We start from the raw sequence: 71,423 nt of genomic DNA, 5'->3' as shown, positions 1-71,423 counted from the left end.
TGCAATGCACTTGTTATTCAGTGGGATATGCCTCCAAAACAGAGGGTGTATAGGGCTCTATGGGTTTTTAAATGGCTGTGACTGATGGGCAAATTATTTGTAAGAGAATGAGTCCCCCATCATTGAGGTATGCAAGGTGATTGGGGTGACTACCTTTCAGGGATGCTGAACAAGGGGTTCTTGACCACCAGGTGGCCACTGAATGTTGCTTCTACCCAGAGCACTCCCATTTTCTTATTTTGGGAGCTCATGATTCCATCCTTCCCACCCCCTCTACACATACACACATACATAAAGTTGCTGGAAGAAACCTTTGAGATATTCTAAGCCCATGTCCTCGCCTTCTGCTGAGGAAAACTAGGATGTAGAACTTGGAGGTAACATGGCAAGTCGGAGTCATACCAGGGACTCAAACTCAGGGTTCAAATTCCCAACCCCATGCCTTCTCCACCCCACCCCTGCCCCCTGTGCAGTCTGCCACTGGTTGGCAGAGGTTTGGGCCCCCTTACAAACACTGGCAATCCAGGGTCTCACCTCCCTCAGAAGAACCGTGGCAGAGTTTTCATTTGGCCCAGTCCATCCCCTGCCCTGAAAAGTCCTCCCCCAGACCTTGCCCACACTTGCCAAGCCCCTGCTGGCTGTGGACCTTGGCCAAATCACAAAACACCATAACTCTCAATTTCCTTATCTAGAAAACGGAAATGAATAATGGAATCCACATAATAGGGTTGTTGCAGAGATTAAATGGGATAAAGTGATATAAAGTACTTAGAACATTGGTTGGCACTTTCAAAGGACCCAATAAATGGGATGTGACATTGTTAGGATTGTTGTTTTCAACATGCATTTTTAGTCAATCCAATAAGTATTAATTGAGCCGTCATTAAGTGCCTGCCAGGGAACAAGGCAGAGTGGATCCTGGCCCTCAGGGCTCCCGTGTTCCAGTGGGGAGAGGAAAATAGTGAACAAGTAGGGAAGCAAGAAAAATGCCAGAAAAAACAGATGTGCTCTGTGGAAAGCCAAATGGAGGGGTGTGACAGAGGTGAAGAGCATTGCTTCTGAGGGCCAAGGAGGGCCCCTGTGCAGAACTGATGATTGTGCCCGCATTGGGCAGCCAGGTCGGTAGCATATCACATCACAGGCAGAGCCCCAAGGAGGAATGAGCGGCATGTCCAAGGCACTGGAACAAGGTCAGGGTGCCACGTGTCCACTGAGGCCTGGGCCATAGTGTAGGAGACCAGAGAGGTAGGGTGCAGATCCCATGGGACCTTATGAGCCAAGGTGAGGGTGTCACAGTATAGCATTGGCAAGAGAGAAGAGAGCCAGCTGAGAGCTCTCATGAAAGTCCAGGCAAGAGGGGTGACTGCGTGGCTCAGTTAAGCATCCGACTCTTGATTTCGGCTTGGATCATGATCTCAAGGTTTGTGAGATCGAGCCCCTCGTTGGGTTTTGCACCAACAGCTCAGAGCCTCCTTGGGATTCTCTCTCTCTCTTCTCTCTCTCTCTGCCCCTCCCCTATGTGCACACACACACAGTCTCTCAAAATAAATAAATAAACTTAATAAAAGAAAGTCCAGGCAAGAGATGATGTCGGCTTGGACTGGCAGCAGGGGCGGAAGAAGGTAGCCACATCCTAGATACACATATTTCAGAGGGAGATTCCCCAGGCTTGCTGTAGGCTGGAGGTCAAGGATGATGCCTAAGTATTTAGCTGAGCACCTAGGCGGGTGAAAGGGAAGCAGAAGGTGGAAAGGAGAATTGGGGATCTCCCCCAGCCCCACATTTCCCAATTTTACACACACTTTGTGCCCACAGTATCCAGAATAGGTGAATCCAAAGAGCCAGAAGGGAGCCTGGGAGCTGGGAAGGACCAGGACAAGGGCGGATGGGGAGCTGAATAGGTGTAGACTTTCTCTGGGGGGGAAGGGGAGGTGATGAACGTGTTCTGTAGCCGCAGCATTGTCAGTGTGGCGAATGCCACTGGACTGTACACTTTGAAATGGTTAATTTTATGAGATGTGACCTTCACGTTGATTGAAACAAAAAGGGAAGGAGAAATAAAGGCTCTCTCAGGCAAACAAACATAGCTAAGGGAATCTGTCATCACCAGATGTGGCTCGGGTTCCCACGTCAACCCCTGCAAGAGGTCAGGCAAGTGGTACAGGGTCTGGCACTGAGAAGAAAACACCCACGCAAGGACTGGTCACGCACACAGTCAGGGAATGAGCTGGACCAGACGCCTATCTTGGGCTAGTGTGGAACCTGTGGACCCTCAGAGACCGTAGAAGCAGGGCTGGTTCAAAGCCCTGCCTGCCTCTTTACCAGCTGTGTGTACTTGACAGGTGACTTCCTCACTCTGAACCATTTGTCAAACCAGAATGATAATCACTGTGGCCTCACAGAGATAGGAAGTTATCTGTAGGAGCTCAGCGCATAGAAGTGATGCCGGTCCAGGTGGCCTTCTCCCTAGGTGTGATGCCAGAGTGATAACATTCATCTTAATGTCCACTTTGGCCCTGCCATCCCACTGTGGACTAAGGAATGGGTGGGCCTCTTCCCAACCTGTGTCAGGCTGCCCCAGATCCCACACAGTGTTCGGGTCTGTTCACCTCTCAGCCTAGGCAGAGGGGCCCCACCGGGGGTGTGGGGCATTCTTGGAACACGACACTTTTGAGGACAGAAGCAAGCACAATGCTGTCTTTGAGCCCCTGGAGGAAATGAAATTTGGGGCCAACACTCAGATGACTGGGAGTCCAGGACCTTTCTCTCTAAGAAGAGTCTCAACCAGAAGTCTTTTCCTGCCTACAGGGCTTTTACCAAACATCCAGCCCACCGCCGTGAAGGAGTTAGGAATCTCAACCACAAAAACAAAAGACCAAGGAGAATGTTATTGCGAAGAAGGAAGTGTGTTGTGCTGCAAACACCCAATCACACCATCTCTTTGAAAAGCCCAAAGGGTCATTTCTTTCTCCACAGGAAAAACTAAATAGAGAGTGGCCCAGAGTCCCTACTCTGGAGTCCGACAGACCTGGATTCAAATCCACTTAATGGCATTGAGACTTGGGGCAAGTTCCTGAACTTTTCTGAGCCCTCGTTCCTGCATTTGTAAGATGCAGAAAAGATCTCTTGCTTCAAGATGTAGTGAAGAGTAAATGCGACGGTGTATTTACAGAGAGAGCCCTAAGCATTCTATATGCACCGACAAGTAAGACGTGTGACCCCTGTCCTCATTGATTGTTGGCTAACTGGGATCAGGAGACCTGTGTTCCCACATCGGCTACCATTTTCCTGGACTATCCTGGGCCTATTGATTGAAGCTTTAGTGGCTTCCTTTTGCCTTAAGAACCAAGTTCAAACTCTTTAGTTCTCCAGCCCCAGCTCCACCTCCCCACCACGAGAATCAGCCAGAAGAGGTTGGCAGAGGCCAGATCACACAGGGTATGGCAGGCACAGTTATCTTCACAGTAACCACAGGGGAAGCCATGGAAGGGCATGGCATGACCAGTCTGACTCCAGACCTGTGCAATGATTTTTGGGGGGCGGGGAGGCTGGTCCCTGGGGGCCAGGAGCTTGGAGTGGAGGATTTCTTACAAAGGGGCTCATGGGGTGAGCGGACCAAGTGCCAGCCCTGGCCTGGAGCGCTGACCAACCACGTGGTTGAGCCTGGCCCTCAGCACGATCTGGTCACCCAGTGACACACTTCCCCGTGCCTCTGTGTGCTACTCCCTCCACCCAGCATACTCTGCCCCTTCACCCCTCCACCTGTCAGAGCATGTGGCTGCTAGGTGTTGAAAAGGTATACATACCCAAGGTAAAAAGATTCAAAAGGTCACAAAGGGTGCCTGGCGAAAGAAGTCTCCCTCCCACACAGCTCAGCCCCAGGTCCCCGCAGGAAGCCACCCACCTTACCCTTTTGGCAGGTGGCCCTCCTGAGCCGGACACATGTGGATGCACAGGTACACGCACACATTCCCCCACTCGGCTCATGTTTGGAGAGCATCCCCGAGGGAGCCAGACAACCTACTCAGTCTTTCAGACAGTGTCATTGCTTTGTGTCCTGTGCACTTTTACACCATTTCCAGCTTTCACTAACACAGTCAGCACTGTGGAGAGTCACAGGACAAATTCCTAGAAACCCAACTGCTGGGTCAGGAGTCTGAGTGTTCTTAACACTAATGGGGTTTTCCAGGCTTAGTAAAATGTCGCCTTCTGTATGCGAGCGTGCGTGCACACAGCTGTCACCTGCCACCAGCCAGAGTCAGACATCACTGTTCTGAATTCCTACGGCTCCTCGTCACCCCTGCCGTGGCCCCTGTTTCCCCATTGCTTGGCTGTGTCTGAACTGCAGGGCCGGGACCCGCCGTGTCCACTTTGTTTGCGTCCCCTGCCCACAGCTTGCCCCAGGCTCCGGAGTGATGGTAAGAAGGAGCCCCCAGGCTCCTAGCGTGTCAGCATTTCTTAAGTGGAGCTGTGCATTGGCTGGCACCTGGAAGTGGGAGGAAAGGACCCTGGGAAGACCAAGGTAGTTTCCATTCCCACCGTCTGAGCCTTAGTCACGTTTGCTCAGCACCCCGTGTGGATATGGCCACTCCAGAGCTTGCAAAGGCTTGTCTTCCCTCCCTAAAGACTGAAAAGTTGCCCCACTGACATAACTCCCATTTCTCGGGCCCCTTTGAGACTCTGACAGGGACAGAGCTCTTGAGGGCCTGTTGCTGAGGCCACTTTCTGATGCACTCAGCCTCAGGTACCTAGGACATTTGAAATGGCCAATTATAGGAGGAAAGTTCTAAGAAATTATGGCTCAGAAAGACAAAGAGTGGCCTTTCCAGGACCCAGTGACTTCTATGTCTCTTAACCTACGGTGGTTACTGGAGGTGGTCAGCAGGGCCCAGCTCGGGCCCACCCCCACTGCCACACTCCAACTCCTGATATAGACAGCAGGACAGTGAGCCCCTTCCTGCCTCTGGTCACATCACTAGGCTCACACCCCACCTTGATCCCCAGACGCCTTGATGGCTCTGGGGTTAAAATCCACCATCTCCCTCCTGGAACTTTTGTGGGAGCTGTTCCCTCTGTCCAGAACCTGTGTGACCCCCGTTTTCATAGCGTTAGCATCTAATGTCTCAACTCAACTATCTTCTCCAGCCTTCAGTAACTAACACCTGGACCCGGTCGGGTCCCCCATTATATAATCTCCTTGGTTCCTTCTACTTCCCCTTTCTATATATAACCCTTAACAGAACCGCAATTAAATGCGCAATTCTATCGTGAGTTACTTACAAATTTCTCTCCCCCACTGCAGTAGAAGTTTCTAGATGTGTCTGTCATGCTCACTGCTGTATTTCAAGAACCCAGGACAGTGTCTGCCCCTGGAAGGCACTCAGAAAATATATCAAGTGCTCGTGAATGCTATGTCCTGGCTATGCAGCCTTAGACAATAACACAGATAACATTTGGTGAGAACCTACCATATGCCAGGCAGTAAGTGTTGAATAGACCCTGCATTTTCACATCCACCATGTGAAGGAGGGCATATTATTTTACAAATGTTACGAATGAGAAAACTAAGGCTCAGAGAGGTTGCAGTGAAGCGCCCATGATCACAAAGGTTTTATATGACAGCACTGGAATTAGAACCTGGATCTGTCCAAAGTCCTTGCTCTCAGCCCTGGGGCTCCCCTTCATTTCTCTGCATGTCAGTTTTTGCAGAATAAGAATAATCCTACTTCACAGGATTGCCTGCCGGTTCGCCCAGGAGGTACCTAGCATACAGGCGTTGTCTGAGTACCGTTGTCTTTTCCTAGTGTAAAATAATGGCCTAGAAAATCAGATTCATCTGTCAGGCCGAGGGAGAAACCCAATCAGACAGGCCTTGACTGATCCCCCACCCCCACCCCAAATTGCTGGCTGCTTGCACAATGCCAGCTCCCAGGTGGCTGTGCCTGGAACGTAGGTACATAAACCTTGAAAGAGGAATTTCATTTCACTTCCCGGTGAAAAGAGAAAGTGCTGGACTCAGTTTGATAACATTTGAAAGGGAGGAGACCTGAGCCGCCAGGCTAGTGGCTTTTCTAGATGGTCTCAGCCCCTCTAGTCTGCAAACAGAATCTACCATACCTTCTGTGAGGAACATCTCTTCTGTGAGGAACAGTGAGAGGGAAGTTGAGGCACGAGGTAGACTTGGGTTTGCCTCTGGGATACCTCTGTGCTGGTGGGGTGACCTTCGACCGTATTCTTTGTGCTATGTGGGAGGAATGCAGACGGAAAGGATATTCTTTTTCCCACCCACCACAACTCGGTTCCTGAGGAGACATATTCTGATGCTGAATCACCAAGGACCCCCTAGAAGGAGAGTTTTCCGGGGACACTGAAAACTCAGCATCCTACCCGGTGCACCCCAGAAAGCACAAGCCTGTACTAGAGGTGGGTGTAAGTAGGAGGTTGAAGTGAGGGGGCAGAACAAATACCTCTGGACTTCCTGGACGAGATAGTGGAGGAGGCCAGGTCTTGAAGGAAGAATGAGGGCTCACCAGGCAATAGAAGAGAGGAGGGGCATTCCAGCCAATGGGAACAGCAGATGCAAAGGCACTGAGTCAGAATGGGCCTGGGACTTTCAAACCCAGGAGGAATTCAACGTCACCTGCACTGTATTTCTCAAAGTGTTGTCCTGGACAGGAAAGTGCATATGGCAGACAGAAGCTGAGACTGAGAAGAAGAGAGAAGACAGAACCAGGTCATGAAGAACCTTGAATGTCACATCAAGGATCTAAACTTAGAGACCAACCGGGGCTCGTAATGGAGAGCAATCAGCCCTCCTCCCGCACAGAGCCCAGTACAGTGGGTTTGAAAGACATCAGAGAGTACGGTGAGTGCATTTATCATGCTGGGCCAGGGCTGCTCTGGAGGGCTAATTGACCAGCACGGCCCTGCAGAGCCTCACTCTTTATTATGAATCCCTCTGCTAGGTGATCGCTGCAGGTAAATGTCAGAAGCCTCCCCGGGGACAGCACAGGGTACTGCCACCCTGAGCAGGTTCTCCCAAAGGTGCCTTTTCAAAGGCTATTAAGACAAAGTTCAGGAGAGGAAGCCGTGGGACTTGCAGCTGTTAACATCCGTGGTCAGCCTGCACGATGAGTAGAGGAAGTGGCTGAAGCCTTTTTTAATGACTTTGATCTAATTTTCACACACACACACACACACACACACACACACACAGAACGAGAGGTAGAACAGATGATTACCTGATCTTCACAGACAGTTGGATAAGATCTAATGTACATTGGGTTGTTTTTTCAACTTTGTGTGTGTGAAAATTTTCGCCATAAAATACTGGGAAAAATGGGCCCATTTTCACATATCCATCAGATGCTAACCAGACCCATTGAAATCCAAGGTGAGTGCATGTAGATTTCCAAGGCAGAGAAACCACACATACGTGCGCGCGCACATGCACTCACACATGTACACACTCACATACTCCATATACCCTGTACCTCTCCTGTTATACAGACAATAGAAAATGTTGGATGGATAGATAGGTTGATAGGTGGATAGGTGGATTGATGGATGGATGGATGGATGGGTGAATGGTTGGATGGGTGAATGGGTGAATGGGGTGGAGAAAGGTGGGCAAGATCCAGGCCCTGTGGGGAGGGCCCACACAAAGCCATATTAACACTATAAGGCAGCGGGTGCCAACGGTATAGCTCGGTACAAAGTACAGGCATTCAGGAAAGCTCCAGGGTATTTGAGCGGTGCCTTGAAAGGAGAGTAGTTAAAGTGAATACAGGAGCGAGCAGGGCTCCAGGTGAGGGAGACAGCAAAGGCAGGTGTGAGAAGGGGTAATCCATTCGGAGAGATGCAGGCTGGGCTGCCTGAATGGCCAAGTCAGAGGACAAGTGTGAGGGTGTTTGGTGAGACCCAGCTGGAAGGATGGGTCGAAGCCTGAGCAAAGTACAGGCATGAAGGCAGGCTAGAGGGGTGTGAGTTGAGTTTGAATCCAGGCTCTCTGCTTACTTGCTAGGTCCATGACATCACTTGGCCTCTCTGAGCCTCACTCTCTCAGACTTTAAATGGAGCAGTGATTTCCCTCATTCTTGGGTTATTGTGAGGATGAAATGATATTTAATATGTGATCTCACCATGCCCAGGGCTATCCTACAGGAAGGAGGTGCTGTGATTCCTCGAGCTGTCCCCTTTTGCTGGACACTCTGATTGTTTCCTGCTTTTTGCTGCTTGCAAACCCACTAGCACAGATGATAGAGGCTGTATTGTCACAGCATAGGTTCTCAAAAGAATGCATTAGGTCTGTGACCTAAAGGGGTATCCTTATACAATGAAGAAATTAGGGAAAGAAAGTTGCTCAGTCATGTGTGATATGTGTGCCTGAGTACACGTAGAAGCACAGAGGAAGAACGGAAGGCCCCCATCAGGTCAAACAGTCAGCAACAAGCACCTTCTGTGCGTGAGAGTCTGGGTGTGATAGCTCAAACAGTTGGCCCTTCCTGTATATGTCAGCATACTTGGTTTACTACAATAAGTATGTCATTACTTCGGAAGTTTGAAAGGAAAGTTCAAGCAAGTGTTTTTTATGTTAGCTGTGATGATGAAAATAAAGACAACGATCTTGTGACGCCGTGGTTCTCGAGGGCAGTCACTCTACCCAGAAGGCATGGGTTGGATTAAGCTCCGTGCAAAAGCTCCTGCCTTCGTGAAAAGCCGCCAGAAACTTCTGGGACCTGGGCTGCAAAATAGAAATGCATCAGAGTGGTTCTTCTTTGAAACATCATGAAAAAGGCAACTGCCGCTGCTCTGTTCATCATTGTGCCCCCAGCACCCACAGCATTTGCCAATGTTGTTGAGTTCTCAAAGAAATATTTGCTAGAAAGAAGAGACAGGAGGAAGAGAAGGAAAGGAGAAGGGAGGGAAGATGAATTTTGAATGATATGAGAGGCTGCTGCAGTTCAGATTTGAAAACCCCAAACATGAACGGAAACGTTGGTCCAAGGGCACCGATACCTATACCTGTTAAGAAACTCAGAAAGAAAATAGCTTTCGGAACTAGGGATCCTCAAAAAGATAGCTCTGTGGCGGTCCCCCCCCCACACAGTTAATTAAATGTACCAGTGAGAGCCATGCTGCTTATGTTATTTATGTAATGAAAAGATCTTCTAAAAATAATACCCAGAGGCCCAGCTCGCAAGGCCTGGTGGTTGAACCAGCTGGAGTGGCAGAAGGTGGCCAGGAGCCGTGATCTCTGCACCAACACGGTGGTTACGATTAAATGATGCTTCTCATATTCAGGTTGCAAAACCGCTCCAGGCCAGAGCCTAAGAGAGGCTTAATTTCTGTCACATGGCGATTAGCTTGCTTCTGAGAGGGGGTGTACTGTCAGCTTGATTTCTGCACACCCCAGGTCGCAGTAGATTGCCTGCTAGCTGCTGTCTGGAAAAGCAGGATCAGCTTCTGTGAAAGGGAATCAGCAGGGCCTTAGCTGTGTTTCCTCAGTTGAAATCCTAGGATACCACCAGGAGGAGGGGATCTCTGGGATTTAACTAGGAAGTATTGTGTGTGCAGCCATTCTGCTGAAGTGCTGTTTGCATTGGTATAGGTGGAAGGATGGGAGGGAGAGAGGAAGGAACTGGAAACTACCAAAATACTCGTGATAAGGGCATAATAGAATAAACCCTGGCCAGCCACCCCATGAGCTGCTGTGTAGCCATTGGAGAGACTGAGTGAGCTCTGTGCTGGCTGACCGACCGCATGTGCTGCCCAATAAGAAAAGTTAAGATTTAGACTGATGTTCAGAGCGAGTGTGGACAGAGGGTGCCTCTGGCAAACTATGACAGCAGGCTAATTCTTGCCCTGTGCCCAGTTTTGTGCAACCTGTGAGCTAAGGATGGCTTTTACACTTTTAAATAGTTTGGGAATTGTTTTTAAAAAGAGTTAGAAGGGGCGCCTGGGTGGCTCAGCTGGTTAAGCGTCCGACTTTGGCTCAGGTCATGATCTCACAGTTCGTGGGTTCGAGCGCCGCATCGGGCTCTGTGCTGACAGCTCAGAGCCTGAAGCCTGCTTCAGATTCTGTGTCTCCCTCTCTCTCTGACCCTCCCCTGCTCATGTGCTCATTCTCTCTCTCTCTCTCTCTCTCTCTCAAAAATAAATATTAAAAAACTTTCTTTAAAGAGTTAGAAAAAATGAAAAGAGGAACAATATTTTGTGATACGTGAAAATTATGTGAAATTCTAATATCAGCATCCATAGCAAAGCCTCATGGGAGCACAGCCACACTCATTCATTTGCACGTTGTCTGTGTAGGTGCCCTCGTGCCACAGTGACAGAGCTGAGGAATTGCAGCAGAGACCTTGGGGGCTGCAGAGCAGAAATACTTACTACCTGGCCTTCTCCTGAGAACCTCTGTCAGCTCCTGGTTTACTGTATGGTGACATTTTGTAAAACCAACAGCGTCAAGTTCTCAGTGCTTTATGAGGAAATTCATTACATTTGCTTATTTATTCATTCAGTTTATCATTTATCCATCAGATGCTTAATGCCTCCCCGTGGGGACAGGCACTGGGAACCAGCAGTGAACAGCAGATGCAGTCCCTGTTGGGGTGGGGGTGGGGTGTCTAGAGTCTGTGTCTCATTCTTTCTTTCTCCAATAAATAGCCCCACCACTCCAACCGTATCTCAGGAGGACACAGTGGTCCAGTCCCTCGCACCCTGCCTCCCTTCCTCCTCCTGCTGTGTATCCTGATTGCCTCGGTCCTTCCTAAGGAAAGGTGTCCACATTAGCCCTGTGCCTCCTGGAGTCTCACAGGGAGATCTAGAAGGATTCATCTTGGGTCAGTCATGCTCTTAGTCTGATTTCAAGTGTTCAACACCTGACCCTTGCGTTTTCAGCTCCTGTTCTCCAGTGCTCCTAAGAGGCAGACGCAGCAGTCCTTGACCTCCCTCACATGGTTGGGAGCACCCATCAGCTATGGAGAAGGATGTGGCCACATCTCCACATGATCTCTCCTGCATAAAACCAAAGCCACCTCCAGACACGTGCTCCAGTGCCTCAGTCTCTATGCACACCTGGAGAGTGGAGACCTGCTTCAGTCCTTGGAGGAAGCTGGCTCTGCAGGGGGTAATTTGAGGACTGGAATTTGAACCAAGAACCTTCTCTCTCCTTTTGCTCTTCTTCATTCATATTCATGCCCAATACCTCCTAGGAGACTGCTTTATTTATTTCTAGAAAAACAGCTCTGCAGCAGTCATTGTAGCCTCCCCATGTTTGAACATTTTCTTTTGACTCTACCGGAAGCCTAGAGCCCAGTGATTGACAGAATTGGCACACTGGGGAGCTGGACGGGAAGTGGCCAGGAGCTGTGGGCAGAGGAAGGAGCCGTAAGGTTCCAGGATGGTACCTAACGGCACAGCCTCTTCCTTTTGTCTGGACTCTCCCCCTTGTAGGATCACTGTCAGCGTGGTCCTCACTGTCCTCATCCTCATCACCATCGCCGGCAACGTGGTGGTCTGCCTGGCTGTGGGCCTAAACCGCCGGCTCCGCAGTCTGACCAACTGCTACATCGTGTCTTTGGCCATCACTGACCTGCTCCTTGGCCTCCTGGTGCTGCCCTTCTCAGCCTTCTACCAGCTCTCCTGCAAGTGGAGCTTCGGCAAGGTCTTCTGCAATATCTATACCAGCCTGGATGTGATGCTCTGCACGGCCTCCATCCTCAACCTCTTCATGATCAGCCTCGACCGGTACTGCGCTGTCACAGACCCCCTGCGCTACCCTGTGCTGGTCACCCCAGTCCGGGTCGCCGTCTCTCTTGTCTTAATTTGGGTCATTTCCATCACCCTGTCCTTTCTGTCTATCCATCTGGGGTGGAACAGCAGGAATGAGACCAGTGGTTTCAATCACACCATCCCCAAGTGCAAAGTCCAGGTCAACTTGGTGTATGGCTTGGTGGATGGGCTGGTCACCTTCTACTTGCCTCTCTTGGTCATGTGCATCACCTACTACCGCATTTTCAAGATTGCCCGGGATCAGGCCAAGAGGATCCATCATATCGGCTCCTGGAAGGCAGCTACCATTGGGGAGCACAAAGCCACAGTGACACTGGCCGCCGTGATGGGAGCCTTCATTGTCTGCTGGTTCCCTTATTTTACTGTGTTTGTTTACCGTGGGCTGAGAGGGGATGATGCCATCAATGAGGCCTTTGAAGCTGTTGTTTTGTGGCTGGGCTATGCCAACTCGGCCCTAAACCCTATCCTGTACGCCACACTGAACAGAGACTTCCGCATGGCATACCAACAGCTCTTCCGCTGCAGACCTGCCAGCCACAATGCCCATGAAACAACTCTGAGGTCCAGCAGCTCTCAGCTGGCCAGGAATCAAAGCCGAGAACCCATACGGAAGGAGGAGAAGCCCCTGAAGCTCCAGGTGTGGAGTGGGACAGAGGTCACAGCCCCTCAAGGAGCCACAGACAGGTAACTACCCAGCCAATTTGTATGCAGGACAAGTGCATGGGGAGGGGGCCCCACTAATGGTAACTGTTAAGGTGGTGGCTGTTCACCAGGTGCTGGTTGAACATTCTGTGCTGGGAACTCTTCGCGAGCACTTTGCAAACTTTGTGTTGTTCCATCCTCCCAAATCCCCCTGAGGTAGAATCTCGTACTTGGACAGAGGTCCTCTGACTCTAGAACTTGCGGGCCCTTTTTTCTGGCTACATTGTCCTTATAGTCAGGAGTCCTAAGTTTGAAGTCCATCTCTACCAGTTGGTTAGTCATTTGAAGTATTCACCCAAGCTCTCCAGGACAACCTTCAAATGGCCATGCACTGATGCTGTCGCCTGGGGAGTAACCACAAACCCAGCTCAATCCACATTCATTGAGCATCTGTTATGCACTAGCTCTTATGCTAGGGACACTCAGGTCAGAGGAGAAAGAGGACTGGCCAAGTTGGGAAGACAGAGCCTTGAAGGTCAGGTTAGGAGCTTGGGCCTTGTACCATAGGTCTAGGGGGAAGATGGAGGATTAGAAGCAAGGGCTGGGGGTAACCCAGGCAGTTCTGTGCTTTGGATAGAGAGCTCTGGTTCCCTGTAAAATGTGGACCAGAAAGATGAGAAGGGGCCATCAGTGAAGAGGGATGTGGCACTGGCCCATGAAGAGAGGAGAAGGGAATAGAGCAAAATCTAGGAGGCTATTAAAAAATAGGCTCTGAGAGCATAGGATGTTTGAAGTACAGAAGAGGCAAGAGAGAGGACACCCCAGAATTCTACCTCCAAGAGGTATCCAGGCCAAAAAGATAAACAGGATCAGAATGAGATGCAGATAAATGCACTGGTGGCAAAGCCAATGCAGGGTATTAAGGGAAACCCCCACCAAACACGTGAGTGGCACTGAGGAAGCTCACCCACTGCATGGAGACGGTGTTTACAGGTCTGGGTAGGTCTAGCTGGTGAGAGGGGTGAATGAATGGGCACTGGTAGAACACCTGGCACATAGCAGTGCTCAATAGATGTTGCTTTCCTTACTCTTCCAACAGACCATGCCAGAATGCTGGTCTATGTGACTGACCCATCCATCCATCCATCCATCCATCCATCCATCCATCTATCCATTTATCTGCAAACATTTATCAATTTCCCCTCACATGCCTGGAGCTGTGCTGAGCACCAGAGATGCAGAAGTGACATTTTGGGCATTTATTGAGATGAACAGGCATGGAAAGTCAATTGCATAGCCCCAGTCTCACCTTTGTCCTCATTGACTCTGTAGTTTGAGCAAGTCCCTGTCCCTCTTGGGCTTCAGTCTCCTCATCGCATAGAGTGTGGAGTGTGTCCTCATGCAGCCTGCCTTACTCACCTCCCAGGGTTGCCTGATGCATATGTGAGCCAGGAGATGTGAACAGCCTCTATGACCCCAATGGGACACTTGTCTCCTTTCAATAATTGAGCCTCAGACTTGAGAAAAGCTTGGATAGGTGCCGCAGACCCACATTCTCTGGGCTCTGATCCCTGTGGAATGTTGTGGGAGCAAAACTGCCCAACACCTCTGGGCCTCATATTCCCTCAGGTCCTGGCAGCAGCCAGGTGTGGAGGGTCCTCCGTAGACTTGGGTCCTGGGCCCTCCACCCCCCCACTGCTAGTCTGCTGGAACAAGCCTTACTGCTCCTGCTCCAGCCTCCTAACCTTGAGACTCTCCGTCTCAAATCCATCCGCCAAACCACCCAGCAATGTCTCTCCAAAATGTAGATCTGAAGACTTCCACATCTGGCCCTGATGGGTAAGGCTCCCTCTGACCTCATTCAGGAAGCACCCCCGAGCACAAAGCTAATTTAGCTCACGAAACAAAGAACAAAGCACAGAGCATAGACGCTGTAGAAGGACACAGACCCTGTAGAAGCCCATTGAACGATTCAGTGTAGTCGTGCATGCCACTAGCCACTGCTCTTATCTGTGTGACCCCCTGGTTAATAGGCTGCCTTCACCCCTAGTTCTTAAGGAACAGTATTCAGTAAATACTCAGCAACAGCAGCTGACACTCACTGGGCACCCAGTGGGTGCCAGTTTTACATGTTTGTCAGTTTCTATGTGTAGTCGTCCTGTGGGCATCCTGTCCCCACCCTTGCGCTGCACTGGTGCTAAGGGTGCAATGGGACATAAAGCAAGCTCGCCTTCCCCCACCCCAAGCATCACTCTCACCACCTGTAATTGCTCATGGTCTAGTTGAAGAATAGACGGGCAGTGGTTCAGACCAGCACATGCCAAGAATTGCAACTCAGTGTGCTGGGTGCCTAGATGAGGCGGTGCATGGAGCCCGTCCCAGGGAGTGGACCTCTGAGCTGAGCCTTAAATGCGGACGAGAAAGACCGTATTCATCCAGGGTGGTACTTCTGGACTTGTGACCTCATTTCACGTTTCCCACAACCTTATGAAGTAGGTGCTTGTCTAATCTCCACTTTACAGATGGGAAAACTGAGGCTCGAGAAAGTTAAGTAAATTGCCCAAGTGACACAAGCCAGTGTGTCAGCCAAAGCCACATTCTGAGTGGCAGTAGAGATAGCAGCCCCATTATTGGCTGTCCTTGGGGTGCTGGGCACCCCGTGGAGTATGAATGCCCACCTTCTCTTCTGATCTTCACAGCCACCCTGCGGGAGGGACTGTGAAGCTGAAGCCAGCTGAGAGGCTGTGACTGCCTGGGTCACACACAACGGCCACAGAACCAGGGCCTTCAGAGCACATATTCTGTGTGGCTGTGGCCACACTCTATTCTCCAGGCCTTGGAAACGGTGCGCAGAGGGGTTTGGCAGAGGAGGATAGCGAACTGCCGGGAGGGCTTCACACCTCGGTGGGGACCTGGGGGTGTAGGAGGCCAAGAGCAGCCAGAGGTTGAATTTCACACCGAGATTGCCAGGGTATCAGGGCCTCAGGTGGCCCTCCATAAGGTTGGCTCCCAGCTTCCCTGATGACCGATAGCATGTCCTTCCTGCTCTCTGTCTGGGGACAGCACTGACCTGACCAAAGGCCCTTATCAGTACTGAGGTGGGTGGAGGTGTTGCTCTGAGCTGAGAACTCTGAAGGGACTACCTGGGCCTGCCCTTGGGGAAGGGAGGGACACAGTCGGCCAGGGTGCCAGCCAGGGGAGGACTCTAGGAAGGAGTGGCCCAGCTGGCCGGTCCTTCCGTCTGTGTGCCCTTTCCTGCCCCTGATTGGTTGCCTTCACCCCACCCATCGCCTCTCCCCCTGTGCTGCCCCACCCCGCTCAGTGGCCTCCACTGTTCTTCCTGGATAGAGGGGTCTGCGGCCGTTTCCTAGGGCTTCTGTAGCAGAGGACCTCAAACGTGGTGGCTGAACACAACACAGAGTGATTCTCTTACAGTTTGGGAGGTCTGGGATCAAGGTGTTGATGGGGCTGGTTGCTCCTGGAGACTTCGGAGGAGAATCCACTTCCAGCTACTCTCCTTGGCTCACGACCCCTCTCTGCCATCACTTGCCCCACTTGCCTCCTTCTCCCATCTGTAGCCAGATCTCCTGCCTCTCTCTTATAAGGGCTCTTGTGACTATATTTAGGGTCCATCAGGATAATCTCCCCATCCCAGATTCCTTGACTTAATCACATCTGCGAAGTTCTTTTTTGCCACGTAAGGAAACGTGCCCAGGCTCCAGCGATGAGGGTGTGGACGTCTCTGGGGACCACGTTCAGCTACCATGAGGCCCAGCTCCTCACCTGGCATTAGAAGCCCTACCCTCCTCCTGATCTGTTTGTTGCCAACATCTCGCCGCCCACACCCACCCTCAACCCACTTCTGCCATCGCCAAAACAAACCACTCGAGCCCAGTCTCCCCAGACACCCAGCAAGGAACTGCTGTGTGCCAGCCCTGCTTGGGCTACGGCAATGAGCGAATCAGAGGTCTTCCTCCCCCGGGGGTGCTTTTCTAGGGCACTGGTTCTCAAAGTGTGGGCCTCTAGCCAGCCGCGGGCTTCCAGAAGCAAAGTAGCCAGCGTCAGGCCACATAGCCTCAAACACAGGATCCAGGATTCTAGCCCAAGCTTGTCTGACCCCAAAGCTGGGGTCTTTCCACAGTAAAATGCTACCTGGACTTAAATCCAGCCCGGATTCAGTGCTAGTCCCATGGATACCAGATGAGGGGAGGAGGACACCGGGAAGCCAGTGACCTATGTGAAGGAGTACTGGAGGAGCTAGGAGTAGACAGAGTACTTTGGGCCCCTGCCCAGGGCTCTTGGGTCCTTTTTCTACACACTCACTTGCTCTGAGCAATCTCCGAGGGCAGGGAGATAATACTCATGGGCACCTGGATACCACCAGTCTCTCTTGGGCGTGGCACTTCCTCATTCCTACAGAGCACCTGCAGGCTGGAGTCAGAGCCCAAGAAAGACCCCGGGAGAGGAGATGCAAAGGGAGGCAAAGGCAAGGTGCCCCCTCGCCTCCAGCCGGCTTTCCTCTCCGAGGCCCCTGGTCAGCGGTCCACCCAGCCACCCCCTCCCCCATCTGCTCTCCTTCCCTCCGCAGCCAGAGAGCGGATTTCCCAACAGAAATGGGATTATGTGTCCCCACCTCCTGATGCTCTTAGAATAAAATGCAAAGCTCTCATCCTCACCTCCCAGGCCCTGGTACGCCACGCACTTTTGCCTCAGTCCAGACTGTTCTCTTCCTCTTGATGCATTCTGTGTGTTTAATGTCTGCAGCCCCGGCCAGCATCTCCCCAAGGGCAGGGCTGTGTCTGTGTCATTCACTGCCTATCCCTGAGAGGACAGGCACAGTTATACTTGTTGAATGAATGGATGCATGAATGAATGAGTGCGTGCATATCTAGTTCTAGCTTCCCAAGAACTCTAAGAAGTGAATAATGCTACCCTCACTTCGGAGATCAGGAAACCAACACTCAAAGAGGGAAGTTCCAGGAACTAGTGGGAGTCAGAAGTTCCTGGTTCCCTTTTCCAACTTGGATGTCACAATGGGCCTCCCTCCAAATAGTGGTGTCAGGGGCGGGCCTCACAGCAGAATTCAACCACAGGCTCTGAATCAGTGTTGGAGAGGGAAGACGCCCCTGACAGTAACCCAGCCCCTCCCCCTGGCTGTGTTCCAGATGAGCCCCGAGAGAGGTGACTTAAACCAAGGACACAGAAAGGGAGCTTCCAAGAGAGGGGGGGAGTTCACAGCTCCTGATGCCTGACACTGTCTGGCTATCTGTGATGTCTCCTCGGTGGCATGTCAAGGTTTGGCCGGAGGTTGGCAGCACAAGAGAGTGGGGGGCCCACTTCAGCTGCTGCTCTAAGCCCCAGCCTCTGCAGATGCAGCTGTAATGCCCAGAGGAGTGAATGAGCTCTAGGAGCTATGAGCACATTCTTCCTAAGAAGCGGAAAGGAAGTTTCCCATAGCTTACCCCGCCAAGAGCCTCACTTTGTTTACTTCTATCATTTGGGTTCTAAAGCAGTCTAACTTTTTGGCACACTGATTCCAGCATTTCTTAACAGCCTTCGTGGTGCTTTTTACAGAGGGGCCCAGAGCAGCTGTTCCCTAACGAAGGGGCCTAGGCGCCCCTCTGCACACCGGAATCCCACTGGCTGCCTGGTCACCTTGGCCTCTGCCTGGCCGTTCCACCACAAGGCTGCTGGGGTATTCTCCTGCTTCTGGTGTGAAACTAGGGAGCCCCAGTAGGAGTCCTACCCCGCCACCGCTTAGAGGTTGGTGTGGGTTTATTTCTGGGCTCTCTATTCTGGTCCATTGATCTGTATTTTTATGCCAATGCCATATGGTTTTGATTACTATAGCTTAGTGGTATAGTTTGAAATCAGAGAATGTGATACCTCCAGCTTTGTTTTTCTTTCTCAAGATTGCTTTGGCTGGAGAAAGCCTTTCATGGTTCCGTACAAATTTTAGACTTATTTGTTCTAGTTCTGTGAAAAAAAGCCATCAGAATTCTGATGCAGATTGCATCAAATCTTGCTTTGGACGGTATGGGCATTTTAATGATATTAATTCTCCCAGTGTATGAGCATGGAATGTCTTTCCATTTATTTGTGTCTTCTTCAATTCTTCTGTCAGTGTTTTATAGTTTTCAGTGTACAGGTCTTTCACTACCTTGGTTAAATTTATTCCTAGGAATTTTATTCTTTTTGATGCAGTTGTTGAAGACATTGTTTTCTTAATTTCCCTTTCTGATAGTTCATTATTACTGTAGAGAAATGCAGCCAGTTTCTGTAGACTGCTTTTGTATCCTGCAACTTTGCTGAATTCATTTATAACAGTTTTTTTGGGCACTCGTTAGGGTTTTCTGTGTATCGTATCATGTCATCAGCAAGTAGCAACAGTTTTACTTCTTTCTTTCCAGTTTGGGTGCCTTTAATTTCTTTTTCTTGTCTAACTGCTGTGGCCAGGACTTCCAACAAGATGTTGAGTAAAAATGGCAAGAGTGGGCCTCCTTTTCTTGTTCTTGATATTAGAAGAAAATCTTTCAGCTTTTCACTGTTGAGTATGATATAAGCTGTGGGTTTATCACATGTGGGCTTTAACATATTGAGGTATGTTCCTTGTATACCCACTTTGTTGAGAGTTTTCTTTTATCATAAATGGAAACTGAATTTTGTCAAATGCTTTTTCTGCATCTGTTGAGATGATCATGAATTAAAACAAAATTTAATGTTTATTTCTGAGAGAGAGAGACAGAGAGAGAGTGTTTGAGCTGAGATGGGAAAGGGGCAGAGAGAGAGAGAGAGACATGGAATCCAAAACAGGCTCCAGGCTCCACGCTGTCAGCACAGAGACTGACACAGGGCTCAAACTCACAAACCATGAGATCGTGAACTGAGCTGAAGTCAAAGGTTTAACTAACTGAGCCACTCAGGAGCCTGGATCATGACTTTTTTTTAATGTTTATTTAATTATTTTGAGAGAGAAAGAGTGCACATGCATGCACGCATGAGCAAGGGAGGAGCAGAGAGAGAGGGAGAGAGAAAATCCCAAGTAGGCTCCGTGTTGTCAGTACAGAGCCCAATGCAGGCCTTCAACCCACAAACGCTGAGATCATGACCTGAGCCAAAATTAAGAGTCAGACGCTTAACCAACTCAGCCACCCAGGCACCCCAGGGATGACCATATGATTTTTATACACTTTTTGTGAAAGTAATGTATCACATTGATTAATTTGCAGATGACCATGTTTGCATGGTTGCATCCCTGGAATAAATCCTACTTGATCATGGTATATGTCCTTTTAAGGTATTGTTGAGTTTGATATGCTAATATTTTGTTGAGGATTTTTGCATCAATGTTTATCAGGGATGTTGGCCTGTAATTTTCTTTTTCTCTATGGTGTCCGTGTCTGATTTTGGATCAGGGTAATGCTGGCCCTAACATGAGTTTGGAAGTATTCCTGCCTCTTCAATTTTTTGGAAGAGTTTGAGAGGGGTAAGTATTAAATCTTTAAATGTTTAGTAGAATTCACCAGTGAAGCTGTGTGGTTTTGGACTTTGTTAGGAGTTTTGGGGTGGTTTTTTTTGGTGGGGGAGAGTAGATTCTTGATTACTGACTGAATCTCTTTAACAATTGGTAAAGTAATTGGTCTATTCCAGTTTTCCATTTTTTCACGATTCAGTTTTAGAATATTGTATGTTTCTAGGAATGTATCCATTTCTTCCAATTTGTCCAGTTGGTTAATGTATAATTGTTCTTGGCAGCCTGTTATAATCCTTTGTACTTCTATGCTATCAGTTGAAACTTCTTTCATTTTTTATTTCACTTATTTGAGACTTCTCCCTTTATCTCTGGATTAGCCTGGCTAAAGGTTTGTCAATTTTGTTTCTTTTTCAAAGAACCAGATCTTAGTTTCATTGATCTTTTCTTTGTTCTTTTCTTTTCTTTTCTTTTCTTTTCTTTTCTTTTCTTTTCTTTTCTTTTCTTTTCTTTTCTTTCCTTTCCTTTTCTTTTCTCTTTTCTTTTCTTTTCCTTTCCTTTTCTTTTCTTTTGTGTGTGTCTATTTCATTTATTTCTGCTCTGATCTTTATTATTTCCTTCCTTCTACTAACTTAGGGATTCATTGTTCTTCTTTTTCTAGTATAGAACTTGCCTCTTAGAACTGCTTTGGCTGCATCCCGTCGATTTTGGATTGTTATGATTCCATTTTCATTTGTCCCAAGGTATTTTTTGTATTTTTCCTTTGATTTCTTCCTTGGCCCATTGGTTGTTCAGTAGCTTGTTTTTTAATCTCCATGTATTTGTGATTTTTCCAGTTTTCTTTTTGTAATTAATTTTGAGTTTCATACCGTTGTGGTCCGAAAAGACACTTGATGTGATTTCAGTCTTCTTAAATTTATTGAGACTTGTTTTGTGGCCTAACATGTAATCTGTACTGGAGAATGTTCCATATGCGTTTGAAGAGGATGTGTTTGGGGATAGAATATTCCATATTTTTAAGTCCATCTGGTCTAACGTGTCATTTAAGGCCAATGTTTCATTACTGGTATTTTTGTCTGGACCATCTGTCTGTCCATTGATGAAAGTGGAGTTTTAAAGTCCCCTACTATTACTGTATTGCTGTCAATTCCTGTGTTAGTATTTGCTTTATATATTTAGGCGTTCCTGTGCTGGCACATACACATTTATAAGTGTTATCATCTTGTTGCATTGACCCCTTTATCATTACGTAGTGCCTTCTTTTGTCTTTGATCACAGTCTTTGCCTTAAAGTCTATTTTGTCTGATGTAAGTATAGCTAAACCAGCTTTCCTTTCATTTCCATTTCCATGGAATATCTTTTTTCACCCCTTCACTTTCAGTCTGCGTGTGTCCTTAGATCTGAAGCAAGTCTCTTGAAGGAAGCATAGAGTTGTCTTATTTTTATCCTTTCAGACACTCTGTGGTTTTTTAGTGGCACATTTTTAGTCCATTTACACTGATTGGTAAGTACGTCCTTACTGCCATTTTTGTCAGTTGTTTCCTGGATGTTTTATAGCTCCTCACTGTTTTTGTTCTTCTTCTCCTGCTCTCTTTGTGGTTTGATGCCTTTCTTTAGTGTTATGTTTGGATTCCTTCTCATTATGTTTTGTGTGTCTACTATAGGTTTTTGCTCATGGTTACCATGAGGTTCACATAGAACAGTGTATATAGATGTCTCATTTAAGTTGATAGCAACTTAAATTTGAATGGATTCTGAAAACTCTGTACCCCCCTCCATGTTTTATGATTTTCATGTCATATTTACATTCATTTATTTTGTATATCACTTAACTAATTATTATAGTTTTCGTTAATTTCACTACTTTTATCTTTTAACCTGTGTACTAGCTTTATACATGGTTAATCCACTACCTTTACTGGTCAGATTTTTACTTTCAGATATTTTCTTGTTATTAGTGAGTGCCTTTGCTTTGCAGCTTAAAGAAATCCCTTTAATATTTCATGTAAGGCAAGTGGTGACGAACCCTTTTAGCTTCTGCCTCTCTGGAAGACTTTTATCTCCTTCAATTCTGAATGATAACCTTGATGAGTAGAGTATTCTTGGTTGGAAGTTTTTTCCTTTCAGCAATTTGAATATATCATGCCACTCCCCTCTGGCCTGCAACGTTTCTGCCAAGAAATGAGCTTCTGGTCTTATGGGAATTCCCTTGTATGCAATAAGTTGTTTTTTTCTCTTGCTGTTTTTAAGATTCTCTTTATATCTTTAAGTTTTGACATTTCAATTATAATGTGTCTTGGTACGAATCTCTTTAGTTTTATCTATCAAGAACTCTCTGGGCTTCCTTGATTGGATGCTTGTTTCTGTTCCCAGGTTAGAGAAGTTTTCAGCCATTATTTCTTCAAATAAATTTTCTGCCCCTTTCTCTCTTTTCCCTCTGGGAACCCTATAAAGCAAGTGTTACTCTGCTTCATATTCTCCTATAAGTCCCTGAAGCTATCTTCACTTTTTAAAATTCTTTTTCTCTCTTGGTGAGTTCTACTGCCCTGTCTTTCAAGTCACTGATCTGTTCATCTGCTTCATCTGGTCTGCTGTTGAACCCCTCTAGTGTATTTTTCAGTTCCATTATTGTATTCTTCAGCTCTGTCACTTCTGTCTGGTACTTTCTTAGATTTTCTGTCTCTTCATTGAAGTTCTCACTGTGTTCATCCATCCTTCTTCTAAGAATCTTCATGACCCTTACTTTGCATTCTTTAATAGGTAGACAGTTATCTCTGTTTCATTAAGATCTTTTTCTGATATTTGTGTCTTGTACTTTGGTTTGGAACATACCCTGTTTCCTCATTTTGCTTGCCTCTCTGTGTTTGTTTCTATGTATTAGTCAAAATAACTACCTCTCCCAGTCTTGAAAGAGTGGCCTTATATAGGAGATGAACCTTACCATTCAACCTTGCCCTAGCTCTTAGTTGTCCCTTAAACCTTTGCGACTGTCTGACTGGTCTGATTTATTTTTTAAAAAGTTTTTTATGTTTATTTTATTTTTGAAATAAAGAGAGAGCAAGAGTGTGAATGGGGTTGGAGGAGAGAGAGACACACACACAGAATCTGAAGCAGGCTCTAGGCTTAGCTGTCAGCACAGACCCTGATGCGGGGTTTGAACCCACAAACTGTGAGTTCATGACTGAGCCAAAGTCGGACACTTACCCGACTGAGACACCCAGGCGTCCTGTCCTGACATATTCTTGATAGGCCTCTGTTGTTGAAGGTGTGCCAAGATCTGCCAGTGTTCCAAAGGGAATAATCACAGGCAGCACCTAATTGCAGGCTGATTGGAAGCCAGATTCTTAGGCAGCAGCTTTTTAAGTATGCACATATATATAGTCCTATAGGACTGTAATTGTAAACCTTGCTGACCTCCAGACCAGGAAATCTGATGGTGTCCTGTGGGCAACTGTTGCAAAAACCAGGGCTCCGGGCAAGTGTATAAGCTCTTTTCTAAGAGATGCCAGTGAGCTGTGTAGAGGCTGTGGGAAGGCTTTCTCCTTGCCTACATTCCCTGAGAGTGCCTTGATAGCGTCTAGATGCCTGGCAGACCTGAAGCCTGTCCCTCAGGTTGAAACTCCAGGACAAGTAGATGGGCTTTTTTCAGAGATAGACTGGACTTATGTTTCAGTCTGCTGTCTGTGCAGCACCCTGGGTATAGTAGCCTTCCCAGAACTATCTGGGGCCCATGGGGCCTAGAAACACAAGCACCTCTGGCCACAAGGGCCAGGTGATCAAGGGTGTCCTCTGTGTGGATTGGACTTGCCCAGCAGCTTTAGTGCGGTTGTCAGAGAGTGTTGAGGCTGGGGCATGCCTATGGGTTTAAGGAGGCAGAGGAAGAGTGCTGCGAACAGGGCACATCCAAGACTTTAGCAGGGCTATGTCTGTACATACCTACCTGGGCTAGCAGGGCAGGGGAAAATGCAAAAAGGGTGCTCACCAGCACCTCCATCCCCAAAGAAAGTCCTAACTGACTTCCACCCCGTCTGGCAAATACTTTAAGATTAGCAAATACAGGATGCTTGGGTGGATTAAGCGTCCAACTCTTGATTTCAGCTCAGGTCATGATCTTACAGTTCCTGAGATCGAGCACTGTGTCAAGCTCTGCACTGACAGCATGGAGTCTGCTTAGAATTCTTTCTCCTTTTCTCTCTGCCCCTCCATGTCTCTCTCTCAAAAAAAAAAAAAATCTAGATTTAGCAAATGCATCTCCTGCACATATAATCCAGTCACCTTTCAAACTGCTGCCTTTCTTCTGGTCCCAGGATGAGCAAGTCAGTGCATGAGCCAAAAGCCCCTCAAAGGAATATCTCATCTCCACAGACCCCAAATTTCCTGGACATAAGCCCCATTGGTTTCCAAAGCCAGATACTTTGGGGCCTTATCTCTTCAGTGTAAGTGCAACAGGTTGAGGTGCCCAATGTGGGGCACAAACCCCTCTCTCCTCAGAGACAGATTCCAGACCCATGATATCTTCCAGTATTGTGAATTATCCCACCGGGGTTGAGGTTTTGGGTGAGACTGCATCTCTGCTTCTCCTACGTGTCTTGATGTGGCCCTTTTATCCCTTGTAGAGAAAAATATTCCACTACTGTTCCATCCTTTTTCCTCAGGAATTGTTCCATGTGTAGCTATAGACTTGCTATGTCCATGGGAGAAGGTGATTTCAGGGTCTTCCTATGGCGCCATCTTGGACTACCATCGTCAATATTTCTTCCTTTCATATAACAGTTTTATTGAAATATACTTCACATACTGTGCAATTCAACCATTTCAGTGTACAATTCACTGGGGTTTTTTTTGTTTTTTTTTTTTAATAGTTTATTGTCAAATTAGTTTCCACATAACACTCAGTGCTCATCCCCACAAGTGTCCTCCTCCATGCCCATCCCCCCCTCCCCCCCACATCCATCAGTCCTCAGTTTTTGTCAGCATTCAAGAGTCTTTCATGGTTTGCTTCTCTCCCTTTCCCCCACCATTTCCGCCCTTCTTCTCCCCCTTGTTCCTGGTTTTTAATATATTCACAGAGCTGTGTCACCATCACCACAACCAATCTTAGAACATTTTCATCACCCCCAAAAGAAACCCAGTAGCCTTTTGCAATCACTTCCCAAGCCCTGATTCCTACCTGCCCCCTCCCCCCTCCAAGCAATCACTAATCTATTTTCTATCTCTACAGATGTGCCTATTCTGGACATTTCATACAATATGTGGTCTTTCATGCCCTGCTTTTTCATTTAGCATAATGTTTTCCAGGTTCTTTCTGCCTTTTCTTCCTTCCTTTCTGTTTTGTGTTTTCTTTTCGTCCCTCTGTTTCTTCCTTCCACCCTTCCTTCATCCATGGTCCCATTTCTCCTTCACTAAAGCACTTAGGCTTTATGGAAGGTTTGGACCATTTATAGGCCCTGCTTGGGGAGCTGCAGGCATGAGGCTACGTCATGGACCCCTAGGCTCCCCCTGTCCCTGTCTCCTGCCCAGAACACCCATTCCTGGGCCGACAGTGCTCGAGCTTCTGCACGGCTGCCAGAGAGCACAGACAGGCTACAGCAAGGAATTCATCCTTTTCATCTTCTGTCTCTTCTGAGCATTTGGAGAATGAGATTCCTTCCTACCCCGGGAGAGGAAGTTAGGGAAAAGAGAGCAGGGAGAGAGAGAGAGAGAGAGAGAGAGAGAGAGGAGGTGGGAAGCCTTTTACAGCCTTAAAAGTCAAGGAGAATAAATAGTGGCCTCCCAGGAGTCACTTGAAAGGTGGAGAACTCCTCATTTCACTCCCTGGGGATTGTGCCTTTGAAGCCAGCTAGAAGCTCCAGCTTGTGCCCAGGCCATCCCCCCCCACCCCTGGCGTCATGCAGACCCCTGCCCCTGCTCATTCCTCACCTGCACTGTCTACTCCTTCTGTGGCAGCTCTGATGGGACATGCTTTGGGGCTGCCTTCCCGGGGCTGTGATGGGGAGGGAAGGGGAGCTGTGCATTTGGGGCCACTGCCAGGAGCTTTCTACCCATAAAAGGAGGGTGAACACTCCTGGTGAACAAATTAGTGAAGGTCCTTTCTTCCAGGGGATCCAGCCCCAGGGCATACAGCTTGGTGAACCCAAGGAGGCCTGGGTTTCAGCCCTGGTGGCCGAGTGCAGGGACAAGGGAGGCTCTGCAGACTTTCCAAACCTCCCGGGAAACTGCATGGTCTCAGGCAGGAGTCAGCAAATTTTATCTGCGAAGAGCCAGATAAATAGTAGATAGCTGGGGCTTTGCCACCCATAGTTCTTTGTCGCAGCCACTCAACCCTTCCCTTACAATGTGAATGCAGCCACTGACGATACATAAATGAACGGGGATGGCTGTGTTCCAATAAAACTGTGTTATGGACGCTGAAATTTGAATGCCATATCATTTTCATCAGTCATGAAATGTTATCCTTCTATTTATTCCCCCATCACCACCATTTCAAAACAAATAGGGGATGGGCTGGATTTGGCCTGCAGGTTATACTTTGCTAGCCCTTGGTGTAGGGGGAAGAAATAGTGTCAGTTTCAGCCCCAGCACTTGCTGGCTCTGTGGCTTTGGGCAGGTGGCTTGCCTTCTCTGGGCTTCAGCTTGCCTGTGTGCAAAATGAGGATGAAAATGTCTCCCCGTGAGGATAGCAGTAGGCTTAGCATCAATTTATGCAAAGCATCTACCATAGAGTAGATGCTTAGTAAGTGGTAGCCTGTCTTCCTTCCTTCCTTCCTTCCTTCCTTCCTTCCTTCCTTTCTTCTTTCTTTCCTTCCTCCTTCCTTCCTCCTTCCCTCCATCTCTCCCTTCCTTCCTCCCCTCCTTTCTTCCTTCCTTCCCTCCTTCCTTCCTCCTCTCCTTCCTTTCTTTGTTCCTTCCTTCCTTCCTTCCTTCCTTCCTTCCTTCCTCGCTTTCACCCCTCTGCAAAGGAGCAGCTGGAAAGTTCAAGGCAGACTTTGTGGACTCATCGCAGCTGTGCCACTGAATTGTTCAAATCAGGCCCTGACCCCTGAGCGTCATATCTCTCCTCTGAAAATGGGGGGCTTGGATCAGTCTCAAGGGATGATTTTAACCCTAATTATATATAAATGCTTAACCAGGGAGAGATTCTATGCCAAACCTCCAATGTGTTTGTGTCAAGAATCTTCTGGCAAGGGCAGCAAAGAACATGTTTTTCATACTAATGAATCGTTCTGAGTATGGAGGCGAATCCAGGAAAATGTGTCCTTGTCACGACCGGAGCTATGAGTGCAGGTAGGGGTGCAAACCAGGTGCATGACGGGGCTGCCGAGAGAACCCCGGCCTGGCAGATGGGGGATCTGGATTTCCCATCGCCTCTGCCACTCACTGGCTATGTGGCCGTGAGAAGATCACATCCCTCTCTGAGCCCCAGTTTCCGCATCTGTCAAAGAGAGCTAAGATTTCTGGCAGCTGCCACTTCTGGGTCACAGGGTTCTCTGCTGTTGGGTGTTCATGAAGCCTGCAGGGGCTGCTTGTGGCAGTGTTGGGGGGCAGGAATAGGGCACGCCTGAGGCCCAGTGTGCACTGCAGGGTGTCCATAGTCCCTGAATCTCTCCTGGAGTTTGTGGACGCTTACTCTCTGCCCAGAGCTAGAAAGGAGGGCGCAGGGGAGTTTGTCCCAGCTGGCAAAATGTAGCAAAAAGTGACTCTACAAAGCCTCTGCTTCTCTGTACAGATTGTGCAGAAGGTTGCAGCATGGAGGGATGGAGGGAGGGCCACAGGCTTTGGGCATCACAGGCCCGTGGATGAGACTCCGACCTCCCTCATTCCAGGACTAAGCACGTGCCAGTGTGGCCCAGGGATGGACATTTGGGATGAGCAGCAAGGCAGTCCCGATGCACACAGAGGATTTAGGGAACCTCCACACTGCTTTTGGAAACACTGTATCCATAAATATCTTTAAGTATCTATAAACGGTTAATCAGTGTTGAAGGACATTCAAATTGAAAGTCAAAGAGAAACCCCATTTCTGTTGCCATCTTGTGCAATCCCAGAAATCATGGCTCTCTCTTCCCTTCATGTTTTTCATGAGCCGATGTGGCCCTCATATCATGGCAACAAGAGGTGACGCACTTTGAGTTCCTTGGCAGGCCACACGTCTCCTGTTTTAGGGGCTGCTAAGTCTTACTGATTCATTCACCCGCTCATCCTTTACCAAGAGGGGCCCCCCGCCCCCTGCTCTTCCCTGCAGGATGCCAGGAGCGCTAATGGGGCACGGGAAGAGCAGGGAGGGCTACACACACACGCGATGAGTGTTCAGACCCTGCTGCTGTGGGGACCCAGCTGGGAGTCAGGACAAAGCCTCTTGGAAGGGGTAAGGTCTCTGCTGACTCCTGAAGGACAACAGGGATTTTCTAAGCTGAGGAGCAGAGGCGCCCTTCTGGACAAAGGAGCAGCACGTGGAGAGGGGTGTGCTCACGGCCGATGAGATGCCATTTAGTGTCCTGGCCTGCCGAGAGAGCTCTGAGGGCTGACCTCCCCGTTTTGCTGGCTAGTTGATCCTAAGCAAGCCCTCCCCTCTCTAGAATTCAGTCCCCGTCTGAAAAGTGAGGCTGGTCCTTACAGCACCCCCATCCCAGGCTGCAGAAAGGAGCGGGGCGCTTAATGTGTGTGCCTGGGGCAGCAGCCCACAGCACAGCCCCGCGCCTGCCTGGGTGTAAGATTATTTGTTGCGTTCCACTCAGGGCACCCATGGACCACCGTTTCATGGAAGCTGGAGAAACGTATGCTTTCCAGGTCTGAGAGCTCAGGCACTTCCAGCTGTAAACATGGGGACTTTGGAATTTGAACCAACTCACTACAAGATTGCCTCCACTCCTCCCCCCACCTGCCATCTCCTTCCCTCCAGGGTAAGCAAAGTTCCGGGGGCCATCTGACCCCCACAGCCTCCTCTGGACCACAACAGACCTGTTCTGCCGGGTTCCCCATCCGTGGGGACACCGCTGACCTACTCCTGGGCTCTACCTGGCACTGCTGGGGGCCAGCCACACTCTCTCAGGGGCTTTGGCCACTGCTGCAGGTCCCCCAGCCCCCCAAACTCTCCCAGCAGGTGGGCCTCAAAGCCCAGCCACGTGCTCAGGCTCCCTGTAGATCCAGGAGATTTGGGGGACTTCCTGCCTCTGGGGGCTGGGCCAGGAGGCCTAGAGCTAGGTGGGAGAGTGGGCCTGGGCCCTGTCCCTGCCACCCTCCCTTGGGATCACTGGGGTGACTAGAGGTGAGGTGGGGGTCACGGAAAAATGAGGGTCGGGGTCTGAAAGCACAAGGGCTTGTGGCCTATTCCCCACTGGTTTCTCCTCTCTGGGTGGTGGGGGACTGTTCTCATGGACTCTTGAACACCAAACACCCTCGGGCTCTCTCACTACCATTTCAGTTTGGGGCCTAAGAAATCATCTGTGCCCTCACCTGCAGCTGCTGCCTTAATGGGGACAGGGCAGCCAGGGCAGTGGACACGAGCAAGAGAGAGAAGCCATGGCAACCCCTTGACATCCCACGCCCCACCTGAGACACACCACACGCCCGGCCCGGCACGTTGGCCTGCGCTCAACAGCGAACTACCTGGTGACGGTAATTAGTCACCAACACTGCTCTGGGAGTGGTTGAGTCTGGTGGAGTCAGACTGCCTGGAAGCTTCTGACCTTGGGCAATTTACTTAGCCTCTCCTTGCCTCAGTTTTTTTTTTTTTTTTGTCTGTAAAATGGGGGGGTTCCCAGTACCCACTTAAAACGTTTGTCAGGATTAAGGGAGAGAACAAATATAAAGGCCTAAGAATTGTGCCTGGCATGTGGGGGGTCCCTCAGTGGACACCAGCCCATGGCAGTTTGTCCACATTTTTTTTTTTTTTTTGCTATTATAAGCAACGCTGTGATGAACATCTCCATGCAGAGAAGATTTTGTTTCTTTCAGATTATTTCCTTAGAAACTGAATTTCTGGGAAGAGCATTACCGCTGGAAGGGGAGGGATATTTTCAGCCTTTTGTTACACTTTGCATAATTGTTTTTGGACAGGCTGTTGGCCTCCGCACTGTCAGCCACATCTTAAGGTATCACTTCCTCAAAGCCGCGTAGGGGAAGCGTCCTGGAAGGGCTGTAAGGGGGGTGGGCCAGGGCAGGACACAGACTCAAGGAGGAGGGACCACAGGCATTTTCGGATGGGCACAGGGGACGGGGAAGAGGCGAGAAGCCTCTTTGAAAGGGCTGAGAAGGAGCCACCAGACAGAGGAGACCCTGTCGCACATCCAGGTCCTGAGCCGCTTGGAGCAAACCAGTCTCGAACTGAAGACACCAGCATGGTGATGCACGGGGCTCAATCCACGACCTGAGCACACCTGACCTTGGGCACATGCCAGGCCTCTCTGAGCCTCAGTTCCCCCATCTGCAAAGTGGGCATGACACTTCGCCTGCCTCACAGGCGAACTAGGATGGAACGAGTGATAGGAAATGACTTTGGTAATTGACTCCGGTGCCCTGGGTTCTTCTCAGACAAGCACCCACTCGTGTATAGTGGGCAGGGGCTTTGGAGTTTTCTTCTGTTTTACAAAACATTCCATGGTTTCAAGGAGAGGCTTGGGCAAGCCAGCCGGTTTCGTGGGGATCACTGGAGGGTTTGAGCAGCAGGACAGGGGAAGCACAAAGCTGGGACTAGGGGGGACTGAGTGTCACCCAGATAGCATGGATGCTGCCCGGCCTCCCTGAGAGCCACCTTGTGTATTGGAAGGAGGCAAGAGTGGGCGGGGCATCCCCAGCTTACACCTGGGCCACACCAGCCTTGCTCAAGTCTACCACTTAGTTACTGGGAATCACTGGGCAAGTGACTAAAGTTCCCTGGGCCCAGACTTCCTGTCTGTCAGAGATAAGACGTTAACAACTATAGCATATGTGTCATGTAGGCACTGGAGAGTTCAAGGTTAAGTGCCCGGCCCATGAGCGCTTCATTATTCAGCAGTCCTAGTGCAGCCGCAGGACGTGGATGATGCAGAGGCACAAGAAGGGGCGAGTGGAATGAGGGTTCCCATGCCTTCAGTTCTCCAAGCAACAAGCCCAGCATGCTGGAACATACTCAGCTCCACTTACTGGCTGTGTGTCACCTCAGGCAGGTTTTCTAACCTCTCTGTGCCTTAGTTTTCTCCTCCATCGACGGGGAGAGTAATAGCACTTACCCCGTGGGGTCGGTGTGTGGATTAAATGAGCTCATACTTATCAGTGCTTAGAGCCAGAGTGCAGGAGTTGCTTCGGGGATGGTGGCTATCATTTGCTTGCTCTCAGGGCTCAGAGCACAGGCTTTGGACCAAGCAGACATGGCAAGAACCCCATTCCTCCATCCACAGGAGGTGTGACCTTGGTCGGGTCACTTAATTCCATGAAGGGCTGCTCCCCTCATCTGTAAAGATGTGAATGGTGCCCACCTGGCCGGCCAAGCGCACAGTAAATGCTCAACAGGACTGGCGACCAAGAGTCTTAAAGAGAGCACCCCCTGGGGCACCTGGGTGGCTCAGTTGGTTAGGTGTCTGACTTCAGCTCAGGTCATGATCTAGCGGTTCGTAGGTTTGAGCCCTGCATTGGGCTCTGTGCTGACAGCTAGCTCAGAGCCTGGAGTCTGCTTCCGATTCTGTGTCTCCCTCTCTCTCTGTCCCTCTCACACTCTCACTCTGTCTCTCTCTCAAAAATAAATAAACATTAAAAGAGAGAGAGAGAGAGAAAACACCCCTGAACACTGCCCAGCCACCCTCCCGGTGGTGGGCACATGTGATAAAGGGTCATGGTCCTTCCCCACCATCCCCTCTGTGCCTGGCACTCACTCAGATGCCATCTCACTGACCCATGTAGTTGTCAGATCATGAGGAGGGGCCAGTCCAGGCCATGAGCTGAGACTGTTCCTTGGTGGGTTCCTGACACGCCCCCGTTCTGCCTCCTCCAGCATTGCCCCAGCGCCTGCCAGGTCACATGCAGACTCACCACACCCATCATGTTCTGGCTATAGGACCCCTGTCTGTCTCCTCCGGCTGCAACCCCGGGCTCCTTCTCCTCCAGACGAACTAGACATCCCTGCTCTCAGAGCACCACCCACAGCTCAGGCCCCGTCTGCCTGAAGAGACGCGCCCCCTCCCGACATCCCCATTCAATTTCTACTCATTGCCCCAGGCCCAGCTCAAATGCCACCTCCTCCATGTAGCTTCCCCTGATGCCCAGAGCCAGAAATGGTTCTGTGCCGCATAGTCTTGCCCATGCACACCCGGACACACTCAGGCCCTGGCACACACTCACAGACCCACGCATCTGTGTGTGTTCACATTCACAGCAACTCTTACCCGTGAGTCACCTGAGACCCACGACCCTGCCCTTACCATCCCCACATCTCTCATCCCAGCTCAGTCCTGTTCTGTCAAGTTCACTTAGTCTGATCCACTCAGAAGGAGCATGCTACAGCGGGAAGGGTGTGCAGGTGGGAGACACCAGCTGCTGTTTCATATTTGAGTGCTGCTATGGAGTGACTGAGGGAGATGGCTGAGATGCCCAGAGCCTCAGTTTCCTAGTCTGTGAAATGGGACACCGGTTCCTGCCTCATAGTGCCATTGGTTAACTAGAAAAAGGATGCAAAACTGCCCAGTCAGGGCCTCATACGTGAGACTGAGTAAATGCTAGTTCTTGTCAATCACTTATTCATTTTCCAGTACAATTCACGATGCTTGCTCTGTGTCAGGCCCCTCGGGGACTGCTAGACACACAGCCAACCTCCGTCATTGAGCTCCCAGGGCATTCCCAGGCTGTGACCCACCAGCACTCAGGGAATGCATGTCCTGTGACGTCTGTACTCAAGATCCCTTTTAGGAGCCTAAAGCTTTTGGACCCTCACCATCTATTCCTCTCGTCATGGGGAGAAAATTAAAAGGACTCAACAGTTTATGACTGTTACCTCTTTATTATCAGCTAAGTCCCAGGGAGTTCTAGGGTGCTTCTCACTGTGTCTGGCATGAGGATGAACACGGTGTGTGAGCAAAACTCCTGCAGGAAGCCTCTGTCCAGTTTGCTGTTCTCTACCATCCCTTCAAAGCACATGCTGGTGTAGGCAAACCCTCCATGTCCGCTTTCAGAAAATTATGAGAAGGGCATGAAAACATAATTGCTTTCATGAACAGAGGCCTGAAGTTTGGTCATTTCAGCCTATCAGGCGATATCAGTTTGTGGCAGGAAACAAAAGTATATGAAGATAATGCTCTGATTGGTGCCTGGTCCCAAGATTTCCACCTCGTAGCTTATTTCAGAGCAACCCGAAATCAGGTCTGGCTTGGAGAGGAGGATCACCTCTTAATATGACAGAAGCTTAAGGCAGAGGAGAGGCCCCCGGTGGGTTGTGGCTGGCTCTGAGGATGTGAGAGAGCCTCTTCCCCTTTCTGATCTTCTCCACTTGCATATTTCCTCATAAAAGAGAAAGGACTTTGGGTGACCCAGTTCCCAGGATGTAGGTGAAACTGACACTAGCAGTGGTTGGCTCTGCCGTGTTGTTGGACAGAAGAGGAAGGACCTGGGTTCAGAGATCAGCCCAGATCCTCAACACACAGGCCCTCAACCTCCGGTTCTCGGTGACCCTAAGGTACCAAGCAGCCAATGGCTGTGCCCATTGCAGGAAACAAGGGAGGAGGAAGGAGAGCCTTCCTCTCCCAGCCCTTTCACTGGGATGGTCCGCATCTTACAGATGAAGAGAAGGACTTGAGAAAGAGATGGAATTGACTGAGACCCAAAAGCAGGAGCATGAGGAAGCCTCAGAGCACACTTAGGGCTCCTCATCCCAAATCTCACGCTTTCTCTGGCACCTGGCTTGTCTCAGAGGTGCTGGCTGACATGGTCAGTGGCCCTCACTGCCCCTCTCGAGTTCCTGCCCGTGAGGTTCTTCCAGGCTAGCAGCAGGGAGGTAGAAATAAATAAATAAAGCCTGCATGGCCCACCACACACAGTGGAGGAGCTGTCAGAGTGGCAGGGGAAGTGCTTCATTTCTGCCAATCTGTGAATTGGGGAAGTCAGGACATGGGAGAATCACACTGAAACTGAGATTTATTGGGTTTTTCATTTTCACACATATGATCGAAGGCCTACTAGAAATTGGACCGTGGGATGAAGATGAAAGTTCCGGCGCCTAGCTTTAATCTGGGAAATAGACAAGGAAACTGATAGTTAACCCAAGGAGGTCAGCGCCTCAGCAGAGGGGCTCCAAGAGCTGGGACAGAGTCAGCAATCCTGGGAATCCTCAGAGACAGCTTCCCACAGGAGGTGATGCCTGAACAGAACCTTGAAACAGAAGTAGAAGTTGAATAGCAAAGAAGAAAAGAAAGGCATTTCAAGCAATGGGACACGTGCAAAGACACAGATGAGTGATAGCAGAGTGATGTGTGCATGCGGTGGTTTGTGTGATCATTTGTACTATACCCAGTAGAAGGTAATGGCAGAAGGCACTGACATTCATTAACTGTAGGTCTCACAAGAGTCCTGTGAGTTTGCTCTTATAAACTCATTTCACAGATGAGAAAACCCAGGTTCAGGGGGGACCTGAGCAAAGCTTCCTCTACAGAGAGTAGCACTGAAATTGGATCCAGATAGTGAGTGGCTGAATATATCATTATGCCTTCAGTATGAAAAGATGGGATTCAGATTCACATTCAAATCCAGATTCTAGGAAGAGTATTAGGACACTGCTGACCACCGGTAGCAGAATCCCAGGTAAAAGAGGCTGGAATTGGTGGAGGTGGGGAACTGCCTCATAAAACTGAAGAAGACAAGAGTAGCTTTGAGGATGGCTGGATCCAAAGATACAGATATCATCAGAAATTTGTCCTTCTCTACCTTTCAGCTCAGTTCCACTCTGTGTTAACTTCATTCTCAGCCAGAGTCTCCCTGTGGTGCCACCGGCAACTCCAAGCTCACATCTTACCGTCTTAGCGAGTCCAGTGGGAAATGTGTCCCTTCCCACTGTTCCAACTTTTCCAACCCCAAAGTTACAGGCTTGAGTTTCATTGGCTGGGTGGGTCACTATGTCTACCTCTGTACCCAGACCCGGAGCCAGGGTGAAGAGTAAGAGGTCAACCCCACCTCATTCACTTGGGCAAAGAGTGAGGCAGGCTGGATCCCAAAGAGAAGGGGAATAGATGATGGGAAGGTGAAAATGACAGCTGCTTGCCATAGGCACTTACTGTGTGGCAGACACAGTTTTATGTGCTCTCAAGAACCTCATTTATACCCTAGCTTCAAGGGTAAGAGCTCAGGGCAGGATGGGCCACAGGGCTATGAAGGGGGTCAAGAAATACTAAACCTACTAGTATCTCTACACGCTGTAATGTAGGAGGGTCTACACAGTATAGAAATTTAGCTTAATGTCTCATCCCAACTTACAGCTGGCATGGATGGCAAACTGAGGAAAGGAGGAGGGCTCCACGCCACTAGACTTTATTAAGTTAAATATGCGTGTTAAAATTACTTTATAAGAGGCTAGAGATACCTCCAGATAAGAACAAAAGAGAATGAGAAAAAAAAAAGCAATTTAAAGCAAAGCAAGAAAACACAGGAAAATCTAGAAAAGGTGGGGGCAAATATAAAACACAAAATCACGCTGAAGAAATTAGTCAAAGTATATCAGTAATTACAATACATGTAGATGGAATAAACTGTCCACTTAAAAGTTGTCAGATTTGATTTTTTTAAATCTAAACAAATGTTTTTACAAGAAATAGACTTAAGGGGGCACCTGGGTGGCTCAGTCGGTTAAGTGTCTGACTTCGGCTTAGGTCATGATCTCACAGTTTGTGAGTTCAAGCCCCGCGTCAGGCTCTGTAGCTGACAGCTCAGAGCCTGGAGCCTACTTCAGATTGTGTCTCCCTCTCTCTCTGACCCTCCCCTGCTCATGCTTCCCCCACCCAGAAATAAATAAAACATTAAAAAAAAAAAATAGACTTAAGGAAGCAAAAATGTTGAAAGTATAAGGAAAGAAAAATACAATATGCTAGGCGAATACTAACCAAAAGAAATCTGTGTAGCTATATTAATATCAGACAAAGTGAATTTTAAGCAACGTATTTTACTAAAGATAAAGATGGTCAACATATTTTCAAAAAGATTCTATTTATTGGAATGATAGTAATTCTCAACTTGTATATACCCAATAAACTCACTTCAAAAATATGTAAAGTAAAATTTACAGAACTACAAAGAGAAATTAATCACAAACATCATGAATAAGCAATATTAAGAATATAGGGAGGATATTATTTTAGATGTTACAGAGATTAGGAAAGATAATAAGAATGCTATAATCAATTCTATGCCCTAAACAACAGAAAACTCAGATATAGGGAAATTTTTCTAGCAAAACAGAACTTGCTCAAACTGACTTGGAATGAAAGAGAAAACATTAAAAATAAATACAATGAATGAAACATCAGTAGTACTTGGTTTTGCAAAGGAGTTCTGCCAAATGGTCCAGGAATAAATCATTCCAGTTCTGCACAAACTCTCTCAGAGGAGAGAAAAAGAGAAACTCCTATTCATTTGATGAGGCCATTATAGTATAAATTCAAAAACAAGTGTGAGAAAGATATGATTTAAAAAAGAAAAGAACAGAAACAACTCAGGTATCCATCAACAGATGAATGGACAAATAAATTGGACTATAACCTGATGGGTACTTTGTAACAATGACAATGAACTACAGGTGCCTGCATCAACACAGTTTAACTGAAAAAATATCATGTTAAACAGTAACAACAACAAAAGATATCTACAAAAAAAATCATAAAACGCGATTTCCTTTATATAAAAGGGAAATACTAAATTTTAAATACTTTCAACTCGTAGTTTTAATCTTTGGATTTTTCTGTTTTTTGTTTTTTTTTTAACAAGTGGTGACATGTTTTTAATCCAGAGTAAATTATAGTTACTACAGAAGTTTATGCTTATTACCCAAGTGATAATGATTGAGATGTATGCTAGGAGATTACGTATGCCCCAAACCACGACATGCATTAAGTAACCAAATTTTAGTATCTGAAACTATGTATTAACTGATAAATAAGCCAGAATTTCTCAAGCCTTTATAGGCACTCAAAATGCCAAACAGGTGACACATCTTTCCAGTCATGTTAAACTTACGTTTGCAGTTATAAAAGATTGTTAACAGTTGGTCTGTGTACAGCCATAAAGTGTTGGAGAGTGTTACTATGATCATAAAGTCCAGAAGGCTGGTAACATTTACAGTTATGAAATGTTGTAGAAGATTGTTTTGCTGACCATATTAGTACTGGAAATACTCTACCTCAACTAATGCCATGTGTTGTTGCATTAGACAAAAGTGTTTTCCTTGCAAGTGATAGTGATTCAGTTGGCTAGCCCTTGACTTACCTTAGTTTCACATACTCCCGGCCTCTCTGCCTTCTAAGAAAGACGCAGGAGTCATGGAAAGGACTCTTTCTCCCAGTTTGAGTTATGGACACACCTCTCAAGCAGTCACGGCTGCCCCATGTGGATAGCTTAATCCAAAAGTATCCCCTAGGGGATGGGGCCCAGTGATGGCACTCCCACCCGGACCACGTGCTGTGGGGAGTGGATGGTTCCCAAAGGAAGGCATGTGGGGCACATAAATCACATTTGTCCGCTCAAGTTTTATTTCAAGATGATTATCATCTGTGAATAGCCTTGCGGGAGCTAGCTAGATCTGGATTGTCCCCATTTGGAAAATGACAATACTGCTGAATTAATTATTATTTCATGAAAAGAATAAAGCTGTAATTTACAGCCCCCTCAAAGTAAATGCAGGCAGAACACCACAGTATGTTATTTAGGGATACGTAAATATTTGCTGAAACAAGTCAGGTCCTGGTAAATTCTGTTTCTTAACCTAAGAAGTGGTTATACTGGTATCCATTTTAGTATTCTTTAATATTCTTTAAACTATGCATATTTGTTTTTTATGTAGTCTCTTTGGGTATATAATGTATTTCATTTAAAAATATTTAATGACAGAATGGACATGTAACAAAAAGATATGGCTGAGTAGAGGAATTATTTGAAATGTTTATTTTCTTTGTTTTGTTAATCTCTACGGCCTGAATTTTTTTTACCAGGATCATGTGCTATTTCCATAATAATATTATTTTAAGTGATTTGTAAGCTCGTTAGAAGGGAGATAGTCCTCTCCTAGCCAAAGCTAGCTTTTCTTTGATAATTTCAGTGAAAGTCACTTTATCAGAGCTGCGTCTGGAATGTTAATCCAAGGGTAGATACCTGCCTGTTTGGTCAAATATGTACACTGGCTGGCATGGAGGACTGGAGCCTCTGAAGTGCCAGGCGTATGACCTTGAGGTCCAGGTGAGGGCGGGTGTTCTGGGGAGAGAAGGGTTGGCTAGAGAGAGAACTGGTCTACAGAGAGACCTTGGGCCACTCGGGGACTTCAGCAGTGGCTAAGCTGGAGAGTACCTGCACACTGAGGGAAGCTAGGATGTCGGTGTCCCCTGTCATCTGTGCCTTACGAAGTCAGGCGTCCAAACCTACAACCCCCATCTAACAGATTCCAAAGGGAAGCTCAGTGCTCTCTGCGCTCTCTATGTGGAAGAGAGGAGGGGCAGGGAGTTTGATTCCTCTGGCAGCCAGATTACCTTAACAGATGATGGCAGGAGCTGAGGCCAGGCGTGAGCTTCACAGAACATCCCAAGGAACTGCACTGGGTCTCACCCAAGCAATGGGTGGCTCCCAGCTTGAAACTGACAAGGAAAGTTACCACTTCAGCCTAGGCAGGGAAGCCAGAAGTGGGAGGCACTGGTGGCTTTAGACAGAGCTGAAGCCATATTTTGTCCTGTCCTGGAGCTACAGAGACCCCAGACGGAGTCTCTAGGGACACCGTGCAATACTCCGCTTCTCCCGTGTTTGCACGGGTGGGTGAGCTGAGATGTGCTGCCAATGAGGAACTGCACTCCCCAAACCGCGGCTGCTTGCACATTTGCTTCCCCATCCAGCCCAGCCCACATGCGTGATCCGCACTTAAATCTTTACACCAATTGGTTGTTTGCACTGAAATACATGAGGAAACTTGATATTGTCACCATAAACGGCAATGTAGTATCACTTGTGGAAATCACGTGAACATAGATACAATCACACAAAATCAAGCCAGATTGCCTGATGAAAGCTCTGATCCTGCCTCCTGCTCTCTGTCATCAAGGGAGACCTACGGGCATTGGGCGCTGGAGCCAGGAGCGCCACACTGAGCCTTTCCCTCTGACTTCATGAAGCTTGAAATAAAAGTGATAAAGGAATTCTTTACTCACTGAAAGTAGCTAAAGAGAAAAGCAGGTCTGCCTTCCACACGTTAGCAGGCAACAGGGCCAAGAAAGGTGTATGCCCAGAAGTGAGGGAAATCCTCTTCTTCCTAAAAATGTATGCCAAATACTTTGTTAAAACTTTCCTACCAAGCTTTTGGCTCAGTCAGTCTTCAGTGATCTATTCTTTGATCAGATCGACTCAACAGAGATTAACAGAGGAACTACTCTATGCCAGCCATAATTGTCGGGGCAAGTGCCTTGCCTTTAGGGAGCACATATTCTAATGGAGACAGATATGTGCGCAACTGATTTTTATGCAAGGCTGAATAAATCTGTGTGTCTTCTTCTCCCAGCCTTCCCCAGACTCCTGCAAGGCATGCCGTAGACTGTTCAGAAATCATTTCATCTAGGGTCAGAAACAGCAAACATTACCTGCACTCCTACTGTGAGCCAGGCAATGTGTGGGACCCCTTTGTACATATTTTATTAATACTCATTCCTCCCCAGGAATTGGAAAGGTGGTTATTTTTTCCTCCATTTGGGGTTCAGAGGAGTTCAGGGACACACAGCATGTTAGAAGCAGACTTGAGATCTGAAAGCCCATCCCCTGGAAGCTCTGCTTTGTGGGTTGAGGGAAGACATCCCTGCTGCGCACAGGCAGCTCTGGTGGCAAAGCTAGGGCTCCCACCCCATCCCACCCCCACCCTTCCCAAGGCCGGCTTCGAGGAAGCAAAGGCCAGAGGCTAGGTCCTGGGCCCACTGGCCTTGCTCCGTGGTCACCGCAGCCCTGACCTGTGCTTCTGTCTCCTCAGGAAGCCAGCGCTATCCTGCACTGTGTGCTCCAGCAACCTTCTAAGCTGCTGCAAGAGTCTGTGGAGGCTTAGGGCCCTCCAGAGACACGTGAGAGGCCCCTCAGAGGAGCAGCCAGGCGAGCCACTGTCCGAGGAGCCACTGAGGACACCACCCCAGAAAGCGGTGAGGACTCTGCCCTCCGAGGCTGTCTAGACCCAGCCCAGGACACAGAAGATACTGCTTCTGGTCACCAAGATTTGACTCCTGGAGCCATTACGGACCCAGAAGCCCCCCGAGCCACGAAGATGCACCCTAGCCCGAGTCTAGGGAGTCCCAGAGCACACAGCAGGGTGCCGGGGTCCTTGGGTCTAGCGTGGAGCAGCCTGTCCTGTGCCCAGCATTCCCAGCAGATGCGCAGAAGTCTCCTGGGTCTGGGTCCACTGAATCCCATGGGTTCAGAGCTCACGTTGGTGCTGGCCCTGAGCCATGAGCAGAGATGGCTGAACATTGGAGGAGTGTGCGCAGGTGTGTGTGGATTTGTACCTGCGGGAATGCTCAGGCCCTCTGAGCACAGCAGAAGGCGTTGCCAAGAAGAGTTAGTCTCTCACTCCCTCATGGGTTCTGTAGGATAAAGGAAAGGAATGGAGAGGGAAGGGGAGAGAAAGGAAAGGAAGGAAATTAGCCTTTAATGAGCACCTTCTGTGTGCCCATTACTTTATCCACATGAGTTCACATAATCCTTATAACATGTGGTAAGAATCGCCAACCTACTTTACAGAGGTAGAAACTGAGGCTCAAAGAAGACCGGGGCCTGCCTCAGGGTACTCAGCTAATATGGGTGCCTGGCTCATAAGAGGCACTCGAAAAATAGTTGTGCAGTGAATGAACGAGTAGGAGCATGGGTAAAAAGCCCGGCTTCAAGCCCATGCTCTTGACATGACCTTGCACTGCTTCTCAGGAGAGAGATCAAGGTATTTCCTTGACTCAGCCTACCCTCCTCTTAGCGAGGCTCGGACCCGGAGCCTAGGAGATCCCTTCATGCTGCAGTACTAACCCTCTCTGGTGCTTTTCATCAACAAGAAGGGGTGTGGAGTGGAGCGAACATTCGAACATTCGGAGCAGGTCCGGGGTGGGCGGTGGTGGTAGTGCACCAGGGTCCTGGAGGGAGAGATGGCCTTGGGGGTGGGGGAGTCGACCCCACAGCATCCTCTGCTGGGTGTGTGACCTTGGGTCCATCCGTAGCCATCTTTCTCAGCATCTCTTGACTCCTGTATCCAAGAGGGTAAGATCCCCTATTCGCAGGGTTGTTGATGAGACCCAAGGAGGTGGGGGTGATTACAGCCTGGAGAAACCCTCACTGCTGACCACAGCCCCTCCCTGAGCCCACTCTTTCCTTGGTTCCCGGACCTCCTCGTGGTGCCCCCCTTCTTGCACACCTATACCTTCTCAGCCCTCTTTCGACTCGCTGACCTCTCCCTGGCTGTCCGGTGTGCCTGTCCCCAGGGCCTCCTCTTCTCACTGCGATTTCTCTCCCTCTGTGGCCTCATCTGCACCCTCTTAACCGAAGTTATCAGAAAACTTCCCTGTGAGGAAATTATTCACAGATTTATCCCTGGAGCCCAGGCTTCTTCTGGGAGCTTTCCAGCCACGACTGTGCCCCCAACACCTCCACCTGGGTGTTTCAAAGTCACCTCACATTTTGCAGTCCACAGCCCCACTCTTGACCTTTTCCCTGCACCATCTCTTCTGCCAGGTTGCATGTCTCAGACAGAAGTCGGCCGCTGGCTTTAGAGCCTGAGCCGTTGGCCAAGGGGGTCAGCCTTTGGCACCTCCCTTTCTAGCTCCTCATGCTCAGTTTTCTTGAGCCCTAGCTCGATGTGTGCCCACCTTCTGCTTGATTCTCTGCACCTGCCCTGCCCCCACTCGGTCCCACTGCCATCCCTTGGTCAGGACAATCGAGACAGCTACCTGACAGCTCTCCACATTCCCCACTGGCCTCCCCACCCAACAGCCACAGCAGGCCGTGCAAAACGCTAATATGGTCACGTCGCGCACGCCAGACACCATCTCTCTCATGGCCCCCCAGCCCTGCGTGGTCAGCCCGGACATGTCCCTCCAGCCATCTCCTGCCACGGTGTCCTCGGTCGCTTCACCCAGCCCTGCTGGCTTCTCCCTTCTGTTTGTTTGTTTTATTGCTCTTTGCAGCTACTAGGCTGTGCACAAAGCTGTTTCCATGACGTGGAATGCTCTTCCCACCCTTTTGACCATGAGATCTCAGCTGAAATATCACTTCTTGAGGAAGTCTTCCTTGCCCCCGGACCCTATTAGGTCAAGCCTCCCCCACACACCCCAAAATTATTGTTTGTAATTTACAGTCATCTGTGTGGTTCTCTGTCCATCTCCCCCACTCAGGAGGTCATGCGCCCTGCCTATTTCTTTTGTCCTTTGTGTGTCTAGCCCCTGGAAGTGTTTGGCACATAACAGGGGCTTTAAGCAGTTTATCTGCCAGTATACTTGAAGGCATGATTTGCCCCAATGGCCCTGTGAGATGCTCAATTTCTTGGCTGGATTCCTCCTGGAAGCCCCAGAATCTCCTCCTCAGGTTTTCATGGGAATCTGAGGCAGGTGAGTCTCTAAGTCACAGTCAAGTAGTTGCAGGCGTAAGGCTGGTCTGGCTGATCACAGCTGCTCAGGGCTCCAACCCATCGTGCCCACACACCACCTGCCACAGTCGGGGGGTCTGTCTCTGAGCTGCCCCCACCCTTCTGGAGGCTTCCTCGAGCCTCTGCTGGCTGCAGAAGTGGGGCACATGCTGTCTAGAGGATGAGCGTCTGCGGTGGGTCCCCAAATCCATGTTCTGTGGTACCACCGTGTTCCAATAAAGCTATTGAAACAGATGCTGCCTTGTGGTTTTATTTTTTCACTTCCTGGTGAGGAATATTCCCCAAACTTCATCACACAGTATGTCTTCATTTAGAAAAAGAGTTATGATAAAATACTGTGGTAAAGGCCAACTTGGAAGCTACCTTCAAGAGTAAAGGAGTTCTCAGGGAATGAGATTTCATCGTAAAACGCCACATTGGCAATGAAGGGTAGGCTGGTCAGAAGGACCAGGCCTTTGTCCTGTTCGCCTGGTGAGCCAGGCACGTGGTAGGCACTCGATAAGGGTTTGTAGAAGGGAATGTTCCCGAAATTGTCAGCTTCAGAGACGCCTTTGTGAAGTAGTAGAAAAAGAGATCTTTAAAATGGAAAATGTGTCAGATGAGGAAGTCTGCAAAAGAGTAGATGGTTGAGGAGCAAGTGGGAGACTGCCAGGTCAAGAAGTTCATGGGGTTTGTGCCAGGAGTGAATCCCAAAGGCACTGATGAGAGGGTTTGGAGAATGAGAAGGGGAACTGACCACAGTCGAAGTCACCGTTTGAGGACAGTAGTAAGCAGTGTCCCCTGGGAGGGAGGGGAGGAGACTGTGGAATCCTGAACGTGGAGAATTGCAGCGAAGGCCCTTGATGAATGTCCACGAGAAGCAGAGAAGGGATTACAAGTCAGCTAGGCTAAAGCTTCCGGGAACCGATTGGCTCAAAATGGGTTGTAATGTGGCTTTTTTCAGGGGAGAAAAGACCCAGCTGTGCTAAGGGAGACTTGGGAAAGATGAGAGTAGCAGATTGAGCCAATAGATGGTGTTAAGCAGTTCTGTGTAGATGGAAGGAAATGACAGGGAAATGTCCCCCGAGCTACAATAGTGGGTGTGATGAATAGTGGGGCACTGTACAGGCAGCCAGCCAGGGCTGAAAGCCTGGGAATCACAATTTCCAGAATCCTATTCCAACCAATAGGGAGCTGGAGAGAAGCAAAACCATTATTGCCAAGGAGGCAAAGGGGTGGGGGAGGGGGCGGAAGGGAATGGAGACCAGGAAATCTGGAAGGGCTGACTGTGGGGAGTGAGTGCAGGGCCCCGAGGCAGCTGCACTGGGAACAGGAGTAATGGCATAGCTTGGAAGGGTCTTCATCAAAAGGGGCTAAAATGATGACGTCTGTGTTAAGGAAAGATCATTCAGACTCGAGGTGAGGGAGCAGCCCTGTCAATGGGAGTGGCCTGTAGCGTTTTATAAGCATCTACCACAGGCTCTACTGCAGACCATGGACTCCATTCTGGGAACCCAAAGGAACAGACCTTCCCCCTCCAGAGAGACTGGCTTAACCCTGAAATTACCAGGGAATCATGGAAAGAATGGGACATGGGGGCCAGTGCTGGGATGGCCAAGACCTGGTGTAAGGTGCAGAGAGCAGAGCATGGGACGGGGGACGTGGCCGTGGCAGCCATGACCTTCTTTTTTTTTTTTTTTAATGTTTCTTATTTATTTCTAGGAGAGAGAGAGAGACAGTGTGAGCAGGGGAGGGTCAGAGAGAGAGGGAGTCACAGACTGAAACAGGCTCCAGGCTCTGAGCTGGCAGTCAGCACAGAGCCCGACGCGGGGCTCGAACCCACTAACTGCGAGATCATGACCTAAGCGAAAGTCGGATGCCCAACCGACCAAGCCACCCAGGCGCCCCAGCCATGACCTTCTGAAGGGATGCATTCCTGGGGCACGTGGGCCGGCTGTGCTTAAACGCAGGTTAGAAGTGTTGGAAGTGCTGGGTGGGAGGGAATGCTCTCTAGCTGAGGCTGCGGGAATCTGTTTGGAATCCTATCTTGGCTTTGTAGCCAGCAGTTCACCTTTGCTGACCTGACTCCAGCTAGAGCTTTGAGGGAGAATTTGCCATCTTCAGTGTCCATCTGAGGGAGCTCTTTCCAGGCCACTCAAGAAGGAAATAATTGCCAAGGACACACAGCTCCCAGAACTCCAAGCTTCCCAGGGACAAGTCAGGAGCTTTCCATGGTTCACTATTAGCCTGAAGAGTGACTGGGAGAAGTTCCCTTTCACCCAGCTGGTAGCTCTAAGGAGCTCATAATTTGTTATTTTGGGAGATCATTGAAGGTGTCAATGCCACATCCCCTACCTCCCCGCTCAGGGTCACACAGCACAGCAGGCTTCTCACACCCCGAGATGCCGCTGTGCAAGCCCGGCTGGGCCACAGCTCTCATTGCTGGGGCATTACCAGGGCTCTCATGTGTCCAGTGGTCCTGGCAGGATTCCCAAGGAAATAGCATCACAGAGGGACCTGCAGACTCGGTGGCTCCCAGACGCCCTCATCATTTGCTTTCAACTGACATTTATGAGCCCCTTCTTGTGCCCAGACATTATGTCAGCCCCTCCACAGACACTAGCTCACTTCTTCCACCAGTCAGCCCCGCCAGATAGAGATTCACATCCCCACCAACTGGGGCCTGAAGAGGGACACAAAGTGAGCAGGTAAAAACCCAAGCAAGTGACACAGCTGAGGCTCCAACCCAGACCCGCTGTTCTTCAAAACTACCATTACCGAGAAGTCCAGAGTCCCTCTGACCACCCTTCCCCATCCTTCCCCCTAGCGTCTCCCTGATGCAACCACTCTTACCCAGTTTGGTGCATGGTGTTTGGTTCCGTTTTGTTGGCTTTAGCCTAAACGCTATGCTCTACCTTAGGAGCTGAGTTCAGCAGTGTGTCTTCAAGGTTCAACCACATTAGCCCATGAAGGGCTCCTTCATGATTGCTAACCACCAGAGGTGTTCTGTAGTGTGGCCCTAGCTATGATCATTTGAGGCATTTCTAATTTTTAGCTGTTTAAACAATATGATGCTGATCGTCTGACATTGCCTTGTGCACATATGCAAGTGGGTTTTGGTGGTGGTGGTGGTGGTGCTGCTGCTGCTGCTGCTGCTGCTGCTGGCGGGGGTGGGGGGTGGGAGAGAGACGGTGCGCATGTATGCTTAACATACCTACAAGTGTAATTCTGGAAAGCGAGTATACGTGTTGCCCAATAGCCCTCCAGAGAAGCACAGATCATCCAAGCTCCCACCAATGACCCTGGGGGGTGGGGGCCCGGCTCCCTACAGCCCCACCATCCCACCTATCTTTTCTATCATGCCTTGGCTTCTTCTATCCCCTAGAAGTTAGAATATTCCCCCTAGAGATGTCCTACCTCCAGTGAGTGCAGAACAGGACATTTAACTAGAAGAAATTCCCAGAGCTTTCCTTGGGCTCACCCCAGGCTTCCATGAGCCTTACCTTCCTCCTTTGGGTCCCCAGGGAGGAAGCCAGCCTGCCCAAGTCACCTAGGTGGTGTGAAAGACTGTATTCACTCACAGTGGCCAAAGTACACATTTCAGCACTTTCTGTATATCCACTAAGTTGTACAGCCATCACCATTGTCTGAATCCAGAACATTTTCATCATCCCCCCCAAAGAAACTTCATTGGCAGTCACTCCCCCACCCCTTGACAACCACCAATCTCTTTTCAGTCCATATGGGCTTGCCTATTCCATACATTTTACGTGTACATGTGCAATCAGAGCAAAACCCAGTCATTCCTGCTGCTTACCAATAAAAAAAAAAAACTATTATCTAAAATTAAAACCCTTTACTATGTTTCCCACTAGTTATTTGATTTGGATACTCCCAAAGGCAACTTAAGGAAGGAATAATAACCACCAAAAAAACACAGGAAATGTTTTGCTGAGTATTTTCAGAACTGACTCACTGGGACCATAGACGTGAATGAGTGACTTTCTTTCTGTATCTGGCTTTTGTTACAGAATAATCATTTTTCCCTTGGTTCTACTGAGCAAGTGTAGAACAGAGACTGAGAGACATAGATCTGGAGGGAGTGCCCAAATATTTACCTGCCCAGGTACCCATGCATCTATAGCCAACCCTGACCCCAGCAAGTACTTGCCCCAGAAAACCTCTTTTCTATTCTTAAGAAAATGTATTCAAAGCATGAAAATAAGGTGTGTCCTCTGAGTGTCATACAGGAGCGTGGCTAGCAGGCCTGACCAGTATTATATGATTCTTTAGGGGAAGGTCCCTTTGCTGACTATTTATTATTGACCAGGGACCAGACTCTGCAGTCACATGTTAATTTGTACAAGATTAATAATTGCAAATGATTTTCCTGTGCCCCGGAAGAAATGCAAGTGATTTCTCTTCAGTAGAAGAGAGAATGCCAAAGGTTCTGGTTTATTGTGCTGTAGGACACTGACAAGTTTCATATATTGGCAGTCTTATTTCGAGGTTCTTCCTTTCCAGGTATAGAGTTGCCTCTCAGATACTTCTTTGAGCCAACTTTACCATCTTGCTTGCCCCTCCCCACAATGAATGGGTTAAATTAAACTCTGTTACATGTTGACTATACATTTGCATGAGTTGTGTTTTTAATCTTTTGAAAATTATGCTTTGACAAAATCTTGTTTTTCTAATCACTGCACTGGGCAGGGATGCCCCCTGCTGGCAGGGTTATTCTATCCATTAGACCCTAGAAACACAGGCTGTTCTGAGACCTACAGAGAGATTTGGGAACTGAAAAAAAAGTCAGAGCTTCCAAAATATAAGAACATGTAAACTTAAAAAATGGATAATGCTCAGTAAACAGCTACAAAATACATTTTAGATGGTTATATACAAATTATTTTTAATATAGTATATTCTCGGTGGCCACAGTTTCTGAGGTCGGGAATCCCTCAAGACAAAGTGGAAGGCAGAGTCTGTGTGTCAGTTTCACCTAGTGTAAAATGGAAATACAAATAGTTATGTACCTGGGGACGTCCTTTTGGATTGGCAGCCCTTCCCACCTGCCCTACTTCTGAGATGCAGTCAACTCTACAGAAGCCTAGATACACTCGACAAGCCCATCTGGGCTCCCTGGGATCTGGTGGGAGAGTGTGGGGAAAACTCCTGCCATATATCACCAACACGCTGTGCCTCTGTGGTCCCTTGTCATGCTTTAGGACCACTGCAGTGGGCCAGGGCCTTGATCCAAGTCAGCTATTGATCTGGACAACAAGAGACCCATCTCCTCTTCTGCACAATCCGCCACACTTCATGGGAAAGCGTACTAATAGAAGTCTTCTTCTACTCCCTGGTGAGAACAGCAGTCCAACCTCTTTGGTTTCATCGACTCCTTGCTGCAGGCTGTGAGGACATGACAGTAAGAAATACTAAGAATGTTCTGGTTTTGAGCTGTCTTTGGGTAATCAATTCACCAGTTTGTATCCATGGTAACCCCTAGGGGCAAAGAAGGATTCTCAATAGGGACTCATAGCTCCATGTCCAAATGATCTTTTTAACTATCCTAATTTTGGTTTCGATAATCTAGAAGTATTGATTTTGACCCACCATGGACAGCAGGTGAGATTATACAATAGCCTTACTACCTGTTGTAAGCACAAGAAACTCTGAACCAGATCAGAATCACTCTTACAGAAACAGTGTGAGATCAGGCTCCTGTCCTCACTTCTCTGAAATTATGGTCAGGCCCGCCATATCATTGTTGACATAGCCAGGTTATATTTTGACCCAAGATAAGAGGAGAAAGCAAATATGCATACTGGATCTCAAGATTTCGAGACCTTTACTGAGAAGGAGCCTCACTCCTCTCCTGACCTCAGAATCCTAAGATCTGCATTCTGGTTCCAGTTCCAGTTCTAAGGAAGCTTTAGGGCCTGTTCTTCATTCATTTGTCCCTTGGTTTCCCCATCTGTAAAATGGGAGTGACCATTAGCGTAAGGATCAAATCAAGATTGAATGAGATAATATATCAAAGTGCCCAGCACATACTTGGTACCTAGTAAATATTTGCTTTAAAAGCTCCACAATTTTAAAGTAAATAACTGTTTTTACATGTCACCAAATGAAGATAGTTAAGGTTCCAAGTTTTTTTAAAAAAATCCTGTAGTTTGATGTTTGATGAAGGTCCTTCCTGTACAGATATGCTAATCTGGGAGGATTTACTCCATATCTAACCAATGTATTAAAATGTTTTCAGACCCCACTTTAAATGACTCTATTAGTGTTGAATTCAACTGCAGTTCACCAGCTGGCATAATATTACTGCTTGCAGAATATGTTTAAATACAAACATTGATTGGTTTTGATTTTGCAGTCTTTTTTTTTACTTTTATATTCTGAAATCAACCTTTTTTTTTCTTTTGGCAATATGCAGGCAAATGCTAGACAGGGGGAGAGTGACAGCCTAGTGAGAAGGGGGAGGGAGTCCTGAGCTGGAGGTTATTAATAAATTGCAACATAGCCAAAGCGAGCATTCATTCGTGAGGCTGTTTAAACATTTACCCAAAATTGAAATGGGATGTGACTTGCAAAAAAATGGGAAGGGATTGAAAATCCTGTATGTGGCAAGATCAGATCCATTCTTCTTCCTCAAACCAGTGGTCTCCAAACCAAAGACAAGCAGCATGTTAGTAGAAGGAAGCGCAAAGGCTTTGCTGTGGTGCGTTGGTACGCTAATGCTGCTGGGTTTGAACCCATGTTCTCGTCGCAATGCAGGCAGCTGTCAATCATGGCTGCCCAGACCTGTGAGCACCCTCCCACTTGTTCAGGGGTCCCTCTATTGTGAGTTGTGATTTCCTCCTGCCCAATGTAGAATGCAAATATCTGCATTTCCCAGCCTTCCTCGCCCTTCAGGTGCAGGCACCGGACTTAGGATTTCCTGATCAAAAGCAGCCAGCACCTTCAATTTACAAATACGCTCCATGCAGAAAGCGGTGGGCTCCGGAAGCGGGGCAAGCAAGCTGATGGGCAGAATGAGCTTCAGAGGGCACTTGCTTCTGCCAAGGATCTATGAGCTTCCTCATCTGAAGGCTCAACTATGGCAGGATTGGCTGTCAAGCTCACTCACTGGTTGTTAGCAGCATTCAGTTGAGGCTCCCCTACATGGCGGCTGACTCCCTCAAAGTGTGCAAGCCCGAGGCAAGAGAGTCTGTCAGCAAACCAGAAGACACAATCTTCTGTAACCTATTGTAGAAGTGACGCCCACTCCCTTTGTCATATTCTACTAGTTAGAAGAAGCAAGTCACTAAGCCAGCCCACATTCAAGGGCAGAGCACCAAGCACGCACTTGCTGTGGCCAGAATTCCCATGCCAGGGGTCCGGCAGAACCCAGTGCTTCTCCCTGAGCCAAGCCCCGGGTTGTGTGCACGTTGCCCCCAACCAGGAGCCCAGCGTTCCCCAGAGCACTACCCTGTACCCTGGACAGATGAGCAAAGCTCAGTTCAGAGGGAGCTTCTGTGAAGGACAGAAATTACCACCTCCAGTTCCAATTACCAGCTGAGCTAATTGCGAAAGTAATTGCAATTGAAGGGTCTAATTACCAGGCTGGGCCAGACATGTGCCTCCTCCCCGCCTTTGGGGAGCCTCCTACTGCCTCCTGGGGCTGCAGACATGGTGGGAATCTTATTCTGGAGAGAACAGGAGGTCTGCCCCATGTCCCAGAGACCAGATTGCCAGATAGAGGCCACCATCTGCCCCCAACCCCTGGATAAGGCTCCCCAGGCCCAACAGTGGCCTCTCACCTTGCATCTCTACCCCAGCCCTGGACTCTTAAACCATGTGACCTGCTCCCGCGCTGTATGCCAAGAGTCAAGAAATAGGAACTGAGGACTCCTTGCACTGGCATCTGGGTCTTAGTCCTCTCCCTTGCCTTTCCCTCCCCCATATGTCACTACACCAGGCTCACATTTTCTCCCCTGTCTGGCTTGGTGTTTGTCCTCAGCCTCACTCCTCGAACACACCCATGCCTGTGTGCAGCCGCCAGCCTCTGACTTCTACTACCTGCCTGCAGATCCCACTCCTGGCACCTCCTGCCAGCTCCACCCCAGCCTGTCCAGCTGGCCCAGGAAACCAGCGGGGTCTGGCCTGGTGAGCCCAGCACACAGCACAAGGCAAGTGCTCATATATCTCTGTGGAGGGGATGAAGGCAACAAAGAGAGACCACTGAGGCAGGGTCCTCCCCTACCGTGCAGCAGCTCCAGCTGCCTGCCTCCCTCCATCAGACACCCTCCAACCCACTCCATGCCCCCAAAATAGCCATCGTTGGGCCTAGCTCTGCACACACCATCATCTACCCTCTGGAGCCTGGAGCAGGGGCAAGGCCTGCACAGATCTGGAGTTAGGTCCCAGCTCCCCAAGGGGTGTGTTCTGGAAGAGGGGTGGTGGTGGGCTCCAGGCGGGCACATCCTCCTGGCCCAGGGACTCCTTGCCTGTGAGGAACAGCATGGCTGGAGGGCCAGGGCAGCCTCTGCCAAACCCAGGAACCATGGCCGGCGTCCCTCTGCCTGGGTCCAGGGGTCGCTCTGGGAGAGCTCTCTGTTCTGTCAACAACTTTCTAACTCAAGGGTAGCCTGGCCACTCTCCCACTCAGAACCTTTTAATAGGACCCTATTGTCCTGAGGACAGAGCTGAGTTTCTTAGTTGAGCCAACCTGCCGCTCTCCACCTCTATCATTTCACCCCTCCTCCTGCCCTGCTACCCCAGGGTGCTCCGCAGGGCCTCACCGCCCTGCCTGGCCTGGGCTGCCTGCTGCACATCCTAGTGCACCCCTGCTTTGCCTCCCCCTTTGGCAGAACCAGGTAAGGTGGAGCCCCTGAAACTCACACAATTTGGGGCGGGTCTCCTGAAGGAAAAGAACACAAAAGGATGAATGCAAAACGATGAAGTCAGCCCTGAAAATGAGGGTCCCTGAAGCTTTGGGCCATTAGCTTCACAGCTGCTTGCTGCTCCCTCTGTACCCTTCTGGCCTCAACTACCCAATACATTCACCTGACCTGTTACCTTCTTTGACCAACCTTCCCCTGGCCCCTCCCACCCACTCCCCATTCCTGACCAGGTTAGGGTCCCCACGATGCCCTAGGCATGGCTTCACAGTGCCTGCGTCGTAAGCATCTACCTGTGGACCTGACCCTTCCATGCGGCTGGGGCCTCCCTGCGGGCAAGGGCAGTGCCAAGTCATCAGCATTTTGGCAGGGGCATGCAGGTGTCTCTGGGGACATGCTGAATAAATGAACGAACACTTTTTCCACAAACAAGTAAATACATGAAACATCTCTTATCTCTTCTGGAAGGCTTAAACATCCAGCTGTCCGAAAGCAGAGGCTGTTCCACCAGGAACCCACTCACTGCCGCAATCAGCCTGAAACTCCCAGCTAACCCCTCCAACAGCCCGCAAGCCAGGCTCAGGGTGTCCACCAGGGGGCAGTGTGGTAACACGGATGCCCATCCAACAGCACCAGCAAGTAATTGCCCTTCCCTAAGCCTTCTGCCTGCAGAAAGGATCTCTATCCACCCAGCCCCACCATCCAGAGCCTCCCAGAACTCCAGCGACTCATCCACACTGTTCACAGAAGAAAGCCAGGGCTGAGGAGTCAGGCAGATCCAGGATCAAACCCCACCTCCACCATTTCCATCCTAGCTGTGTGAATTTGGGCAGGCTCCTTTCGATCTCTGAGCTAGTCTTCTAACCTGCAGGGTTGCTGTGATGCCCAGGGGAATGTCTCAAAATGGTAAACTGCCAAATTCAGGCTGGTTATTGGTTAATTCATCATAAACAATTGTCTCAGTCTACTGTCTGATTCTCAAATGATGCCGCATGGACTGGATTTCAGCTTCGGGGGAAAATGTTAAAAATGCCAACCCTATAATAAGGTTATAAAAAGCTCTGATTTAGTCTTTATTAAAGACATTATGAGCAGTTTATTGATTTTTTAAGGGAAATGAGAGGAAGCAGGAGCAAACCCTCCTGGGTGCCAATTGAATTAGCAGTTGGGAGTTTATTACATGGGAGACACGACCCAGCAGCGTGCTGACACTGGCTTCTGTCCCTCCGCTGTCTCCTTCCCCTGCCACAAATGGTGAGCTCCTCCAGGCTGCGAAGGAGATCAGAACCTCTCTGGAGCCCCAGTGCCCAGCACAAGGGCTAACACACAGTCGGTGCTCAATAAATGCACACTGTGTTGCTCTAAGGAAGGCCTTAGAGAATACTTCCTTTCCTACTATCCACCCGGGTTTCTGTCGGCATCATTAACAGTCCTTGGCTGCAAGCCCTAAACCCTGATGTGAGGGAACTCAATCTACTGGAAGGATGTCAGGTAGCTCCCCAAATGAAGCGAAAGCCAGAGGACTGAGCTCAGCAAACACGAGAGCAGCTCACTGGTGGGTGGGGGACACTCTCCTCTCTTCCAGTTGCCACCACTGTGATGAATGACCTCCCTATGATTCAAAACCCCTGGGGAAAGGCCTTGCCTGGTCTGGGGAACATAGCCACCTTGCTGGATGGCCCCAAGACAACCCACCCACAGTGCAAGAGGGAAGGGGGCAGGGATGCTAGATGGCCAATGACCAGCGGGTGCATGACCCAATCCAATACAGCAAGTCCAGGCTGGGACTCCAGTCCCTAGAACTCCGCACCCCTCAGTTCCCAGAGCCCAGCCTTGCAGCACAGAGTATGGGAAGGTGGCCGTGTGAAGGGAGCAGGTGAAACAGACTCTTCCTTCAGAGTGTGGGAGAGCCGGCCAAGGAGGACAGGGAAGAGCGAGTGAGTGACAGAGAGAAGCCTTCAGTTCAGAGAGAAGTCCTGGGAGCCCATCCCAGCTTGCCTGGCTTCTCTGGGCCTCAGTTGTGTCATCAGTACAGATTTGGCAAGCTTACTTGTCCCTCTGTCCAGCAGAATCCAAGTACATGGGTCCCTGAGGCCTACAGAGATGCACCATCATTGCACACGCACACACGTGTTACACACACACACACACACACGCTCACCAGACCCCAATAATAAAGAGGCCTCTTCTCTCAGTCATTAAACAGCAAATTTCCAGAGATGGGAAGCTGGCCTTGAATTAGCTCTTTTGCTCATTAACTGTGTGACCCTAAGCAAGTCACTAATCTTGAAGCCTCAGTGTCTTCCTCTGAAAAATGTGAATAACACCTTCCTCCTAGGTTTGGTGCATCACGTGAGGCAATAAATGGGGGAGAACTTTGTACATTGTGGAACCCAGGAACTAATTCTACTTTTCAGTGGCAAAAGCCCAGGGCCTTTTATTCGGGAGTACCAGAGCCCTTTCTGTCTCTCTGTCTCTCTGTCTCTCTGTCTCTCTGTCTCTCTGTCTCTCTCTCTCTCTCTCTCTGCATTTTGCGGACTGGCTCATTGGGAATCCCATAGCCACCAGGTCCAGCCCTCTGCTCGCAGACCCATGCACATGTGTAGTTAGGGTCATGCCAGCTGGTGCAAAGATACCCCCAGAGGCCTAGGAATACTCCCACTCAGTAGGAGTTTATTTCTTGCTCAAGCAATAGCCCAAGTCAGGAAAACCCAACCAATCCGGAGAGGGCCTACATTTCTGAGTTGTCTGCTTTCATTTCAGCCTGCAGCCGGGACAGTTGCCTGGGCACATAGCTTTCCAGTGGTATGTTGCTGTGGGCAGCAAAGAGGAACAAATGCACACTAGCTTTCAGGCTTCTTTCCTCTTCCCCTGAAACGACCACTTCCGGGGCCCATTTCGGGCAATGGTACATTACACATTCTCGACTTATTCCCGCCTGTGAGCACTGTGTTCTCCCCACCCACTGCCCAATCCCAGCCCATGCCACATATGTTGTTATAGCAACACCTTCACTTCAAGGTGCCAATTTCCGTATTAATTTCAGTAATACAGGCTGCTGAAACGTAGCTCCAAACTGAATAAGGGCTCAACGCGTCTGAATTGGTTTCTTCTTCACATGATGGACCTGAGCCTGTATTCCTAGTCATTGGGGGTTTCCTCTTCATCAGGATCAGGGAGGGGCTTCCACCATTTGTAGCCTTGTCCACATCTCCTGACAGCCTTAGGAAGGGCATATGAGGAAGACAATGAGGAGGGACATACTTGCTCCTTAAAAGCCTCAGCCCCAAAAGGGAACCTGTTGCTTCTGGCTGCATCTCATGGGCCAGAACTCAGTACTCAGCCCATGGCCATATCTAGTTTACAAGAGGCAAGAACCAGGAAGAAGAGAAAATGGACTGGGGGGGAACAGCCAGGAGTCAAGTTCAACTCCATCTTTCGGGAGGTTTTCTCTGACCCACCCCTCATGCCTACTGGTGCACATCTGGTCATTCATTCATTCAACACATGTTCACTTAGCACCTACTATGTGCAGGCCCTGTGAAGAGAGACAGTGATTGATGAATCAGACACTGATCTGTGTCCTCAGTGAGCTCACATCCTAAAGGAGAGACCACAGAAATGCACAATTGCACACCACTGCAGTTCAAGCTGATGGAGCGTATGCAAGGAAGGTGGCTAATAAGGTGTTGAAGTTGTACATGGAAGACTTCTTGGGGTCGGGGGTGATGTTTAAACTGAGGCCTATCAGCTGAGTGCCTTGTTCCGATGGAGGAGGAAGGGTTCAGAGTAAGCCCCAGGCAGCGGTCAATCTGAGCCTGGGGCAACCTGCCAGGCGAGGCCGGGTTGGTTGAGAGGAACAGACCTGAACCCTAGCCCTCCTTCAGCAATGAGACCCTGGGAGATGACTTTATCTCTGGGTGATGGAGAGAAGTTGTTGCAGAGCAAGATGTCCAGAGCGTGAGGTATCCAGTACTAAGGGGTGTATTCGTTTCCTCTGGCCACTGTAACAAATGACCACAAACATATTGGCTTACAATGATGCAAGCGTATTACCCACCATTCTAGAGGTCAGAGGTCCAAAACGGGTCTCAAGAAAACTCCAGAGGGGAATCTGTTTCCTTCCTTTTCCAGCTTCCAGAAGCCACTTGCATCCCTTGGCTCATGGCCCCCAGACAGCAATTACATCTCTCCAATCTCTACTTCTGCTCTCACATCCTCTCCTCTGCGTCTCCTGCGTCCCTCTCATGCACAAGGATACCTGTAATTACATGGAGCGCCTCCTCGTCTCATGCCTCTTAACTTCGTTTCCTTATGGAAATACTTCTGCACACATTGTTAACCCAGGGTTTGGGCCATGACCCAGTCGAAGCCCACCGGAGTCATCTGTTGCCTGGTTCAGGGCTGGGCACGGCCCTAACCAGGGCAATGACTGTTCTTGGAACTTACTGCAGAGCTATAGGGCAAGAAATGCTGCTGGTGGCCACCTTTGGGAGAACCCCTCTGAGGCAATACTTACATGGGGAAAGCAGATTTGAGAAATGGAAAGAGATGGTGACACTGTTTGAGATCTGGATCTAGTTATGCTTGAAGCCAACTCTAGACTTCTCAATTACATGAACCAAAAAAAAAAAAAAAATCTATTTGAGTTCAATTCCATTTCTAACAGCTGCAACCAAATAAGTAATGACAAATCCAGCCTCTGGCACTAGCCTCAGACTTAGGGACTGCCTGCAATGTCTCCCTTTCCCCAGTCTTTCCATCTTTCAAGACTGTTTCACACCACCTCTCCAAGGAAGCCATCCCTGATTCTACACACTCCCAGCTCACCTGCCCCTACCCAGAATGCTCCCCGTAAGATCCCAAGCTCTCCAGTTGGCCACCTCAGCCAGGTGCCTTCCCAGAGCCCCCTTGACCTTCTCTGTCCTTCCAGCCTCAGGGATGAGCTGCCTGTCTGCCCTCTGGTCACTTACATCTGCTGGAACATGACCTTCCACCAGTCTGGGAGAACCAGACGCTAAGCTGCAGGAGAGTCAACAGCTGCCGTCGGTGAGAGCAGGGAAAGAAAAGCGTTATTGGTCCTTCGCCAAGGGTTGCTGCGCCCTGTCCTTGACAGGGCCCCAAAAGCCAGCTCAGAGCTTCTCACCCTGAGGTCTTTTCTACAAGGCCAAGGCCAGCCCCAACAGAACAGCAGTCAGATCATCAGTCATTTCCGCCGGACACAGAGAATCAGGAAGGGTCCTTGAAGACCCAGGGCCCTAACCCTTCCATACCTCTGATTCTGATCTGATGCACAGCCAGGGTTGAGGACCACTTCCATCCCTCAACAGTTATGTTCTTTGAAGGTTTTTTTCACACTTCTCTCCTATGAGACTGACTCCTCTTCAGTTGAATTCTGAGATACTTGGGCTACTTTTTCTTTACCCCATAAATATCTCCCTTTATGAACTCAAAATACTAAAGTAAAAGTGATGGACCATTTTTTAAAACTTGAATACCTCCAGAGACAGAAAGCTCACTACTTATTTGGAAAATCATTCTCTTGCTGGACAGTGGGTCCAAGCCTGCCCTCTAAACTTACTTCCCTCCAGCCCTCTGTGAAAGCTGATGGGGCACCTCTTCCCCTGGCCTTGACCCCCCATTTTCCAGCACTGGCCTCAGCCCCAACACTCACTGGCTGTGCAGTAGGACAGCCTCTTGTGTCCCCCACTGTTGATGTCCCACCCACATTTCCACAGGCCCCTCCCTTATGCTCCAAGTATCTCTAGCTGTTTCCTGAGGAGGCTCTGACATGGGTCCTATGTCGCCTCATGCCGCACCCGCCTCAGCCCCTCCTCGAAGGGGACACACACTATAAACATTACAGCACCACCACGGCTGCCCCAAAGAGAACACGTACAGCTGCTACAGCTCTTCCCACAGAGGAAGATGTCGCTGCTAAGAGGAAGATGCAGCAAAAACGTGGGGTGTTGTGGGGGTGCAGTGAGTTGTCCAGATCAGAGCATCAGACTTTAGGAGGCCAGTTGCTTCTCAGGGAGGCTAGGCAAGGCCTCTGTTCTGCCGCAAACCACCCACTTTCCAGAAGCTACTCCCAGACCTGGTGTGTAGAGCCAGGCTCTCCTCCCCGGCCAGCACAGCCCAGCAAGCTGCATGGGTACACAGCCTGGCCAAGCTGGGTATTTAATGAGGGCCAAGAGGCCCATGATAGCATGGGGGCAGAGGGCATGTGGTCAAGAGCACCCCCATCCATCATTCCATGAATGTTTATTATTATTATTATTATAGACGCCACTTAAGAGTCCCCACCGTCCATCCTGTAGGCTCCAGCTCTGCAACCCTGGGCAAATCAGTTCTTATCTCTCAGTCTATTTCTTATCTGTAAGATGTACACGATTCTAGTCTCTGCCATAAAAGATTGTCAGGAGAAATGAATGAAATGAGTAAGTCCTCCGATAGTGTCAGCTATTGCGGCCGCACTACTTCTATCTTGACCACGACACAGCTAGAAGGTATTCCCATTTCACAGAGAAGGAAACTGAGGCTCAAGGAGACTCTCAACACCACTCAAGGTCCAGCAGGGAGAACTGTGAGTGAAGCCGGAAACCCTTTTTACCATGCTGTTGAGTTCAAATTTAGGGGCTCCATTGTCACTCCCAGCAGCACACAGGAGATCAGGACTCTGAGGCACATCATGTCTGGTCTCTGGTCCAGTGGAGGAAGACAGACACACAGACGGTAGCACTGCCAGGGAGGAAGAGCTGTGACAGGGACCTAGGGAGCTGGGGAAAACCAAGGAGAGTCCTAACCCAGACTGGGGAGCCCTGGGGAGACACATGTGAGGCGGCTTCTTAGCCAGGCCCTGAGGCCTGAGTGCTATATATAGAAGCAGCTGGAACAGTGGCAAGGACATGGGTTCAAAGCCTGGTTCTGCCCTTCAAATGTCTGAAGAGTAAGTCTGGCTCGCTGAGCCTCCGTTTCCTCATCTAAATAGCAGGGGACCTAGTAACAGCAAGGTCAAGTTGATGAAGGTGCCTGGCCCCTGGTAGGGATTTATAGGCTGCAGACTCCTCTCTCCTCTCAGTCTCTGAACTCTTACTAAGTGCCTCCTGCATGCCCAACCCAGGATGGAGATTATCATTGTTCCAGTTTGCAGACAAAGATGCTCGGGCTTTAATAGCTGAGGGACCTGCCTAAGGTGGCACAGGTTCACCACCAACTCTGCATTCACTGAGCACTAAGTGCTCATCACCTTGGCGAATCCCCCAAACATCTCTGGGAGGATAGCATTGTTTGTTTCCATTTCATAGATGAAGAAATGAAGGTTCTGCACCAGATCACCAAGGGGAGACCTTGACAAGGGGCCGTGACAAAGGCCAGCCTCAACATTCTTTGGCTCTCCACGCCGGCACCTCTGCAACCAGGTTCCAGATGTGGCCCTAGAAGTTGACCCAAGCAACCTGGTCCCACAGGGGTCTTTGAGGTTACCCAGACCTGAATTTTCGGAGAAATAAGCTTATTAGAGGGAGTTGAGCTTGCTGCTAATAGAACAGTAGTGGGCATTGGTTGTTTCTTCATCTATAAAATAGAAATGACAATAATCCTTCTGGTGTCCCCTGCCTCAGATAGCAGAATCCACCCTGGTTTCCTCGTGGGACCCACCCAGTGCCTCTCTCAGCCCAGGAGGTTTAGATGGGACCAGGTCCCAACCCCCAGCTCCAGACATGGAGCCCAGCAGGGCTGGCCAGTCCCCCATGTGCAGTGTTTGGACCCAAGTCCCAACCAAGACTCTTGGTGTCTCTACTGGGAAGGGAAAGGTCATTTAATGATGCTGTGGGAGGAGAGGACAGAAGCCAAGGCTTCCCAGAGTAAGGGGGGGTGGCACAGGAGGGCAGAGCCAAGAACCAGACACTGAAACTTGACCCGCCATCTGATCATTTGCACGCAGCCTTGTTCTGGCTAAAACAACCCCCTAGGATATTTAATTACAGAAACCAGTAAATGCCCCCCTTTCCTTAAGCCTCCCTTCGAATCAGGTTTCTGATACTTGCAACAGCAGAAACTTGACAAAATAACCCCAAGTGGAGCTAAAATATCACATTTGCCATGAAAAAAAATACAAGAAAGCATTAACGTTTTAATGGTAGTAATTAAACAAACAGGAAAACAATCAAATTAAATAAGAGAGTTTTATTTATCTAGAAGGCAGTACTTAAGGAGAGAATTATTTATTTAGGGAAGAATAAAGGGGGGAGGGGAACAGAGGCTTCTGAAATTCTGAAGAAGGGGGCTGGGCACTCAGAGAGAGAAAACATCATGGACTGAGTGCTAACGAGGTGCTAGGTGCTTCTCTGGACGTGATCCAGTCCATCCTCAAAAACCCAGCCTAACTGGTGGTTTTATACCCACTTTCACAAATGCAGAAATTGATGTTCAGAGGAAATAGACACTTAGCCAAGGACACATAAAATTTGCACCGAGCTCCATCTCACCCTGAGTCCAAGGCTATTTGTTCATCAAATAATTCATTCAGTAATCATTTATTAAGCACCTGTGGAATTCCAGACCCTAGGACAGCTCTGTGATCACAGTCCCTGTTGGTCACCATAGGAACATTATAGAAGGCACCCAGAGGTGGAAATCTGTCATGAAAATCAGGGCCAGCACCAATGAAACTGAGGCGCCAGAGGCTGCTTCCAACCCCAAACACTTCTGGGTCACCAAGCACAAGGGGAAAATTCAAGTCCAGCTGATTGTAGAACTTGCACACTCCCTAAGAGAGCACACCCTCTGTCTCCAGGACCAGCACAACTCCCCTATGCTCAGAACTTACATACCCTCTGCTCTTGAGAAAAGCACTGACAGTCTTGCCTAGAAACCCTTCGACTCTTCCTTCTATCAATAAGAAACCCTTTGCAAATAATCATACAGCCTCTACCCACTGGTTCAAATGAAAAGCAAATGCTCTGTGAATCTTTTTTAAGAATTCCACCCACAAACTGCACCTGATGGGAGACTTCAGGGACTCAGAGCCACACAGGGCCAAGCTGGAGCTAGGTTAGCCAGGACAGAGCATGGGGCTGCCGTAGAATGAACACCTGTTGTGAGCACGCAGTGTCAGGCTGTAAGCCTACAGGTTACTGCTTTGCCGGACGCCCCCGGGCCCCTGGCAGGGACTAGCACTGGCCCCCATAGCACAGATGAGAAAATGGCAGCCCAGAGAGGGGGAAAGCATACAGTGACCCAGGGCAGAGCAAGACTTGAACCCACACCCCTCTGTTCCCAGAGGCTGTCCTGCTCTCATTTCGCCATCCCTGCCAGCACATTGAGCAACAGCAATGAGACAGAAGCAGAACTGAGTTCCCAGATAGTTCTTTATTGCTGCAAAAAGAAGCTAAAAGCCCCCCTCTCTGGTAGCTGCAGAGAAGGGTTGCAGGGACTCTAAGGAACAAAGTCACTCACATTCTGCCCTGACATCTTCAGAATATATCGCAGCGCTCTGGGAACATGTCTCCTTAGTCCCATAAATAATTGAGAACCCGTGCGTCCTGTGGCATTTCTGCTGAAATCATCACTCACCCACACCCTCTGTGCTTCCTGCAGAGGCCGAAGAAATTCTTGCTGATTTTTTTAAATGCAGGCTTTTCTTGAAACTAGTTTTGGATTTAGCCTCCACTGAGCCCCTACTCAGTGTGCCATGCCCTGTCTTCCGCACCTGAGATGCAGAAATGACCTGGGCACAGCCCTGCCCTCAAGGACTTCAGATCCGGCTGAAAGGGGAGAGATTCAACAGACTCCTGAAATTGCTGTGATGTAAAGTACTCAGCAGAATTAGGAGGAGTGGGGAGCAAGGAAGGGGGTAGGAAAGTACAGACCAGACTGGGAGGTCAGTGCCTTGCAGGGGGGACAGAAGGAGTCACGGCTGGGCCCAGTGGGGAGCCACCCTGGAGAGAAGGGTGTTCTTAGAAAGGGTGGGGCTCTTTGGGGAGCCAGGGGATTCCTCTGTCAACCTCAGGTCTTCAGTCAAGCTATAAAACTTACAAAGTCACAAAGGTGATGAGGCGTTGTTGTTGAGGTGGGGAGGGTGTCAAGATGTGCACACCGGTAGCCAGCCTGAGGCGTTACACACAGATGTGGGAGCTGAGTGTCCTATGGAGGAAGTCAGGAAAGGCGTGACCTGGCACAGGCTCTGAAATGGGGGAGTTTGGCCAAGTTCATCAACATTTTCAAGAAGTGGGTGGCCCCACAGACCCCTGGCAGCACAGCACTGAGTGATGAGAGGGACACCCAGAGAAAGGAGTGGCTTACTCTAGAGTGGGGTGAGGGGTCTACAAGGGGAATGACCCTAGAAGTGGAGCCAGGAAGATGAGTTTGAGTTTGCCAGACAGAGAAGAGAGAAGCATTTCAGGCACAGGAACCAGAGGGTGGGGACGTCTGTTGCCTTGGCTTCCCCGCCTCTGTTCAACACTTCATTTGGCAACCACCCCCTCATTTTCCCCTGGGAAATCCCCACTCTTGGTCCCTGTGGTTTAAGTGGAGCTAATGCTGGTCTCCCAGATGCAGGAATCGGCTTATGGTCCAGTCCTGGCCAATCAGTACACCACAGCTTCCACAACCATTGGTTTAATGCTGGGCACATGACCCCAATCAGCCAATGAGAGTCAGCCCTGGGACCTTTGCTGGAATATCTAGAAGAGACTCTTTATTTTTTTTTAACTTCTCTTTTTTTTTTTTTTTTTTTTTTTTTTTTTTTAGAGAGAGAGCAAGCACATGAGAGTGGGAGGAAGAGAGGATCCAAAATGGGCTCTGTGCTAACATGGATGGACCTTGAGGGTGTTATGCTTAGCGAAATAAGTCAGGCAGAGAAGGACAAATATCACATGTTTGCACATATAGGAGGATTAGGAGGAACTTAACTGAGGACCATGGGGGAGAAGAAGGGAAATGGTGGGGGAAAAGGAGAGAGGCAAACCATGAGAGACTCTTGAATGCTGAGAAACAGACTGAGGACTGATGGATGTGGGGTGGGAGGGGGGAGATGGGCATGGAGGAGGGCACTTGTGGGGATGAGCACTGGGTGTTATATGGAAACCAATTTGACAATCAACTATTTGTTTAAAAAAAAAAAAAGGGCTCTGTGTTGACAGCAGACAATCCGACATGGGGCTTGAACTCACGAACTGTGAGATCATGACCTGGGCCTAAGCCAGACACTGAACCGCCTGAGCCACCCAGGTGTCCCAAGAGCCTCTTCTTTTCTCCTGAAGTTCCTACTACTGATCACCATGAGGGGATTGCTTGCCTGCGAATGGAGTCAATACGGAGGAAAGCGTATTCTAAACAGCATGATTTAACACCCCTGCATGCCTCAAGCTCCCTCCACCACTGGATATTCCATTACGTGAGCCAACAATTTTCCTTTCCTTGTTTAAAGGTCTTTGAGATGGCTTGTCACAACGGTGACCTCCCAGATTGTGACAGTGGATGCAAAGGCCTAGAGGGGGCAGATGTCCAGTGTGTCTAGATGCTTATACTGAGCAGACTGTGGCAGGAAGTGAAGTTGTGTAGGCAGCTGTGGCCACGTCACAAAGAGCCGTGATGTGAAGCCAAGCTGGGCTCTGGGCGCCAGGAGAGGATTTTAAACTGAGGAATGATACAGTCAGATAGATGTTTGTGGACTCGCTCTGTTTATTCATATGTGTTTAAAACCTAGAAAGAATTCACCAAGTAGAATGCGAGCCAGACATTTTGCTTCTCTGGGTTTTCAGCACGAAGGTGCTATCTAAGGCACTGAGAGCCCAAGAAGACTCTTCCAGGAAAGGGAGCTAGCTGGCTGAAGCTTTAGGAGGAGACTGGCATGCTGGCTTGTACATTCTAAATGCCAGCTAGTTCTAGTTGTCACAGACTCACTGTGCTGTCAGTCTCTCATCCCATAGAGGGGGAAGGAGGACTATTTGTGTATCTGCCCCCTGAAATCTACCTCCACAAAAGTCTTTTGTCCTTGCCTCTGCCTGGGCTGATGAAACAAGGGACGATTAAAGCTTATAGACGAGAGGACCAGATAATGAGTTGTTTGACACTAGAGGTATGCAAACAGCCAAAATGATTAACACACTCTTATGGAGTTGGTGGTACATGGCCTTACTGGCACCAATTCACCAGCTCACCCTGTTTCCAAGCCCTTTGTCATGTAACAGTACAGTCCCTCTCATTAAAAGAATGAGTATGTTTCCCATTTTCTTGACTGTGGGCCCAGTCAGATGACTTGCTTCAGCCAACAGAAAGTGAGAAGTGACAATCAGCCTGTTGCAGGCCTAGCCCTTCAAAGACCTAGGTGTTTCCACTCAGCTTCTAGAACCTCTGCCATCACCATAAGGAGAACGTGTTCCAATGAGACCACCGTTGGGCAGTGCAATTCTCCGTGTCTCTACACATCGAATGAGAAGACATAATTTGCAGGCCTTACTACAAAATGAAAATGCAGGGTCCCTTATTCAAACATTGTTAATAATCTCAGGATGGTTGTAACAGAGCATTCAACCAAGGGTGAGTCTCTTCTATGTGCAGGAACGTATGCAATTTCACAGGTCCCACACCTAGGAAGCCAGCTCTGGCACAGGCAGTGACAGTTGTTGTTTTAGACCGGCATGAGCAAACTACGGTCCTCAGGTCAGATCTGGTCAATCACTTGTTTTAGTTTGGCCCTAGAGCTAAGAATGTTTTTATATTTGTTAATGGATGGGGGGAAAAATGCAAAGACGAACACTATTTCGTGACATGTGAAAATTACTGAAATTAAAATTTCAGTATTCACAAAGTTTTATGAAACACAGCCCTGCTTATATGCTTACATCTTGTCTGAGCTGCTGTCACACCAGGATGATAGCGTTGAGTCACTGCAGTGGAGACTGTGCGATCCACAAAGCCTAAAACATTCACTCCCTGACTTGTTACAGAAAAAGTCTTCCAACCCTGTTCCTGACTACACAGAAGGGTCACCTAGCCAATTCTCACCTAGAACAGCTGAGTGCCAATGAAACCACAGATCTCTGGGATGGATGCTCATTGCTGTATGCCCCTGGAGATTTTGTCGTTCTGTGTAATGTGGCAGTCACAGACCATTTGGGCTTCCATCTAAGTTAAGGTTTCTCAAAGAAGGTGGGATGATTTCAGAAATACGTGGAGGAGCCTTACATGGCATTGAATTGCATCATAAAAAAGGATTGCTGTTTCCCCCTTCTCTTTAAGTCATTATTTCAACAAGGAGAGAGCTTCAGCTTGGTACTGGTAAGTCTTTAATGCTTTCCTCACTCTTAGTCATTTATTCATAAATGAGACAGAGCACCCTTTGAATTCAGGAATTTGTCAGGTAATGGTATCCCTCTAGAAAGGATAAGAGAGTTGTTGGCATTGTATTCCTTTTGATGATTTATCTTCTATCTCTGTCAAGTAAGACTAGTTTCCCATTTATGTCAGTGCTTTTATCCTGCAATTGTTGATGGAAAAATCATGAGTGTATTTTAAGAAAAATTACAAAGGTGATATTAGTTAAATAAAAAATATTGAGTATCATCATGTAGGTGTAAATAAATATGAGGGGGAACTCATATTGGTGGCCAAATGGCTGAAGTTTGGGAAGCACTTATACAGATGATTTCTGAAACCCCTCCCTTCTCTGGTTGCAGAGCGTGATGCTAAGCGTGTTAAATTTGGGATGACTTTCCCTGGTTCAGGCTCTATCTCTGCTGCTCACTGGCTGTTTAACCTTGAACAGATTATTTCACGTCTCTGAGCCTCAATCCCCTCACTGCAAAATAGAGATAGCACTACTAGCATGTTTCCAGAGCCCCAGTTTTATTCAGGTATCTACTATTCCCCCCAGGTAGCCACGAGATTCATAGAAGTCAATCCCATCTCCAGAGGTGGCCTAATTGGCCTTTCTCTTTGCCAGTGATTTGTCCAGGAGTAGACTCTAAACAGTGCTGGTCACTGAGGCGTGAGAGACTTTTCTGGACATTTTGCAGCTTCTAAGAGAGAGCTGCTGGAAATAATATCCCCTTGTATTTGCCTGGGTATTACTGAGTCTGGATGTAATTCCCGAAACTATTGTAGCCAGTTGCCTCTGATGAAGCTAACACCAATAAAAGACAAATGATAGATGGACAGACCCCAGGCTTGGTGATATTGTCGAGCCAAGGAATTAACCAGCCCTTAAGTTAACCCTACTTCTATAAGTGAAATATGTGGGGTTATAAATGCCATTATTGTTTAAGTCAGGTAGAGATGTGGCTTCTGTCACTTGCAATCAAAAGAAACTTAACTGATACAGCCATCAGTATTTTATCTTAAATAGCTACATTAATACATCTGCAAAATGGTCTGCCTGGTTTGTGATTGTACATACAGTCCTTTGCACATAAGCATCTGCAACAGAGACCCCCATTGGCCAGCCAGTGTTCCTTCCCCCATTCTTCCTTGCAAACAAAATCTAGATTTGATTCAGAGGAGCATTGTGCCCAGTTAAAAGACTACATTTCCCATCCTCCCCTTACAGGTAGGTGTAACCACATGACTGAGTTCTGGCCAGTGATGTGCAAGTGGAAGCAAATTATAAGCATTCCACGAAGACTGCCTACAGGGAATTGACTCAACCAAAGCACAGCCCTTTCAGCCCTTCCTCTCTTCCTCATCCTTGAGCCTCCAGTGGAGTTGTGATGGTTGGAGCTCCTGAAGTCTTCTTGGACCATGTGGTGACCTTGCAGACAGAAGATCTGTGCAGCAGAGCAAAAACATGGAAGGAGCCTGGGTTCTAAATGAGTTCCTGGAGCATGCATACCAGTGGTGCACTACTTTTATGCAATAAAGTAAATCTTTGTGTGTTTAAGCCCCTGTCACTTTTGGGATTTCCAGTATGTACAGTAACACCTAATCCTAACTGATAGTGCATCTAATTGGAAATTCCTTGTTCTCTATCAAGAGGCTGATATTTACAAATATATAAAAGTGTTCCTAGAATGACTTTCAGATACACAAAAGGCCTAAGATTTAACATGATCTTTATTGACACTTGGATTCTCCAAAGAAACTCAGATTTGGTGGGAGAATAAAAACATATCATTTATGTGATACACTTAACACAGAATCCAGTCCATGCAAAGCACCCAAATAACAATGACTTGTAGACCATTATGATCAATTACTCCAACCCTGTAATTTGACATGTGTGGAAATGAAGGTCCAGAGAGGGGAAGCCCCGTGTCCAAAGTCATGTAGCCACTCGGCAGTGCAGACAAGACTAGAGCTCTCATTTCTTCACCTTTGTCTGTGATCTTTCCCAACTCCTGAATTCTTTTGCAAGGAAATGAGGAAGTGGTCAGGAGGTCCTGGCTAACCACACCCCCTCCAGGAACCCTTCTGGCAGTGATCCTTTGTCTTAGTCCACCCGGGGTTGCTGTAACCAAATACCACAGACTGCGTGGCTTATGAACAATAAAAATTTATTTCTCACAGTTCTGGAAGTGGAAGTCCAAGACCAGGAAGCAAGCATGGTCCAGTGGGGGCCCTCTTCTGGGCCACAGTGTTCTTGTTGTGTCCTCACAGGGCAGGAGAGGATGAGGGGACCCTCTGGGATCTCTGGTAAGAGCACTAATCCCCAGTTATGACAGCCATGCCCTCATGATTGAACCGCTCCCCCAAAGTCCCCGCCTTCCAATACCATCACCTCGGGAGTTAGGATTTTGACCTATGAATTTAGGGTAGACACAAACAGTCAAACCACAGCATCCATCTCCTGGGCAGCCAGCTCCATTGAACAATCTCCCGGTTCTCTTCCAAGTTCAGGATTCCCTAGCTTGTTCAGGACCAGAATGAGGAGAAGGGATTGGAAGTCCTATAATGTTCCATCACTGTGTTCCCCCATCTCTGTTCCTGTGATGCCTGTGAGTTTAATAATGTATAATAGAAATGAGGACAAAGAGGGGAAAGTAAATACTCTGAGCCTCTAAACAGTATCCAAACCTGGGACACAAGTAGGGTGGGTTTACAGCCTTCTTCCTTCTTTCTCAGGGGTCTTCCCAGCCCCTTCAGTAGCTCTGTCTCCTATAGGGAAGGCAGGAGTCATAAGACATCAGGGTGGCTAACACAGCCTTGGAAGAAGGTCTAGAGGTGCTGACTTTGCTGGAAGGCCAAAAGGGAAGATTAGAATTCTCCAGAAATGGTTTTGATGCTGCCTCCCTGCCAGAGAAGTATCTGTTATTGGAAGAACCTTATCAACATTTTCTTTTTTTTTTTTTTTTACAAATAGTTTATTGTCAAATTAGTTTCCACATAACACTCAGTGCTCATCCCCACAAGTGTCCTCCTCCATGCCCATCCCCCCTCCCCCCCACATCCATCAGTCCTCAGTCTTTGTCAGCATTCAAGAGTCTCTCATGGTTTGCCTCTCTCCCTTTCCCCCCCCATTTCTGTCCTTCTTCTCCCCCTTGTTCCTCCGTCAAGTTCCTCCTAATCCTCCTATACGTGCAAACATATGATATTTGTCCTTCTCTGCCTGACTTATTTCGCTCAGCATAACACCCTCAAGGTCCATCCATGTTGCTACACATGGCCAGATTTCATTGTTTCTCATTGCCATGTAGTATTCCATGGTATAGATAAACCACATCTTCTTGATCCATTCATCTGTTGATGGACACTTAGGCTCTTTCCATGTTTTAGCTATTGTGGAGAGTGCTGCTATGAACATTGGGGTACATGTGCTCCTATGCCTCAGCATTTCTGTATCCCTTGGGTAAATTCCTAGCAGTGCTATTGCTGGGTCATAGGGGAGTTCTATTGTTAGTTTCCTGAGGAACCTCCACACTGTTTTCCAGAGGGGCTGTACCAGTTTACATTCCAGAACCTTATCAACATTTTCTTCGTGCTGTTATTAAGACAGCTAACTTGCCCTAAACTGATGAATTTTGAAAGAAGCATAAAATAATTAAAAAAAAAAACTTTGAAGCTAAAAGAGTAATGAATTTTAAAAGCTTGGCTCATTTGAAGCTTCTCTTTACAGCACATTAACCCTTTCACTGATTACAGGTTCCAAAAAAGATGATTATTACAGGATTCCAAGAACCATGTTAGATATTAAAATATCTCCAATCATTTAATTCTGAGAAGAATCCTGTGATGCAGAAATTGGTGTCATGCCCCCCACCCAGCCATAACCAGGGGAGCTGGACCCATACCTGGGCCTGTGAGACTGTGACAGCTCATGCTCTGGTCTCCATGCCGGGCCCAGCCATGTTTTGGTCCTCCACCATGGGTCCACCCTGGGACTCAGCCAGGACAGATGGCCCACTTAGCCTACCCAAGGACAATCTCTCATGCTTGCCTGCCAGCTCTCAAACCTTCCAGCCTGGCCAACAAGGTCAGAAAGCTCTTTGGGGGGCAGGGGGTGGGGATGCTGCTTAGGCCATCTCCTTCATTCTGGTTCTCCTTGGCTCAGAGGAGCAGGTTGCCGAACAAGAAAGCAGAGGGAAAGCTGGTCCTGGCAGTCCTGAAGGCAGAACTGGAGACTCCAGAGGGGAAGCCCACACAGAGGCAAGTTTGAACTCCATAGAAGATGAGCTTCTAGCAGAGCTTCTAATTCAACAGGAATGAGTTTCCTGTCACTAGAGGTATGCAAACTGAAGCCAAGCTGTCACCTTCCAGGAATGCAGTACAAGCAATCCTTGCCTTGGGTGGTTTTGGCACTCAGGGGCATTGAAATAATCCTTCCTCCATGACAGCTTATCACAACCAACATCATGTTAGCATGTACCAAGGCCCTGCTCCAGGTGCCCACCCAACCTCAACAGCTCTGCAGGTGTGGGGATCGTTACCCTGTTTTCCAGATGCTCAGAGAAGGTAAGTGGCTTATCCAGAGCCATACACCTTGACCCATATCTGGCTGCCTCCCACACCTGTGCTTTTTCCACTCTGAATCTTGCCTAAAATCAATCCCATGTGTGGAAAGCAATCTTCCCATAAGGGATGAGAATCTCCTCTGCCTAAAACCAAAAATCGCTATTTACTGAAAGCTTGCTACGTGTCAGGCACTCTTTTACGCACTTTTTTGCAGGTACTTTCTAATTTAATCCATCCAAATCAACTTTCACTTTTCTGTATGAAGAAACTGAGTTGTAAAGGTGAAGTCACTTGCCCAAGGTTACAGCCAGTGAGTGGGAGACCAAGTCTTCTTGTTTCTTTGAAGTACTCCGTTTCAGCAGGGAACAGACCCAGCCACAAGGCATGTGGAATAAGAGGAGGAGAGTGAGAGAGAAAAGGGAGTAGGGATGGTCTAGGGTGGCCGTGTGAAAGAGCAGCATTCACAATGCTGATGGAAAGCTGGGGAGAACCCTTCCAGCAAAAGGTACTGACTGCAGAAGAGGGAGGCTGCCCCTTCCCAGGTGGTTTGTATGGATAGCTGGATGGCCTTAGTCAAGTCACTGCCCCTTTCTGAGCTTGGAATAGACCATGGCTTAAAGCAGAGCTCCAAGTCCAGGAGGGATGAGAGGACAGTTGGGGAAACTGAGGCAAGCAGGCAGAGTTAGTTAAAGCTATGATTCCACAAGCCCACTCACCAGCTTCCCAGCTGGGAGTGCTAATTTACTCTTTCTTCTCTGGGAGGAAGGGAGGAGGGGTTGGCAATGGAGATCCCATCATTTGCAAATCATTAGGTCCCACCTATTCGGAGAAGGAGCAGGGGTGGCTCCTGGAAGCTGCCACCCCAGTGTCTTGCAGTCTCAGATCCCATTTGCAACCTTTGCCTTCTTCCAACCATGACCTGCAAGGGCCCTGTCTCCAGCCAGCTTCCAGGGAACTGACCTATAGGTCCCCTTCATTCATTTGTTCACTCAACATTTACTGGGCACCAGCAATGCGCTATCCTGGAGCAAGGCACTTCCAGGCCCATATCCTTGCTACTCTGGGGTGGGGCTAATTACTCACCATAGGCCAGAAGAGAGAACAAAATTCAGCCGTGGCCACACAGCAGAGAAGGAAGAGAGTCCAGACTCAAGCCTACGGCCTTGCTTCCACACCAGCTCAGCCTTGGCCCACGGTGTCTGAGATAAACCCAAACTCAGGCCCTGCTGCCGGAGCCATGTGTGTGCCTGTCTGAAGGTCCTGGATTTCCCACCGTCCTGGCACCTGTCACGGTTTAGCAGGTTACCATGGTATCGCTCCCCAGCACCCCGGGCAGCAGGGACCACCATCTGTTTACGCGGCTGTCAGAGGAATTGATGTCATGCGAAATTGTCAGCTCAGCAGGATGGGAGGAGGAAGAGTGGGCGTCTCTGAAAGCTTCCAAGCCATCAACACTCATCTCCATCAAAGCCCTGAGCAAGTCGCTGCTCCTCTAGGAGGAATGGAGGAGAAAGGGGATTGAGAAAAAAGAATGCTTCCTGAGGGAAAGAAGCAGGCAGCAATAGTAATAGTATTAGTATTTCCATTTGTATATTCATTTGCAAGCCACGAGCTCATTTCAGCCTCTCACAGCCCTGGAAGTTCAGCATCACCATTAGCTCCATTTCACAGATGTTCTGAACTATGAAACTGAGGCTCAGAAACATGAAGGGCCTGCTCAAGATAGTAGGCAGGAAACGGCTCCTGATCCTCAGACTGGGAAGCAGGGAGTTCCTTTTGGCCAAGATGGAAGGCAGGTCTGCCCCAGGGATACAAGCAGGGGTAGTCTGTTCACTGGCCACACCCACAGGGAGTGAGATAGAAATGACATGAAGAGCACTAGACTGAGAGCTGGGAGCCTCGGGTTCTGAATTACGCCCTCTGACACAAACACTGCTGCAATCAGGGACAAGGAGCTGGTGATTGC

At 48.8% G+C, this 71,423-nt stretch overlaps 1 protein-coding gene across 1 annotated transcript; it reads left to right on the top strand.

Moving 5' to 3' along the window:
• The first annotated feature begins 11,283 nt into the window (after positions 1-11,283).
• HRH2 (histamine receptor H2) lies at positions 11,284-41,149 on the top strand. Its single transcript, XM_077757131.1, has 2 exons — positions 11,284-12,477; positions 40,065-41,149. The coding sequence occupies exons 1-2, from the start codon at positions 11,402-11,404 to the stop codon at positions 40,255-40,257; spliced, it is 1,269 nt and encodes a 422-aa protein (XP_077613257.1). The 5' UTR covers positions 11,284-11,401; the 3' UTR covers positions 40,258-41,149.
• Positions 41,150-71,423: the final 30,274 nt, after the last annotated feature.

Source organism: Crocuta crocuta, unplaced genomic scaffold (genome assembly GCF_008692635.1).
Source record: "Crocuta crocuta isolate KB4526 unplaced genomic scaffold, BGI_CrCroc_1.0 scaffold131, whole genome shotgun sequence".
NCBI lineage: Eukaryota > Metazoa > Chordata > Mammalia > Carnivora > Hyaenidae > Crocuta > Crocuta crocuta.
The sequence above is the reverse complement of the archived record's forward strand: the minus strand, read 5'-3'. Positions and strand labels throughout refer to the sequence as shown.

Bases quoted from the DNA above. Each gene is read 5' to 3' on its own strand.
- HRH2 (XM_077757131.1), top strand. From the start codon at position 11,402: ATGGTACCTAACGGCACAGCCTCTTCCTTTTGTCTGGACTCTCCCCCT. The intron at 12,478-40,064 runs GTAACTACCCAG...CTGTCTCCTCAG, and splicing joins CCTCAAGGAGCCACAGACAG to GAAGCCAGCGCTATCCTGCA.